Source organism: Balearica regulorum, chromosome 13 (assembly GCF_011004875.1).
Source record: "Balearica regulorum gibbericeps isolate bBalReg1 chromosome 13, bBalReg1.pri, whole genome shotgun sequence".
Classification (NCBI taxonomy): Eukaryota; Metazoa; Chordata; class Aves; order Gruiformes; family Gruidae; genus Balearica; species Balearica regulorum.
This window is the reverse complement of record NC_046196.1, coordinates 22655885-22711398: the sequence shown is the minus strand read 5'-3', so window position 1 is coordinate 22711398 and position 55514 is coordinate 22655885. Positions and strand designations below refer to the sequence as shown.

At 54.9% G+C, this 55514-nt stretch overlaps 1 protein-coding gene across 1 annotated transcript; it reads left to right on the top strand.

Moving 5' to 3' along the window:
- The first annotated feature begins 287 nt into the window (after positions 1-287).
- Positions 288-55282, top strand: CPNE2 (copine 2). The gene is given in 17 exon segments (XM_075765215.1): positions 288-308; positions 12125-12321; positions 20067-20246; positions 24456-24530; positions 28187-28222; positions 28224-28259; positions 32309-32392; positions 35189-35278; positions 35523-35621; positions 37775-37861; positions 38627-38686; positions 41076-41209; positions 42012-42066; positions 46970-47021; positions 47954-48087; positions 53509-53745; positions 54728-55282. Coding segments are annotated over 16 exon segments (1635 nt in total). The 5' UTR covers positions 288-308; positions 12125-12153; the 3' UTR covers positions 54836-55282.
- Positions 55283-55514: the final 232 nt, after the last annotated feature.

The following is a 55514-nucleotide window of genomic DNA, read 5'->3' as shown; positions in this document are numbered from 1 at the left end:
AGCCTTGGCTGGCGTTCAGAGGCAGGGCCGGGGGAAAGGAGAAGAGGAGGTGAATTTTCTGGCGCGGCGGAGTAGCCAGGCGTTAGGAACAGCGCTGCTGGCAGGATGCACGGCGTTGTGAAAAAAAGAACTGAACGCTTCCCCCACCCCGAACTCTTGGTTTGTCTTTCAACTCTCTGTAAATTATCTGTTGAGGGACCTGAGTCATCACTTTTTGCTGCTTTGGCTCGGTTTCCCTGCGGCTGGCTTTGTGAGGTGGCTTGTTTGGATCACAGGAGCAAGGGAAAAAGTAATTCCCAGGAACTCAGGTGAGTTTGGAGACCATAACGACTTAAACCACCAGAAAAACAAACGTAGCATTTGGCAACAAGGGCTCCACTTTTTACGTGCCTGCTGCTTTTCTGGAGGGTTTGGGAACTGTCAGATTTTATGCCTGTAGCCAGCAGGAAAAAGCTCGTGTCTGAAATAGTCGCCTTCCCCCGGCCCTGGATTTTCCGTCATCACGTGATTCCAGAAGCTGAGGATTTAAGAAGAAACATTAGCTGTCGTGAGGCTGATCTTAAAAATGAGACAAGCTGGGAACGCTTTGCTGTTAAACAGCAAGCCCAGTGCTGTGCAACCATTTAAGCCGAGTTTTATATTCCCTCGAGCAGTGTCTAAAGCTGTTGGAAGGGGTCGAGAATTTATCAGCCGCAATTCTCTTTATGAACCACCAGATTTTTTTTTTTTTGTATCGCTGATGTACAAATCCGTCTTGGGGTGAAGCTTTGCACATCAAGTGGCAGCATCTCTCTGCTGCACAGCAGGCTGATAAATACAATTTTTTTGGGGGGAAAGCTTCGATGGTAGCAACGGGCATCACCTGCCTGCGGGGCAGAGGCGGGCTCCAGCCCCGGGCACATCGGCGGTGCTCTCTGTGGATGGTGTCAGCATGCCAGTGTAAATGAGCGTTGTGAGTAGCTACCTATTAATTAATATTTATTTATGTTGTCAGGGGAAGGGCTCTGAAGCTCTGCCTGCTCTGGGGATGAAACGGTGCAGGGGATGGAGGGACCTGCACGCTCGTCCTCTCTTGGGGCTGCTGGTGGGGCCTTTCTGGCTCACTTCTAATTTTGGCATGTGGTTATGCTGGAAATTGGTTAAAGACATTTCTCATTACCTATGTGATGGGTTTCCCCCCCCCCACTTGTGAGACGTGGTGTTGGCTGGAAATAGGAATTCAATTAAAATTCAGAACTCTGGTGTTTTTGTTTTCAGTAACTTAGAAAAGCCTTTAGTCAGTTAAAGAGCCAGTGTACATGGAGCACGCTTGAAACGCCGGAGGTTCCCTCGGCACCCGGGAGGGAGCCCCGCTGGCTGCCTGCCCTTCACAGCCCAGCCGCCTTCCTCACGGGGCTGCCCTGCTCCTTTACGTTTCACGGGATCTGGCTTTAATTAAAGTCAACTTCTTCCTCCAAATCTGCTTGTACTGCTTGCTGAAACAGATACATCCCCCGCCATCCTGAGAGCAGCTCGTACGGCCGCTGTAGTATTGGGGTGGGAAAGTTTTAATGCAGCAGCTAGAAGTTAAAATCTGCCCCAAATCCTGAGGGTGCCTCATCCTCCCTCCCCGCGTGTCCTGGTTTGCTCGTTTGTCCCGCCCGGAGCACACGTCCGACATGAGCATCGCCGCCACGGGGAGGTAAGAGATTCGCGTTTGGCATTTGCCTCTCTTGGACGGAGCCTCCCGCGGGTGCTGCCTGCGCCGTGCTGCCTGCGGCACTGCTGCCTGCGGGGCCCAGCCTCCCGCTTGCCACGGGCAGTGTTGTTTTTCCGCTCCGGCACGGCGAAGGGAAGCAGCTGCCCCGGCAGTCGGCAGCGTGTGTGGCGCGTAAACCTTTTCCTTGGGTCTGCTTTGTAGGGCGGCTGCGTACGGGGTTTGATTCATGGCGACATCACGATGTTTTCTGCCCCAAATCACAGATTTCCCTAAAACGAGCCCCAGAGGAAGTCTGTAGTCAAGCGAAAATGTGCAATCTTCTCAGCATATCTAAGCCAAATACACACTTGCCAGCGGAGACTGGAATGGGGTTGGTCTGTGCGGCTCAGCCATCACTGCACGTCCTTAACAGAGGACGCTGCTACACTCTCGTCTTGCCCTGCCCCTCGCTTGCCCTTTCTCCGTTTCTGAGCAGCAAGCACGGAGCTGCTGCCGCTCCAGAAACCACGCGCGGATTTGTGAGCAGAGCATGCCATGGGCGCAAGGCACGCAGCGAGTGCAGGGCATGCAGTGAGTGCAGGGCGCGCAGCAATCACAGGCCACGTAGCGAGGCTGGGGTCTGCCTCCTGCTGAGGCACCCATGGTGTGGTTGTCTGGTAGCAGCCATCGGAGCCCATCTATTTCCTTTCAGGTTTACAGGAAATACTTTTCTGTGTGGGTTTTTTTGCCAGTTTCTGATTTTCTCAGCGGTCTCCCAAAACGTACTCAGTGTCTGCAGCTCCTCCGGACCCGTCAGCAATGGTGCTGCCTCCCTCCGCACGTCACCGCTGGGTGTGGAGGAGCGAGTTTTGCTTTCGTTTGTCAGGCTGGAGCCCTTGGCTTTCCACCGGGGGACAGTTTCAGAAACACCTTTGTCGCTGGGAGCCCGGGGGCTCTGCCCTCTCTGAGGCGCTCAGCTCTCCTGCTCATCGGGGCTCGTGATTTCTCGCCGGTAAGTAGTTTTAGATGCTTTGGGGACATTAATGACATTTTCAGACTTCATCTGGAGCGGGTTGGAGAACAAATCCTGCTGGTCTTTGCTTCCCTGGTGCCAGGGCAGGCTCTGCCCAAGGGTGCCGGGTTGGTGCCAGCCGGCTGGCATCCGCGGCTGCCCACACACCAGAAGCGGGTAAAGGTGTTTGGTTTTACTTGCGCTTCCCCCACTTACTGAGTTTCGGTGTCTCTGCGGGTGTGAGTCCCTCTGCGAGGACGTGGGTCCCGTGTGGTCCTGGAGCTGTGACCGGGCAGCAGCCGTGTCCCTTCAGTCGTGGGGGGGACGGGCCTCCACCCCAGAGGTATGCTGGCATGGGTACAGGACCACTGCAGGGGCTCCTGCCTTTCCCGATGGCCTCGTCCCGGGGGACGGCAGCTCCCCTTAGCTACGGTGTGGCTGCTCGGGGCAGAGCGGCCCCAGGGACCTCCAGTTTCTGCTTGGATGGGGGAAGTGGCCAGGCTGGCAGGTTTGGGTGGTGCCTGGGGGGGGCGGGGGGACCCTTGGAGATGTGATCGGGGCTGGAGGAGGAGGGGGGGATGCGACGCAGGCTGGGCTGGTGTGGTGGAGTCTTGCTCCCGCCCTGCTGGTCCTTCATCATGAGCTGGTTTCGTTGCCGGTGCCGCTCTCTCCTGGAGTCCAGCAGCTGCTTTTGCCACCCGTGGGGATGGCAGAGGCAGCTGGAGGTGGCAGATTCATGCTTGGTACCTGCGGCGGCTGCCTCGGCTCTGGACTGGGCAGGGGAAATGCTTTGGAGCGGCTTTTCAGGTGACGATGGTTTTCAAATTGAGACGAGCAGCCGATGGTGCTGAGCAGCCCATGGCTTTCCAGGCAGCGCAGGGAGGGCCCTGTGCTCACGGGTCTGGGTGAGAGAATGTTATTCCATCCACCCAACTTCTTCAGAGCATCTCCCCTGGCTCTGGCTGCTGCAGCCCTCTCCATGGACTCAAATCCCAACAGGCGTTGGACGGCCTTGGGTTGGGCTGCAGGTGGGGGAGAGGGGAAGCAGCACAGAGCAGCGAGGGACTTTGCCCAAGGCGGAGGTCTGTAGAAAACAGAAAGCAAGGTGGCCCTGTCCTCTCCGGCTGTGGCACGCAGCCATCCTGCCACATGCGGGGCCGCGGTGCCTGCGGAGCACCGGGAGCCTGCGGGGTCTTGGCAAGTGCCGAGTGCCATTGTTGGTGATGGTCGAGCAGCAGAGGAGCTCTGCCAGCGTGATGAACCATAAGTAATGACGTCTCCTAATCCCCTTTCCCTTGAGGATCTTATGTGCCGGACCTGTTAATGCGATTATGCCGGTATTATGGTGTGAGATATTATGCTGTTACGGTACCTGTCAGTGTCCCGACTCCGTGGAGCACCAGGGAAGCCGATGCTCTGGCACCTTCGTATGGATGGAGCAATGTCCCCTTGTGTCCCACGGGATGCCCTGGGAAATGGCAGTCAGGCAGGGGATGCTCCCGTCCCGTGGCCCAGCATGTGCCTTCACCCTCTGGGTGGCCCCTGCCCGCTCACCCCTGCCTGCTTCCCCTGCCTGCAGTCCCTGCCCGCTGTCCCTGCCTGCTGTCCCTGCCCGAGCAGGCTGTCGCAGATGAGCACCCCGGCAGGGCCGGGATTCTGAAGGGCGTCCCTGGGCCACCCGCACCAATGGGTGGGACAGGCGGTGCCATGGCTCCTCTCCTCGCACCATGTAGCTCCTTGCGAGCCAGCCGGCTGCCTGGCAGGGAGGCAAGGCCACAACGTCCCCTCTGCCCCCGAGCAGGGAGCAAAGGCAGCTTCACCCAGGGCCAGGTCCTGCTGGGGGGTCCCCAGGAGGTTTTATGGTCGCTGTGGGTTCCCTGTCACCCGTCACTTGTCCCAGGCAGGGAAGCAGCGATCTTTCCCCTGTGTTCAGCTGAAGAAGCTGGGTGGGGGTCCCAAATCTGTGGGTCAGAGGTGTGTGACCCGAAGCCACAGAGGGAGCGACAAGCATCCCCATGGGCAGGTCCTTCTGCACAGAAAGTGCTGCTTCAAGTTATGACCCCAGATTTATCGATGCTTGGATGTGCCTTAGTGGGTCGTGTCCCCGTTACCCCTCCGGTTGCTCTCTGGAGACGGATCTCCCGCTGGGTGAAACTCTCCCTGCACGGTCAGGGTGGGATCCTGGCATCCTGCCCGCCCCGTGTTGGGCCTGGGGTGCTGGGATCAATCTGACCTAACGCCAGCCATCTAATTGCCACGAGGCTAATTGCCACGGTTCCCTGGGGGCTGCGGGAGAGGATGCTGCAGCCTGTTTGAGACCCTGTGCGGGGTACAGGGACCCCCTGAAGACGCCAGTCTCTCTCTGGGCATTGCCGAGGGAGCTGAGGATTTTCTGCCTCATTTTTCAGCTGGGATCTGCATTGCCCAAACCGCTTCCTGCCCAGTCCTGCTCCAAATCCTGGCGCTCTCCCTTCCCTTCTCCTTCAGCCCCCCTGGCCCCATCCGTCCCGGTGCCACGCGTGGTCCCTGGCCTGCTCCTCTCCGTCCCTCCCAGGGATGAGCAGTGGTTTGAGGTGGGAGCTCGATGGGAACGTAGCTTTGGGCTGATTCAAAGCAGTCCTTGGAACCGGGGTGGGCTCTCAGTGACCGCCTGGCTTAAACAAAAGGGTTCACATGCCCGTAGAAGCGCGATGGTGTTACAGTCCCTGTGGGTTCCCAGCTTCTGGCATTTTGCGGTTACATTGTCTGGCCCCGAGTCCCAGATCCCTCTGTCGGTGTCGTTATGGGGGTGCTGCAAGTCGCCTCTCAGCTCGCCCTGGAGAGACCACCGGCGGTGGCAGGATGGGCCTGTCCCAGCAGCCTGGGTGACCAAATGTTTTTCTCCAACGCCACACGCTGCACCGGGTGCCGGCCTGTCCTGCCGCGTTGGCTCGGTGGCGGGCGAGTGGCCCCATGTGCAGCCCCGCTGGCACCCCCCTGCCCCGTCCTCGTGCGCCACCGTGTCCCTTGTCCCTGGTGCCTGGAGTAGCGCAGACGGGTGTACTTGAACTGGGGAGCAAAGGGAGGGCCGGGGCTGTTCCTCGGCCGGTGGTGACTGCTCTGCGGTGTCGGTGATGGCGGGACTGTCCCCGTCCCCCATTCCTGACACGCCCCATGAGACCAGCTGTGGTTTGGGAAGATCCTCCTGGGGTGGGACCTGCTCTTTGGTGGACATCTAAGCAGCAAGGGCCTGGGACGGGTCTGTGCTGCCCTTCGCCGAGTGATGCCCTCCAGGGCACGTACACCAGAGGATGGGGCTGCATGGGTCTGGTGAGGGAGCAGCATCCTCCTGCTTTCTTGGCCAGCCCTGGTCTTGCGATGAAGCTCGATTCACGCCCTGGGGACCCCAGGGAGTTGGTGGTGCTGCCGGCTGGGCGAGGGCTGGGTGCCCGTGCTAAGCTGGGGGGTCTGGGTGGCAGCCACCCTCTGCTTCTCACCTTCACCATGTACCGTTAAAAGGGTTTTGGGGACGCCGGGTTTCCCCCCGCTGGACTGCCCAGCTCCTGGCACACCTGGTACCTGCCAAAGCTGACCGTTCAAATTCAATCGGTTTAGAGTTATCCCGCTACAAGAAAGGTGTCTGAGCCCCTTCCCAGACCATTAAAACTGCTGTTCACCCTCTTCCCTCCGATAAATTCATTTAGTTATCACCAAATGGCGTTGCATTGGATTAAACCCACCGAAGACCGCTTTCCACCGAAGACCTCTTTCCCTTGAAAGCACCTGAATGCAAGAAGTGCCGCTGGGATGCACTTGTGTTCAGTGCCTTGCTCCGGGACTCCGGCTCATCTTCCCTTTCTGCCTCAGTTTCTCCCTTGGGCTTTTATTCCCGTGCCCCGTAGGACTCGGGACAACTCCCGCACCTGTCCTGGCGCGCTGGCTGGGAGGTCGTGGTGCCCAACGCAGCTGGGTACCGCAGCCCTCTTTGTGCAGCATCTTCTCTTGCTGGCTGGGAAGCGGGGATACAACCTTTTGGGGGGGGAGCGAACCGTGAAGCCACTTTGGGGGGGGCAGCTCTGGTGCCACAGGGTTTGCCGCAGGGTTTCCCTGTGCTTTGTGGCTCCCAGGTCACCCCCAGTGACTTTGCATGGCTCTGCCGATCATCAGCCACCGGAGCACCTTACCGGGGGCTGCTCCCGTACCGGTCGGCGCGGCCGGTTGGGGTTTTGGCAAGGAGGGTGCTGCCTACGCCAGCACCAAACCGCGCTGGGACTTGGTGGACAGGGGCTATTCTGGGGACAGCGGAGGGCTGAGGGGAGCTGGACGTTGTGGGTGACCATTGCCTGGGCACAAAATGAAGAAGTGGCCGCTGTCACACTGAGGTGGCCACCAGCCATTGTCACACCTCGCTTGGGACAGGCTTTTGCAGCACCAGTGTGAGAAACCCAGCTGTCAGCACGAGCATCGGTGGGGCTCGTTGAAGCATCATTAGGCACAGTTTCCACCAGGAAGAGTTCACTGGGGCAATTACTTCATTATATTGTCCTGAAACCCCTTATTCCCGCTGTATCAGGCCCCCAAAATATCTCGGTATGATCCCCGTGGCTCCTTCCGTCGGGCAGCACTGTGGGACTCGCTCACGGCGTGCCAGCCTGGAAAGCAGCGCCCAGCCTGGGCATCCCCCTCTGCCGTGTCTACCCCAAATCTCTGAGAATTTGGGAGAATTTGAGCTCAGTGCCGGTTGTGCTGCCCACGCTGGGATGCTTGGAGTCAGTTTTCAGCCCATCCCTGCCTCGCAGGAGAACTGAAGATTCTCTGCTGGGGCAGGTACCCAAGGTACGTCCGTGAGGGGAGTTTTCATGTGCAAGCATCCCCATCCTGCCTCCCCCAGCCTGCTCCCCCGCAGCAGAGGCATTTGGTGGTGACACCGGCAGCACGGCGCTGTGTACATGACTAATTGCACGTGCATTCAGGAGGTAACGAGGCTGTTATTAAGACCAGGTGCAGGCTGGTGAATCCACCGTGTTGCCTAGGCGAGACTGAAAGGCAAACAGTTTTGCTTTGCAAAATAATTCTGGAGATGACTGTATTTGTTGATGGGAGGGAGGAAAGTGGCCGGCGCGGGTTTTGACGGCACGGGGAGCTGCGCCGGACATCCGTCACGGAGCATCCCAGCTTTTCCTGGCGTCTCCGTCTCCGTGTGTGCTGTGTTTCAGCTTTTTCCGCTGCTCTGGGCAACTGGTTTCTGTGTCCTCCCGCTCGTCCCCTTTGCTTCAATGTCCTGACAACCCCTTTTCTCCTGCTCTTCATCCTCCCTGGGGTGCGGCTGCTCTCCCGCTGTGTCTCCGCTGCCCGTAAGCTCAGGTGCTTTAGGGTGCCTGAGTGCTTTACAGGACCCCAAATTTACCCGCCTGATGGTCCTCCCTCTCATTTCCCCCTTCCAGAAAGGGAATTTGCTTCTACAATTGCAGTAGGCTGTAGGGGGACAGCCCAAGTGGGTAAACGGAGTCACGGGTGACTTCTGTGGGGTATTACAGAGACCATGGCTCGTCCCAAAGAGGGGAAGGGACGTCCCCGGGAGGCACCCAGAGGGACTTTGCCCCAGTCACTGGTGGGTATTGGTACTTCTGTGGCTGTTTCAACTATGCCTGGTATTCCCTGGGAAAATAAATCCGATTTCTTTAAGGAGAAGAGATCACTGGGGTTTGACAACACTATTAATAGTTAAAAAAGCCCCCAGAATCTTTCACTTAAATCTCAGTGGCACAGGTTTGGGTTTTTTCCCCCATCTCTTTTTTTCCTGTTAATGCTTAAAACGGGGCCTTGGCGTGGCCTGAGCGACCGCTTCTCGGGGGGCTTCTCGGCTGCAGAGGGATGAGGAAACTCCCAGGGCAGGAGTCAGTTTGCAAAACAGGTCCCACCTTCCCCGGCTCCCCTTTCAGATGAGCGCCGGTAAAAAGACCCCAGGGCTTCCAGCCGGCCCTTCTGCGCTGCGCTTTGGAGAGACTGGGGGGGCCATGGGAGGAGGAGGAGGAGGAGGAGAACATCTGTGTGCATCGCTCTGGGGCTCCCAGATGTTCCTCTCTGATATTCTGGGTTGCCCCAAGGGCTTGTGCGTGCCCCCAGCCGGCGCAACCCCTTGCTGCGGGGCATAGTGGGCATGGAGAAGCATGGAGGTGACCGAGTCATGGAGGAAAAAGCACTTGAAGGTTATGCAAAGACGCGTCCGGCTCAGGAGGTGCGAGAAGCTGGAGCCCAGAGAGGATTTGGGGTCCAGGTCGCTCCCTGCGACTCCTCTTCAGGCATTTGCTGTGGCCAACGGCAGACGGGGCCGCGGGGCAATGGGACCTTCATGCTTGTCCCCGAGCCCTCTCGTCAGTAGCCCGGCCGCGTTTTGGCAGGAGACCACGTGCCCGTGAGATGGGCACGAAGCCGGCAGCTGGGATTGTACGTCGGGAGAACGTTTGGCTGCAGATGCCAAACGAGTCGCAGGATTTCGTTCAGGGCGGCAAATGCGGGGAGAGGAGAACAAAAGGAGGAGCGACTGGAATACAGACGATGGCGAGCCGGCTCTTCCGGTGCCAGCTCAAATCTCCCCCTCGAATTTAAAGCATTTGCTGGGGGGGTTAAAATGCTGCCAGCTCCTGAAGCCTGGTGGTGCTGCAGGTGGGAAACCTCTGTCCTGGTGGTTCTGCCCCTGCCTCCTCTCTGAGCGTTGCCCTTTCCGTGGGGTTGTTTGGGAGCCAACCTGGCTGGGAATATGACTTTTTCGTTTAAACTAATTACTTTCTGGCTGAATCAGGACAGTTGCACTCCTTGGGGTTTTATACCAGGGCTGGAGCTGGGGGGGAAGGAGTAGCCCAAGCCGTGATTTGGGAGAGCTGCCCATCTCTTTGGGGTGTCCGTCCCCGGTGGGCTGGCTGGACCAGCAGCTGCTCAGTGGGAAAAAATCGTCTTTACTGGGACGGTGGTGAAAGGGGTGGCGGCATCTTCCCACTGCCTTCTGCCTTCCCAGGGAGAGGGCAACCGCAGGGTTTTGCGCTTGGCACCCGTGAGGTGGCACCGAGCTCTCCAGGTCGGCCCCTGGGGAAGGGGCTGCTGTCCTAGGCCCTGACTTTGGGTGCCCGGGTGGGGAATGTGTCCGTGTAGTGTGTGTCCCCCCCGCCCCCGTGCAGGGGACACGAGTCCCACCAGGTCTCTGCCCTCAGCTGGCCCCAGCCGGCGCTGGCCGCCTCTCCTCTTCCCCCACCCGCTCCGACCGCTGCTCTGCGGGGAGCACAGCAGGCTGAGCGCCGGGGCCGGAGTGCAGGCGGTGCGCAGCGTGCTGAGAGGATGTTTTGGTGCCTGCCAGCCCTGGGAAAAAGCTTTTTCCACTGAGTCATTTGCTGCCTCTGCTTTTCTGTGAGACGGCGCTGAAATTTGGGGGAAGGGGAGATGGAAAAACCCAGCGCAGATCCCGCTGCTCAGGCAGGACCAGGTCCATGCCAGCGCAGCTGCCCCGTGTTTGCTTTTTGGAGGGAGCGGCAGACAGACAGCAGCAGAAATAGAACAGGCCCGGCTATTTTAAGACCTTGATTGCATGAGCTGTGCATTAAAGAAAAAAAATAAAATAAATAAAATCTTTGTTTTAGCTGCAACTGGCAACGTGGGCTTGAGGAGCAGAGGCAGCTCTGGAGGGGACGGGCGTTTTGGAGCCGTCACCCCCGCAGCCCAGGGGCTTCGCGGTGGATGAACCGGGAGGACTTTTGCTTCTGCGTGCGTTTCTGCTCAAAGTCACGGTAGATGGACCGCTGCCCACGCGTGCTGCTGGTTCGGTGCCGCACTGCTGTGAACGGGGAGCGACGGCACGACATGGGCTTGGTCTAGGAGAGGGGAAACCGCGGTCAGGGAAGGGACGTGGCTGCTGTTTCGGTGATGTACCCGTGTGCACGCAGCCAAGGATGGGGATTTTCTTCCTCTGGAGATGTTTCTGGGTTCCTGTGGAGCTGAAATGATTGCACCACTCTTGCCCTGAGCAGGGGGCTGTGATGAAGAACGTCCATTTACTGCTGGGGGTAGTAAAAAAACAAAATCAAGCTTGTTTCAGGTGCCTTAGTGCCAAGCAGCGAGTTTGGCAGGTAGGAGAGGAGGGCTCAGAGCCCTGGAAGCAGGAACTGTTTTCCACTCAGTATTCATCACAGCTGGGCCTGAGCGGTCCGAGCCTGGAGGTCCCTCTCCCGTAGCCATGTAGGGGCTGGGTCCCCCATCCCCATCCCAGCCTGGAGGTTGAGCTGCAAGGGAAGGGAGCAGCAGCACAGCTCCCAGCACCGCCAGCGCTTGGAAATACTCACACCTGGGCAAAACAAACAAATAATATTAATTGAGGTTTCAATGCCAAACAGCAGCAGATGGCTTATCAAGGTGGGGGAAGGTGATGTTTGGGGTTTTCAGATAACGTGGATGAGGCAAGAGCCGCTCTTGGAAAAGAGGGCTGTGGTGAAAGGTGTTGAAGCAGCTGCTGAAAAGAGTGCTCTCTCCAACAGCCACCCCAGCCGCCGAGGATTTGTAGTGTAACTTAATCTGAAAATGCTTTTTCTTCTCTTTCCCGCCCCCTTTCCTATTCTCTGTTGAAGACCCTCGATGGTTTCTGCTGAGTAAACTGCACATCAGAAGGCAAAACTGTTGTGTGGGATGGGGCTTTGCACTCATAGTGGTACAAAACACATTTGTATCTGCAAAATAGCTTTGGTAGAGGAGTTTTGGTAAGCTGTTCTTATAACAAAGGGGTTTTATCAGGGCCCTGTAAATCATCCCGTACACCAGGTCATACGGTGGTTGTCACATTTGCCTTGCTCTTCTGTGAACCAGCTAATGCCGCTTTTTAATTGCTGCCAGAGCCACCACTTTCTGCTGGCCTGGTGCGTTGGGTGGAGATAGGGCTGAACTGGGGCTGGAGCTGCCCTGCACCCTGCTCATCCTCATGGTCTTACCCCTTTCCCTGTGACAATTTGGGGGGCAGAGCTCAAGTTTGGCCCTTGTAGCTTAGGTCCATGGTCCATGGCTTGGGACCAGACAGATGACAACCAGTTTTCATACTGAAAGATGGTGTGGAATTGTAGTTCCTCCCCACAAAAAAAACCCAACATGCTGGAAGAAGAGGTTGGGGACCCCCCCCTCTCCCTCAGGGTGTCAGCAGAAGACATTACCTTTCCTTGATAGTCTGTGATTTATGGAGCAAAACCAAGCCAGGTCGTAGATGCTGTGCTGGGCTCCCACTCAGGATGTCTGCCTGGTGTGGTGGCCATGTGGGGATGGTGACTGGGCAGGTGCTTTGGAGCCAGGAAAGCCTCATAACTGACTGAGTGTACCTTAGAGCATGCGGCTCCGGATGTCTGGGCCCGACCCACCGGCGCCAACAGAGCATTTGCTGCCTTTCTGCTTGCACTGAGGTTTCTCTCCATTCTTGTGTCCCACAGACTGCCTGGAGCTGCTGCCACTGGAGTCCATGGCGTACACCATGACTCCCACGCCGACGGGGCCCGTTGGCTCCCAGTACTGTGTCTGCAAAGTCGAGTTGTCCGTCTGTGGCCAAAACCTTCTGGACAGGGATGTCACTTCCAAATCTGACCCCTTCTGCGTCCTCTTCATGGAAGTTAATGGGAAGTGGGTGGAGGTAAGTCCTGAAGAGGTGTGGATTTCCACCTCCTGTGGTTTGCCTGTGCTGGTGTCTCTTCCCTCTGTGCTGTGCTACAAGTCTGGTCCTCGTTCCTTCCCGAGCAGAGCTGGAAGCTGTTCTGGTTCTCCTGAGGCTGTGTTATTTATTCTGTGTTCTGCAAGCAGTCCATTCCCCATCGGTGCTTTCTGCTTTGTGCTGGAGGTTAGATTTAACTGCAGACCTCAAAATGCTGACATCTGGTGAGGGACGTGGCGGGCGTGAAAGGGTCTTGCCACCTTCAAAGTGGTCCTAGCCCCTTCTCAATCTGCTGTAACCTGGAGATGCTTCGGATTTGTCCCTGCCCGTGGCAGAGGGGTTGGAACTAGATGATCCTTGAGGTCCCTTCCAACCCAAACCAGTCTGTGATTCTGTGATTCTATGCTTTGGGTGCCTGAATTGCCAATCCCATGCGACAGTTAGATGTTGTGACGTCCCGCTTGCAATGGGGCATGCTTCTAGGTGAGCCAAGATAAGCTGGGTTTTGGGTCACATCATAAAGGAAGTTGGTCTTTGGGTTTTGCTTGAAGAGTGGCTTTTCCTAGGGGCCGGGATGAGGATCTGGCAGGTCAGTCCAGTGGAAAAACGCTACCCAGGGCATTTCGTGCTCTGAACACTTGTGGCCTCCTCAAGAATTATATCATGGTCAACATTCCTTAAGCCGGGCGTTTCATGGGCTTGTGAGCGGCTGGTTGCGGAGAGGACAGGACCACGGGACGGGGAGGGAGACCATTGGGAGCTGGGTGCGTGGGGGTTGGATCAGTTCAGCTGCAGACTGACAGCAACCGGCTGGCAAATCTTGAGTCTTTGCAGACATTGGTCTTTCCTCCTTACCAGAAATCTCATAAGTACAGGCTTCAGCTGCTGTGTTTGATACCGGGAGGCCCTAAGAAGAAACTGCAGAGGATCAGGTTATTTGCTTGGTTTCAGAAGCTGGCTCCTTATAAATGAGAAAGGTGATTCCTACAGGAAGAGAGGAGGGAAGGGATCATGATGTAGACATGGATCAAGTGCACCCTCAGCAAGTTTGCCGACAACACTGAGCTGTGTGGTGTGTCGACACGCTGGAGGGAAGGGATGCCGTCCAGAGGGACCTGGACAGGCTGGAGAGGTGGGACTGTGCGAACCGCATGGAGTTCAACAAGGCCAAGTGCAAGGTCCTGCACATGGGTCGGAGCAATCCCCAGTATCAGCACAGACTGGGGATGGATGGTCAGAGAGCAGCCCTGAGGAGAAGGACTTGGGGGGTGTTGAGGGACCAGAAGCTCAACAGGAGCCAGCAATGTGCGCTGGCAGCCCAGAAAGCCAAGTGTCCTGGGCTGCATCCCAGCAGCATGAGCAGCAGGTCGAGGGAGGGGATTCTGCCCCTCTACTCCGCTCTGGTGAGACCCCCCTGCAGTGCTGCGTCCAGCTCGGGGGTCCCCAGGACAAGAAGGACATGGAGTTGGTGGAGTAAGTCCAGAGGAGGCCACGGAGATGATGCGAGAGCTGGAGCACCTCTGCTATGGAGACCTCAGGCTGAGAGAGTTGGGGTTGTTCAGCCTGGAGAAGAGAAGGCTGCGGGGAGACCTTAGAGCCCCTTCCAGTCCCTGTTAAAGGGGCTCCAGGAAAGCTGGAGAGGGGCTGGTGCCAAGGGCAGGGAGTGACAGGCCAAGGGGAATGGCCTGAAGCTGCAGGAGGGGAGATGGGGATGGGATGGGAGGCAGAAATCCTTCCCTGTGAGGGTGCTGAGGCCCTGGCACAGGGTGCCCAGAGAAGCTGTGGCTGCCCCTGGCTCCCTGGCAGTGTTCAAGGCCAGGTTGGATGGGGCTTTGGGCACCCTGGGCTAGTGGAGGGTGTCCCTGCCCATGGCAGGGGTGGGACTGGATGGGCTGTGAGGTCCCTTCCAACCCAAACCGGTCTGGGATCCTATGATTATCCTTTTCACCAGCTTTGGGTATCTGTGCTGCACCAGAACATCCTGCTCAGCAGATGTGCACAGCTGCTTGCAGCCCCTGGGCTGTGGGCACCGATGGTCCGCACAGAGAAGCACGCTGCCATGTTCCTGCGGCCGGGGAGGTGTTTAGTTTTATTTTCTTTGTACGTCCTGAGTAGCTGAGAGCTGCATTCATTTCCTCTGCCTCCCCACCCACTCCCACACAACCTTACTCCAGGCCAAGACCCTGCTGATAAAGGCTCTTTAAGGACGGGAGGACTGTCCGGGGCTGCGCTGTCCCTGGCGGCAGGTGAACGCGGGATAAATCCACCCTCTCCGAGATGCAAACAGGTATGGGGAGCCCTTGTGTTGTTCCCAGCGGGACGACGCTGCCGCTGACCGGGCTAACGGAGCGCGAGGGAATTGACCCTCAGCAGCTGCCTGAATTATTTTGTAGCACAAGTAAAATGTTGGCTTGATCCCAAAAGCTTGCTTCCCAGCATACCCACCAACTGGATGTGTGTTCCTTTGAGAATCCCCCCTCCTGCGGGGAAGGGCTGCAGGGGTACGTCAGGAGACTGGGTGCACGCATGCTGCTGGCACCACAGACTGCCCAGAGATGCCCAAATTGGCTTTGAGCAGCATGACCTTGGTCATCACCAGCAACGCTGCTGCAGCGGCAAGAGGTCTCCCTTAGGTGGATCTCGCAGGCAGGTGCACGTCTCGGGCTGGCTTTGCAGTCAAGGTGTGCACAAAGCGGACCGGGAACTCCCAGGATGGTTTTCATGGCGCTTTATGGACTGTTCAGCATCTCACGTGGAGAAACCATAGTCGTTGTCTCCTTCTGCAGCAGTCCGAGTTGGGCAAGGTGCCATCTGTGATAAAATTGATGTCGTGAAACCAAACTCCAGAGTCTGTGCAAGAGCATTTAGCTCTATGCCTAAGAAAAACCTTTGGGCTACAGGGGAAAAGACTCTGGGCTAAAATGTGAAAAAAAAAAGGGGGGATTTCATTTTATAACTGCCATTACAGTGTAAGGCGTCTTTTCAGTTGTTCAGGTGAGCAGAGCATGGGGGTGTGATGGATGGATGGGTACAGGTGCCGTTGTTGGGATCAGCCAAAGGGCATTAAATAATGTTAAAAGTCAAACAAAAATCGTCCCAGTTCCTGGGAAATTAGGTGAATTTTTTCAGATGCTTGGAGTAGCTGGGCAGCCTTGGGTGCTTGGCCAAGGATGTGGTGAATCAATGGGCATCACCTCAGGTGTCCTGCAGCTGATCTCACCATCAGTGGGGAGGGTGTGGGGGCAAACTTCACCACACCGGGGTCTGCAATTAACTGTGCTCAGCAGCATGGATGAGACTAATGAGCTTTCTATCCTTGATAGGTGTCATCCCTTTGACCTGATTGTACTTTTCAGGGATTTCTCTTGCTGTCAGTAACGTCTCAGTCCAGCAGGTCTGATTCCAAAGCTTCTTTTACAATACAAATGTGTGGTCTGTGGGTTGGTTGGGTTGGTTTTTTCCTTCCCTTTCCTCTGCTATTTTTAGCATCTTTTTAATTGGCAAGACGTAAGATAGGCACTGGACGTCAGCCTCAAACGGCAGATTGCTTAGCGCTCCGCTGCCGTGGTTTCAGCGGAGGTTAGCGCACTGTGCGAGCTGGCACGTGGTGCGGTGTGCTCGCGTGCCACAGCGCTGGCCCTGGTCCACCAGCACAGCCGGGACCACCGTCCCCCCGCACCCCTCATGGCAGTAGTGGTGCCCGGGGCTGGGCTGCGGCTGGGTGCCAGGGAGCACCGGGAGAGGTGGGCTCGCCTGCGAGAGCCTGGCTGTGTGGGGCGCTTGGTGGAGCCCTGGCAGCTCGTGCCACCATGGTGCAGAGCTTCCCTGGGGCTGCCTGTGGTGTCCTGCGTGGATTTTGGCCACGCAGATGTGACCCTTGCCCTGAGATGACCCTCTTTGCCATCTGAAAGCGGTGGCCTTAGTAACATAGCTGAAATGTAGGGAACGGATGGCGACAGCAGCAGCTCAGCGGCGTCCCACCACACTGCCCCTGCGTCCTCCGCTCTGGGTTAGCGACGTGTCCCAGCTGTCAGACCTGGGTTAGGATGTGGGTTTCCTCCTCCAGGACCAGCCCCAGCCACAGTGGTGCCAGCGTCTGAGCTGTGCGGTGGGGCTGAAGCACCAGCTGATGCCCACAGAAAGGTTTCTGCTTGCTGTTCTTTCTAGCTGTCACATTTGTTCCCAAATACAATTATTTTGTCTTGCTGAGCTTAATAGGAACTAAAAAACCTTTGTGAATCAGCCTTGGAGGGGGTGGGGGAGGGAGGGACAATAAACCACAGGCCAAGAAGTGACATGAAAATGGGTGATGTTTCAATGCTCTGCCCAATGATGTCATCTCACAGGAGCCATGAAAGACCTGGCCTGTGATGCCAGGAGCAGGGACACATGACTCAGCCATGCCACTGCCGTTGTGCCACTCACTCTGAGTCATCCTGCCAGCCTCACGCCTCCCGCACGAGCTTTCCGTGGCGCTTGGGAGAGCATCTCCCAGTGTCAGAGCACCAAGTATCTCCATGTGCTGAGGATGCTTGAAGATCTCTAGCCAACCTCCTTGGAGGACTCTCTGGCTGCATTCGTTGAACACAGGGGCTGTCGTTAGCGATGATTTCCCAGTTTCATGCTTGATTTGAAGAACCAAGACTCTTATGCAAACAGAAATCTTTAATTAGGCTGCTTGCCTCTTAAAAACCCTTGTGTTTTCCTACTCTTGGGTGGCAAAGCCACCTCTGCTCTTTGCCTTTGTGTAAGCCTTGGGGGCTAAGGGGAAGGCAGGAGCTGATGGCATGCTGGTCTCCTGGTGGAGGTGGTGTGAAGAGGCCTCCTACATGATGGTCACTGGCAAGGTGACCAGTGCTGCGTCAAACCAAAGACCAAACCATGTGCAGCAAGCAGCTGGGGCTTGCGATTTTGTTGTGCTTCACATTGACAATGGGCAGGAGATCAAATGCTCGTCAATCTGGGTGTTGAAGGAAGCCCCATCACTCTGGAGGGCTGGCTTAAGACACATTGGCTGGGCTTCCCTTCCCCTTTCCCTGGGCCACCCCTTCCAGGGCAAAGCTGGAGATGGGACCTCAAGTTATCTCCTTCTAACTGGCACCTGGGAGCGAGAGGACTGGTCTCCCTTGGTCCCTGGCTTCCCAGTGGTTCAGAGTACAGGGAAGGAGCTAAAATCCATCTCCGTTGCTTGCACAGTCTTCTCTCCTAGGCTTGAAAGGGGATTTACGTGTATTGTGCTGCTGAAATAAGGTAGAGCTCGTGAATGCCCACTGCTCCTGGTCCACTGCATCTCAGAGCAGACGTCTGGGACCTTCTGTACGGGATGGCAGCAGAGAAGGAAGGAGCTGCATGGAGCTGTATGGTCCTGGCCAGCTCACAGCCCACCGGTGTTGATGCACTTGATTCCCTGAGTGCAGCAGGTGGCCATTCCGGGAACGCAGCATTTACTTTAGTCATTTCTTGGCAATTAAGACAGACTAAGCGAAAAACTTCAAAAACCACTGCGATAGTTGGTATATACAGCAAACTCACCACATTTCCACTCAGTCCCTCCAGACCTGCCTCCTGTGCTGAATGAGTTTCTTTGGGACTAAGGTATGCATTTGCTCTTTTTTTTGGGGGGGGGGGCTTTTTTCTGCTCTGCTGTGCTTATTTCTGGCTCCACAGCTCTGGCAGCCATCCTGCCGTCCCACAGTCTGGTGCTGCCCAGGCATGCCGGTGCGGGGCTGCTTTCTGCAGAGGTCCTGCCCTGGGATGCGGGATGCGCAGGTGGCTCAGCCTGGCCCGGGACCGGGTGTCCTGGCTATGGGACGAGGCAGGATGCTGCCTGGGACCGGGTGTCCTGGCTATGGGACGAGGCCGGATGCTGGCCGGGACCGGGTGTCCTGGCTATGGGACGAGGCCGGATGCTGGCCGGGACTGGGTGTCCTGGCCATGGGACGAGGCGGGATGCTGGCCAGGGCTGCGGCATGGCTGGAGGCTCCGTGCTGTCCCACAGGCAGATGGGATGGTCTTTCCAGGCACCAAGGGCAGCAGCCTTTGACAAAAATGATGCTGGTGAACGGGTGCCTTTCTCTTCTAACAGTGCCTGTAACCATGTCCTGGGAGAACAGGGCGATGTGGCAAAAGAACGATGCTCTTAGCTCTTCTGCCAGCTCTGGTGGGAGCGTGCCTGTTCCAGCTCGGATGCTCAGAGCCGTCGGAGCATCCCGTGGGGCTGTGTGGGCAGGATGCCCCTCGCCAAACCGGCTGCCACCTTGTGCAATCTCCACACGCTCTCAGTAGCTGCTCTCCTGCCGGAGCTCCCCCCAGCTCTCGTGCTGGCGGGCTTCCCCTGGCTGCGGGCGGCCGTCTCTTGTTCAGCACCCGGCTGTGCCGCCAGCAGCCCTTCTGCCCGTCTTAGCTTCATAAGGGTGTGCTGGGCTCCAAACTTGCCCTTTCCTGCTGCCTCTCGGGATGGACGATGGCGTGGTGGGGATGATGGCTCCTGACATTAGAGTTCAGACCGTCCTTGGCCACTGATTTCCAGAAATAAATACCCCAGCTTTTCTCAGCCTCGGTTTCCCAGTTTTCCCAGTTTCTGCCACTTTGACTAAAATTGTGGGTTGCTGTCTCTGTGTCAGCTGCGTCGGGAGCCAGGCTGCTGCTGCCATGCCCCCAGCCCTCCTGCAGTCTGAGTTACAGGGTCTGGGACCGAAGGTCCATTACCGGAGGGCAGCGTCTCAGGATCTCCGGCGTGGCTGTCCCTGCAATTTTTTTTTTGGCTCACACAAGGCTTTCTGTCCACCTGTGCCATGCTGCGTCATAAACCCACGCTTGCACCGGCTGCCTGCCAAGTTTCCTCTGCTCTTATTGCTGCTCTTGGCTGTGGGATGCTGCAGACCGCTGTGGTGCTTCCCCTCTGATGGCGGGTTCCTCACGCTTCCAGCTTCCATCATCCTCCATGCTTTTGCCCTTCCAAGCCATCATTTCTTCCAGCCTGCTCGCAGTGGCTCAGGATGACAAAGTCTATTGAAGCCTTGTCTTCTGGGTCCTTCCAGCCTCTCGTTCCTCCTAATGTTTGATGAAATCTATGAAAAATGGCCTGCAGTGATTTATTTTTTTTTTTCCATGGAAGGCCAAGAAGGAAGAAACCACACAAATGTTTTATTTTGAGGTCTAGAGGGAAATGCTAGAGGGTTGATGTTCTGGCTTGTGACACTTTCTTTTTGCTTGTCCTTGCTGTTAGCTGCACAGCCTGAAAGAAACAGGTTTGGTGTTACAGCTGTGAGTGTCTGCTTGAGGATCAGAGCATCAGCTCCTGGGACAACAGGGGTTAGAAGCCAGCAAAGACTCTGGCTTCAGTGAGAATCATAGAATCACAGAATCATAGAATCTTAAGGTTGGAAAAGACCTCTAAGATCATCAAGTCCACACCAAGCCTTGGCTGGGTGGGCGCTCCTCTCCTGGCTGTTGGCTGGGGTGGGCTTGTACGGCCCCGTGCACCCCGTCCTCGGGGACGCAGGTCTCTGCACAAAGTGTCGTTACTCGTGTAGATGGATCCCACCTTGTGTACACCGGGCATTACGGCGTTAGGGATAGCTCTGCTGAGTGCCTGCTGTGCTTGCTCTCTGATGGTCACTGCGGGGTTTGTGGGTGGCTCTGGCTGAAGCCAGAGCAGAGACATGGCAGTGACAAAGAGGCAAGATGCACATGCCTAAATGCCTCTTTTTGTTTTTTCTTTGCAGCTTGACAGGACAGAGACAGCTGTGAACAACCTCAACCCAGCTTTCGCCAAGAAGTTCATCGTTGACTACCACTTTGAAGAAGTGCAGAAGCTCAAGTTTGCCCTGTTTGACCAGGACAAGTCAAGCATGCAGCTGTATGAGCACGACTTCCTGGGCGAATTCTCCTGCACGCTGGGCATGGTGAGTCTCTGAGGTCCCTGCAGGAGCTCGCTCTCCTCCAGCAAAGGGGCCCCAGATCATGTCAGCCACAGGGACGTGGTGCGATTAGAACTGCTGCTCTTACCTACTGTAAAGTTTGCTGGGTCCTTCCTGGCAAAACTAATTTAATTTGCTTGTCACGCTTCAAGTGTTGGGGTTGAACTGTGCCGTGTTAGGGCTGTTGGCTACTTGCTGAAGTCTAAGCTGGTCATAGTGTGGGCTTCTGCTGGTGCCTGAGAGAGACATCAACTGGAAGCTTTCGGAGGTACCTGCATCTCACCATGGGTTATAGTAAGAACCCTGGGTTTGGACTTGGGAAACCTCCACATGTTTAAAGTTAGGATGCATTGTGGTCTACCTTTCTATCTCAGTTTTGGTTTGGTGGTTTTTTTTTTTTTTTTTTGAAAGCTTTGTCCATTGCTGTTGTGTAGCAAACCATCTCTCCTACTTACTTTAGCATGTTGGTGCAGGAATGTGTCTTCTCCTCTTCCCGTGGAAAAGCTTTCAGGACACAATGTGATTTATAAGCCTTTGGAAGGTCTTTGTGTTCATGAGCCCAGACCCTGTTAGAAGTTGGCAGCTACATTCTCCAAACGTCTTTGTCCTCCGCGCTTGCTCTGACTCAGAGGCCAGGAACGAGGGGGATATTTTCCATTCTTCTGCAGCATCCAGCTGCTCGAGGATGCTGTGGTACCTGGCACCAGCGCAGGGGCTGGGAGAAACTGTCCCTGTTGTGCTCGGTGCTGGGAACCGGTGGGAAGCAGACGCTGCATAGGTGGGTCGGCGTGGACAGCCGAGGTGTGCGGGGAGGCTCCGGAACGCAATGGCTTGATGACAGACTGCGATATACCACTGCACGTGGTGGTGGTGGGGGGCGAGTGACCTCACCGTCACCAACTCAAGAGCTTGATGTGTTAGAAGAACACTGACATTTACAGAGTTTGAAGTGTAATGTCTGAGGTTTTGGAAGTGCTTTGTGATGACCTCATTCTGCTCCTGCAGAAGTTAAGAGACAGCACAGGCAACAGCCCCGGCCAGTGTTCAGAGATTTAGATGAAACCCATCCCTTACTGTTAGTTCTGTTGCTGAAACGCAGCCACCTCTGGTGTGGGGAAGTTCAGCAATGCTACTTCTGAAGGTCACGGTCCTGCTGGAAGCTGCCAGCACAGAATTTATGGACATAAGGAAACGGAGCTGCAACCTTGCTGTTCCTAAATGCGGCTCTGCAGAAGTCCGGGGCTCTGCAGGCTCATGCTGGAGAAGAACGCTATCTGTATGTGCTGGGGAGAAAGGTGGACCCTCCTGCTTGTTGGGTCTCCCAGAAGAGCCCAACCCTTTCTGGTGCTTTGAAAGGTGGTTAGCTCAGAGCATGAGACTGGACAGGCCACCTGGGGGCTGTGGTAATGGTGGGGACTGGGCAGCTCTTGGCAGGTCTCACATCCACTGTGCCTGCTCAGAACAGCTGATGGTTTAGCCGTGGTGGCTCACGGGCATAGCATAACTGTCTACTCTGTCTTCAGCTGGACTTAGTCCATCAGAAAAAAGAGAGCTCTGAGCTTCTGTAATCTCATGCAAGTATTTACACTCTGCAAAAGAGAACTTGGCTTATATGTGTGCCCCATTTTTGATGATTTTTTGCAGCCCTTCCCATGTGAGCTTCTTGGTGATCTTTAGTCCACCACAAGACACCAGCTTGGAGTGGGGAGATCTTCTCATTTTCCTTTTTCCCCTGAAGTTCTGTTAGCCTCCTCTCCCTGTGGGCAGCACGGACTTGCAGCACAGCCCGGTCACGGGGCAGAGGTGGACCAGAGGGGTAGCACGTGCGCAAGGGTGAGGAGGGGGGTGAAACGGGGTGGACGGGGGCTTGTGGGTTCATCCACCCTGCTGTGGGTTTTCTGATGGCTGGGGTTTATCTGGTGGGATGTTTCCATAAGCCTGCCAAGTTTTGAGGCACAGGCAGCTCATAGAAGGGAAGGAGAGTAGCCGTGGGCAGCAGCAACTGCACAGCGAGCATCTGACTTTTCGGTTTTGAGTTTGCATCGGAGCTCTGTCAGATCAGCCAGATTGTTTTATTGCAGCTAGTGAGGTCTCTGGTGAGATGTAAAAGGATGGTTGGATCGTTTGTGGCCCTGTAACGACCTCTGCGACCAAACGAAATGTAACAGGGACCAAATTGCAGGCTGGAGGGTGTCCGTGGTTTCTGCTAGCCAGGGCTGTGAGGAGATTTCACCTCCCTGTGCAGTGTGGCACAAACATCTAGTTACGCTGGCTGGTGATTCCTACACATTTGTGGGTCAAAAGCACCAGGATGTGGCTGGCTAGCCACAACGGGAAAGGGGGTTTGCCCTGAAATTGCAAGAACCATAGGATCACAGACTGGTTTGGGTTGGAAGGGATGTTAAAGACCGTCCAGTCCAACCCCCCTGCCATGGGCTGGGACATCTGCAACCAGATCAGGTCGCTCAGAGCCTCATCCAACCTGACCTTGAATGTTTCCAGGGATGGGGCATCTCCCACCTCTCTGGGCAACCTGTGCCAGTGTCTCACCACTCTCAGAATAAAAAATCATAGAATCCCAGCCTGGTTTGGGTTGGAAGGGACCTCACAGCCCATCCAGTCCCACCCCCTGCCATGGGCAGGGACACCCTCCACTAGCCCAGGGTGCCCAAAGCCCCATCCAACCTGGCCTTGAACACTGCCAGGGAGCCAGGGGCAGCCACAGCTTCTCTGGGCAACCTGTGCCAGGGCCTCAGCACCCTCACAGGGAAGGATTTCTGCCTCACATCCCATCTCCATCTCCCCTCCTGCAGCTTCAGGCCATTCCCCTTGGCCTGTCACTCCCTGCCCTTGGCACCAGCCCCTCTCCAGCTTTCCTGGAGCCCCTTTAACAGGGACTGGAAGGGGCTCTAAGGTCTCCCCGCAGCCTTCTCTTCTCCAGGCTGAACAACCCCAACTCTCTCAGCCTGAGGTCTCCATAGCAGAGGTGCTCCAGCCCTCGCATCATCTCCGTGGCCTCCTCTGGACTTACTCCACCAGCTCCATGTCCTTCTTGTCCTGGGGACCCCCGAGCTGGACGCAGCACTGCAGGGGGGTCTCACCAGAGCGGAGTAGAGGGGCAGAATCCCCTCCCTCGGTGATTGTCTTCCTCCTTTAGTTTAAAACCATTACCCCTTGTCCTGTTGCTTTAGGTCCTACTAAATGCCTGTCCCCATCTTTCTTATAAGCCCTCTTTAAGTATTGAAAGGCCACAATAAGGTCTCCCCGGAGGGAGGAGGACATTTCTGGGGAGCAGTGGGAGGAATCCAAGCATGGCTGGGTCACCTGGATGGCAGGAGCAACAAGTTAAGCCATTTCCTTACATGGTCTTTTTAATTATTATTTTTTTCTGACTGTGTGACATAGGACCAAAGGTGGAGGCAGGAGGATGGATGGGACTGCACTTTTTAAACTGCAGCCCCCTAGATCTCGAAGGGGTCCCCACGAGGTGTGGGAGCAGAGCACAGCTACTTCCAGCTGGACCCCAATACGGGGGTCTGTGCCTTGTGGGGAAAACTTATGGGATCTGCAGATCTGGAGGTGACCGAAATGCAGTGAGCTAGGGAATAATGTCAAGCTCAGCAGCCAGATCGTCCTGTCTGGCCTCTTAAAATCCAGAAGTGAAGGGGAGAACATGTCTTTGGGGGGTGCTGAGCCCTGTGCCTTGCTCAGCAGCAGTTGTGCAGGGGGTCCAGAACGACGCTGGGGGAGAGCATCTGGCTTGTCATCAGGATTTGTCCATGGAAACGTGGCCCAAAAGCAAGTTGCTGGCAGGGCTCATGGCAGAAGTGTTTAAAACAAGGTTTGAAAGGTTGAGCTGTGATTTCTCTGGGAAGAAATCACGGTCCTTCGGCTGTGTGAGGTCCCACCCACCTGCTCCACGCAAAGAGCTGGTCTCTGGGTTCAACAGGACATGGTGATTCACCCTCTTGCTCCGTCGCTGCTCTGCACCGTTCAGCTGCTGCCCTGCACCCCACGGACTCGGGTGAGGGTGGTGACATTCACAGTCTCATGGTCATCCCTCAGTATGATGTCTGTCTTCTACTGTTGTGAATGCTTAATCTGAATTAACGAACATGAGCAATGATCAGTTGCTTATGAGTCTGCTTTTGATCACTTGTACAATCATGATTTTACTTTCTTTGGCTTCTCTAGATCGTCTCCAGCAAGAAAATAACAAGGACTCTCCTTCTGGGGAACGGCAAGCCGGCTGGGAAAGGGATGATAACGGTACGGTTACTCCTTACGTTACCTACTGAGCATGTAAAGGCGTGCAAAGGTTATTGTCAACAGATAACAACCTGGGGGCAATGCAGGACACTCACCTGGGGGCCAGGAGACTGGGGCTTATCTCGTGAACATTTTTTCCCTTTGCCTCCCACTTTCCCGCCCACTTTGGTCTGTTTGGAGGACGATGTATTTGGGGCCAGTGTCTTGGCCAGTGTCTGCCTGGTGCTCAGCGCTGTGACTCCTCAACCTCTGCTTCGGTCTCTGAACTAAGAAAAACCTCAGTCTGGAGAAGCAGAGAGTAAGTCTATGCTGCGGTGGTTTGTTATCTGGTCCAGCACGCGTGCTCAGCCCTCCCTGGCGCGGCGGGAGGTGAGAGGGCTGATTCCTTTGCCAGCAATGGGCGGTTTTGTTTATGGGAAGAGGATGGGAGCCATGCCGTAGCAACAATTCTCATAGCAACAGCCGCTGCTCCCAATGCAGACCCCTTCGGGCAGTGGCCTTCCCGCTGCGGATCTCTTTAGTGACTTTTTTTTTAAAAATAAAAGGCTAAATTTATGTGCGTTTCTCTCCTGCCACATCTCCCATCCTTTTCGGGTCTCTTCTGTGTTAGACGTTTTGCGAGATGCGCAGCCGGGCAGCAACAGTGTGGAAGAAAAGGCCAGCAAGGAGTTAAACCTCCGTCAGGTTTAAAAGCGCTGGAAGGGTTTAAAAGTGGTTTAAAAACCCAGGACCTGGCTGCTGCGAGGGCATCTCCATCGCTGTTTGCTCTAGAAGATGGGAAGATGCTGCCCAGCTTTTCTCTAATTGCTGGAGTCAGTCTTTAAATGCCAGAGGAAAAGCTGCAGTGAAGTCCGCAAGCAGTGCCTGATGCCACGTGCCATCCCCAAGGGGCGGGGAACTCGACGTCAACACCCCGGCTGATGCTTGAGTGGGAAGAGCTGGACCAGATGAGAAGTTTCCGGTCAAGTTCAAAGGTTACACGCTTAAAAAAAGGAAGGTCCTGATCTGTCACTAATGTGGCATTAAAAATCAAAGGGTCTGAGACATCTGCTTCATTTTGTACCATTGATGCAATTTTCTGATCTGGTCTGGGGGGTTTTTTTGCCCTGGCTTGGTGATGGTGGGCATCCTTCCTCGCTGCTGGGCACGGCCATGGACACCATCGGAGGAGCAGGCTTCTGCTTTGGACTCACTCACATAAAACATGGAGTTTGGAGCCAAACCCTGCCTTCCTCACCCCATCCCCTTCAATTTTGCCCAAGTATCCTTCTTAACTGAGATGCCACAGGGGTGAATGCAACAGAAGTACCTTGGCTGGGTGGACGGGATCACATGGGGGTCCCTAGGTTTGAAGAGATGGGGAAAATCCCGAAGTGAGCCACTGTAGAAATCAATCCCAGGATCCTGCTGTGGAGGGGACATTGTTATTGTCCACACTGGCCAAGAGAAGATCATAGAATCATAGAATCATAGAATCTTTAAGGTTGGAAAAGACCTCTAAGATCATCAAGTCCAACCATTGACCCAACACCACCATGCCTACTAAACCATGTCCCAAAGTGCCACATCCACACATTTTTTTGAACACCTCCAGGGATGGTGACTCCACCACCTCTCTGGGCAGCCTGTTCCAATGCCTGACCACTCTTTCCGTGAAGACATTTTTCCTAATACCCAGTCTAGACCTCCCCTGACACAACTTGAGACCATTTCCTCTTGTCCTTTCACTAGTTACTTGGGAGAAGAGATGAACACCCAAGATGCCACCAGCAGCCTGCAGCAGTGTGGCATGAGGACATACCTGGTGTGTCTGCATGGTCTGGCTTTTACGTAGCCTCCAGTGAGCTCTAAAATGCTGGACACCACCTGGACGTGCTTTTGTGGGGATCAGCAAAGGGTGAATTTCATCCACTTCCCTATAGCTCCTCTTCCTCACGCTGGTTTTGGTGACTGGGCGCACCCATCAAGGACTAGGTGGGAGAGAAAACCGACACCATGGGTTTGCAGTAGGGAACTTCTGACTTCGTGGCTGTGTGGGGCACAGAGGAACATTGGGGTTTGCATGTGGTGAACACATCCTCTGTGCCCCAAAGAGCGATGTCCTCCCCGGAAAGGCTGGGAGGTCGTTGGGGACCTGCGGCTCATCCCCAGGTGGATTCAAAAGCTGCATCTCTGCCTCCTCGTCTCTGCAAACTCCCTGCTCTCCTAAGTGCCAACAACCCTCTGATTGCTTGTTCTGCAGAAAATTGTTCCCTTGATTTCTGCAAGTTTTTCTAAAAGCCTTGCTGTAATTACGCTGCGTATCTCCAGTGAAGGACAGCCTCCTTGTGCGAGCCAGCAAACGGCCGTGCTTGGGAGCACTGTGCCCGAGGAAAATGTCTGCGCCGTGCTGCCGGCTCCTGCCCGGGGAGGATGCTGTGGCCAGGGATGCTGGGGCACTGCTCGGCCCGGAGGAGGGAGAGGTGGGGAGCAGATTCTTGGGCAGGACACAGCCTTGAGGAAAAAAAATGCAAGTGATTCAGAAAATGGCTGGTAACAGAAGTGAATAAATGTGGGGTTTTTGTTATAAACATTCCTTTTCTTAAAATACCAGGAGACTCATTAGACCACGTTCCAGACAAAACCGGCCCACTGGTGGTTGGCAGCCGAAGCCCTTCTGGAGTGTATGTGAATAAAGTCTCCTCAACTGAAGTAATCCGGGCTGCACTCCTGCCTGCTGTAGCTCCTCAGGAGCAACGCTGGCGTTTCCATCCTTGGGCCTGTCTCGTCAGTGATGGTGCGGAGACAGACCTTGAGTCCTTGGTGCCACCGGCATCTCCCCCAAGGGATGGAGCAGCTGCTTTTTGCCATGCCCAGCTTGGGACATGGAGGACGAGGTGGCACATCTTGCTGGCTCCTGCTTCCTCTTGGCTTGGTCCTTGGAGGCTTCTCCATGTTCTGAACGAGCCCTGGTGCAGAAAAGCCACGTGAGACCCAAGAAAGGGGATGAGTTTCTTACCAGAAGCATCATTTTAGACCTGATGGCACCGGGGAAGGAGACTGCTTGAGATGTCCTGGCAGCTCATTCTCCCTTCAAATTGTCCGCTCGAGAGGTTTAATCGTACCTGTCAACTCCCAGCCCTGCAAACAAATGTGTTTCACATGGACTCAGCCCCAGCGATGGGGCTGTGGGGGTCAGTGGGTGTCCCGGGGGCTCCAGCTGCAGCACCTCTACCGTAGCTGGTAGCCTGCTAAGAAAACATCCTGCTGTGTGTTAAAGCCGGTGCGTGTCGCTGCCTCGGCCCAGGGTAGATGGCAATGCCCAGCCAGGGGCAATTTGGGCTTTTCCTCCATCTTTCTCCATTCCAGGGAAGAGCTGGGAAGCAGGCTTTGGTCCCAAATTGATCTGCAAAGGTAAAATTAGTTTAAGTCCTCAATAGTGAAATATCGTGTGCATTGGGTCATCCGATCTCTCAGCTGGGAAATGGGTTTTGCAGGAGTTGTGCGGGTTTTGCAGGAGTTGTGCAGGTTTTGCAGGAGTTGTGCAGATTTTGAAGGAGTTGTGCAGGTATCTCCACAGAGCACGACCTCAGGGTCTGGATTCTCTTCTGGCTTTTGGCTTGCTGTTCACTTACTTGTCGTGCTGAGAATGAGTGCAGCTTTCCCTTGTCTTTCAGATAGCTGCCCAAGAGCTCTCGGATAACAGGGTGATAAACTCTGAGCATGGCCGGCAGAAAAACTGGATAGAAGGTGAGTGGGGTTGTGTCTGGGGGATGCAATGTCTGTCCTTTGTAGGCTAAGGGATCTAAAGAAATCCTGCTTTTGGGTATAGCAGTGACAGAAAATAGTCCTGCTGGAGAAAGCAGCAGGGTGAGACCGGAGGTCTGGGTACGCCCATGCCTCAGTTTCCCTATTGTCACAGTATTGCTTTCTTCATCGCGCGTGTTGAGATGGAAAGTCTACGTGTGGCACAGGATCTGTGCGCTAGACACCAGATTTACCACTTCAGTGGCTGTCGTTTGGAAGTGTCTCCTGATGGAGCTGGGGGTATCGATGCCCCTTGGACATGTTTCAGAAGTGCTGAGAGCTCCTGGCTTGTGGCCCTCAGCCCCTCTGGAAGTGGAGCAAACATCTGCTTGTATATCAAACAGTAGGGCCCGTCTTTTCCGAGGAAGAAGCGTTGATCTCATGGAGGCAGGTAATACATGAATTTTGCCTTGGGTATGATACGCAGGAAACTGTGAGCCTTTCTGAACAAAGCCATCTGACCTTGCTTACCAGGCAACCAGAGCTATTCCTCTTAAACCAGTGCTGTTGCTAAGCGATCGATGGGAATATTATTTTCCCCTTCTTTGTAGTCTCTTGCATTCTTGGCAGGATGGCCCTCAGTTTTCAAAGCAAGTTAAAGCAAGCCTCCAGGCAGAAGGGTATTTCCTGGAGCAGAAGATGTGGTTTGTCCAAACTGGATGGATGTCCAGTTTATGCAAGTGTTTTCCCGACCTGTGGGGAATGGCTGTTTTCTCACTCTCCTGCTTACCCTGCCCAGTGCTAGGAGCCAAACGCCCCTGTTGAGGAATCCCCAAATAACTCCATTTCAGAAATGGGTTGGAAGATGTCCTCAAGCTGGTGGCTTCATCTGAGACATGGCCCATGCATGCCAATGAAGACATCCCTAATGCAACAGTTTTCTTCCAGTGCCCCAAGAAAAAGCCTCTGCTCCCTCGCAAAGCAAGGGCTGGGCTTTCACAGCGGGGTTGGTGCCCTTCCTTCATACTTCAGGGCCCCTTTGCAGCTGTGGCCATTGTGAAGAGCAGGGCCAAGGACCTGGGTCCTCTCTGCAATGCTGGTAGCTCAGGCATACGTCCACTTGTTGTACTGGCAACTTCATTGGTGGCATCACTTGCTCCATGGGCAGGAGTTGCTTTTCTAACTGGTTTGCAACCAAATTCCTCTACCAGGTTATGCAAAAGGTGACATCTTTTGATATTCTTCAACTAGGACATGATACCTGTGGGTCTGCTGCCCTTCAAACCCACAGTCAAGGTACAGAAATTCAGCTTATGCTGGGATAAGGACTGTGAATAACCCTGTTCTTTCTGGGTATCCCTCAAGTTTATCAATACAGGTCAGCAGAAAGCTCCTTCCTGTGACCACCTGCCGTTACCAAGAGCAGACGAGGTTTCTTTGCTGATTCCCATAACGCAGCGCAGCATTGCAGTGCTCAAAATCCTGCTCATGGGCAAAGGATGTTGATGCCACTTCAGAGCAGAACACAAATTAAAATGGTCTCTGAACAAGGAAATTGGACAAGCCTCAGTATTTTTGGGTCATTATTGGCCATGGATGAAAATGCAACCATGGGAGTGGATAAAACTCATTTAAGCTTAGGAAAGATGGGGCAGAAGACGCAGCTAAGCAAAAAAAACTACAGGAGTAAGGCTGCAGCCTGGGAGGGTAACACCATCCTGCACCAGGTAGCTGAGGACCATGGCTAGAGGCTCAGACATCATGTGAAGGTTTGGATCTCACAGGGTTTTGTGGTGGGGCCATGGGATTGTCTTGCTGCACACACCAAGCCAAAGCCACGAGCATCCCTTACCGGTAACTGTGCTGCAAACGCAGCCTGGAGCTGTGCTTGGACCCAGGCAGCTCCTTCTGCTGTGACCACCCCAAGGCCAGGACCTCTCTCAGGCCATGGCAGGTCCTCCTCCCCATCACACATCCATGGTTTCTCCACCTGTGGCTTACTACCTTGCTTTAAATGCCAAAGCTGCACAGCGCGAGCATGTCAGCAGCAGAACCAGCCTGAGGCTCTTGTACCTTATGTCAGATCAGCCCTCGGTAGAGTTGTTTTAAGAAAAAATAACTTGCAGAAGGGGAGGTATTTTCACCTGGGACCAGCCCTGGCGAAGACATCCCCAGAGCCGTGTGTGCCACCGCAGCTGTGGGGACGGCAGCAGTGTGGTGCCTTGGGCATGGCTGGGGGAGAGCAAGTGCTGCGGGACAGGATTGTGCTGGAAGCCATGGTTTGGGAGCTGCGTCTAGTTGAAGTGCCACCTCCGCCCTCCTTGTCCACGGTTTGCAAGGACCAGATTGGATAATTCAGATGCTTGGACTAGTTTGCAGATTGATCTGGTCTGCTGAGCTCCTTTGGTTGCTCAGTTTCCGTCTCCTGCCAGGGATGAGATGTTTGTGGGTTTGATGTTTTAAAATAGCAGCCCATGATCCTGTGGCTTGGAGGCATCTCCCACCCTGCTTTGGATGGAGCAAGGCTGACCGGACTTGCAAACCAGGCTGCTCCACATGGGATGGCAGCAGACATCCTTCAAAGCTCCCCGCTGTCATCCGAGCCAGTGCCTCCACCAGCCCACGCTGGGTCAGCACTGGTGAAACCGTGTTGGGTTGCAGGTTAAACCAGCGTAGGCAGGGTCAGGTACCCACCACTGGTTCCTTCGTCCACCAGTGAAGCTTGAAAGCACCGAGTCCTGCAGTGAGCTGGAACAGAGCTGTGCCAGAACCGTAACCCTGCAGAAAGAATGGCTTGGTTTTCTCTCCCACAAACATGTGAAAAACAGTAGGAAAAAAATAGCCTCATCTCATCAGAGAGTGTCCCTGTGAGCCTTTATGGTCTGCTCTTCTGGCAGAAGAATTTTGACTGAAGCAGGTTATAGTTTCTCCAAGCCAAAACACTTTGCAGCGATTTACTTTTCTGGCTGGCTTTGGAACAGGATTTTGGATTGAACATTAATGGGTTTTTCTGCTGGGGCATCACTAGAGCCTGTTTCCATCCCAGCCATCAACTCCTGGACAGGGGCTCCTGAGTATCCATCCTTCCTCCTCCTCCCCGAGCAGCCCCCTGCATCCCCACCACACCACATGGAAGGCCAAAAAGGTCCTGTTCAAACCCATAAGAGGTTCCTCCAGCTCTTTGCTGGACTCAGGCAGCCACCTCCTTCTGGGAGGAAAACCCAGCCGAAATGGCTTGAGTTCTCGGTAAATAATTTGTAGTATTTTGGGCTTGGTTTCTTGTTAGCCACATCTTAGTTTTTCTGAATGGGAATGAAGTTCTCCTTAGAAACGTTGGAGTTCCCCCATGTCGGTGGCACCAGTGTTGCCCTCCTCTCTGGGCTGGGGGTGCCCCAAAATAGCCCCCGTGCTGATACCCAGCAGGGACGCATGTATGTGTGTACATATTTCTCATAAACCAGCAGGCCTTTATCAGAGGAATATCTAGGCGACGCTGGCAGGAAAGTCAGCACACGCTGACTCAGGGCTGCATATCTCGGAGGGTGTTACATGATCTCTGTCAACACCAGGGCAGCTCGCTCCTTAAAGGTTTCCTCTGCTCGTGCTTTACCGCTGTGTGTAGGAGTTGGGTTCTTTTTCCTTTTTCCCCCCAAGACACTCATGCACTTCATAATTCTGTTTTTCCTTTGAAGCTTTGGATGTTTTTCCAAGCTGCCTCCCAGCTGGGGTTATTTTCCATGGCATCTACATCCAGAGAGCTCGCTGGGTGGCGGGTGTCCGCCGGCAAAACCCACAGGCATGTGCTGGGGTGCCGAGTCGCCTGCCGCATCACTGCCGAAATGCGGTGATCTGTGTGACCAGGACACGGAGGGGTGGCAGGGTGCTGTCCGTGGGTGCTGCCTCTTTGCCAGTGTGCTTGAGCCAGTCTCGTGAGGACATGAGGGCGTCTGCAGGGTTGGCACTGACGGGGAAGGAGGTCTCTCTCGGACCGGCTCTCGCTGGACCAGCTGCTTGTAAAGCACCATGTAACCCATCCTGTTCTTCTCCTCCAGGACCTGTTTGGAAAGTCAGACCCCTTCTTGGAGTTTCATAAACCAGGTGATGATGGGAAGTGGATGCTGGTCCACAGAACAGAGGTGAGCGCGACTCTAGCCCAAGCTGCTGAGACACCACCATCCTTACACCTGCTCCTTTTGCCCTTTAGGCATTATCTCATCAGTCACCCACAAAGCAAGGTGGGATCCAGGGATTTCAGAACCTCATGGCTGCCTTCCTGGTGTCCAGCTGAGGCTGCTGGACTCCAGCAGATGAAGATTTACTGAGGCCAGTAAGGTCTTGAGATCTTTTCTGTACTACTCACTACTGTATCTACCAAGCAGAGAGGGAGATGGTCTTTTAACCCTGGGCACGGGCTGTGCCTTGGACCACTCACCCTCCACATGCAGGAGCAGCAGGATGAGCTGTGACCTGGGGAGGTGGTGGACAGAGGTGGTGGGATGCGGCCCAGGGGGACGGTAGTGGGGAAATCTTAAAACAAGCATCTGCCAGGTCCTCAGCTCACCTGGGAGGAAGCTCAGGCAGCTCCAGCTTCATCGCATGAGCACTCAGGCTGGTGTCTCACGGCTGAGCCCCGGCTGAGAAGGCAGAGGTACTGGGGTCCCGGGGGGTACGGTCCGGGGCAGCTGACCCCTCCCTGTCCCTCACTTATACCCGCTGTGATACTTTGATCGGAGCTCCCTTCTGGTCATGTTGTCAAGCTGCTGAAGCCAGCGACATTCCGAATCAGAGGCAGAGCACGGGCAGGGAGAAGCGTGCCCGCAGGGGCATTTGCTGGGAGAGGCAGAAGGCTGGCTTCTGCTTTAAAACCAGACTAGTAACTACTTTTCAACAGCTTTTTTCTCCCCCCTCCTCAAACTTGTTTCAAGGCTTTTTTTTTTTTTTTTTTGCATGTAGCTCCTGGCAGCTGGCGGAGAGAGGAGGGGGCGATAGCTGCAGGACGGGCTCACAGCAACCCCCGTGTCGGAGCAAGAGGGTCCCATCACACCTCATCTCCCACCCTTTTCCTCCTGTCCCCATCTCACCCCCTCTTCTCCTTGTCCCCTCAAGGCTTGGTTAAGGAGCTTGCTGTCCCACCGCAGCAAACTGCTGTAACAAAACACAGCGTGAACTCATGCGGAAGGAGAGGGTGGTATTTATTTACAAAGTCTCTCCATACGTTGTTTTTTCCCACTGCTGTGCAAAGGCCACGAGGATTTCCTTCACTCGCACACCCACGGGAACACAAGCACCACGACAAGCACCAGGACATGTGTCCTCTGGTCTCGATACAGGCAGTCCTTTTAAGCCTAGCTCTGCTGTTTATTTTCCAGTGCTTTCCCACACACGTTTCTGTGCATATTTGATTTGTACCAACCTCAATATTTCTCTCGTATTTCTGCGGGAGCAGCCTGGGACCTCGTTTGGTTTTTTTCTCCTGGTTTAGTGTGGGTAGCTGCTCTTTGGCTCACCAAGACGTGTTTCTCAGGCATGGGGATTTGGGGTGACCTCCAGCCCTCCTCTCCGGAAGAGGCATGGGAATTGGGAGCGTGGCTGCAGACCAGCCGTCGCTGGGATCACTATAAGCGGGTCAGGTTTATGGGGAGCAGATGTATAGACTGATTTTTCCTCTGGGCTGCTGCCACTGTCCTGTCTTGCTGGATAAGGGTCTAGCCAGGTTTTCTTTCAAGTAACGGGTGCTCCAACATCCCCCTCCTTACCAGCCCCGACTGCGTCCTGCTGCCCGTGGAGGAATCCCGTGCCAAGAAAGCACCTTTGTGTTTTGAGGTCGGATACAAAGAAATAAGGTTCCTCATTCTTGCAGCTTTGGGTGCAGGAATGTAACCAGCTCTCAGCCTGACGCTGGCGTTTCTCATGCCACCGCGGAGGTGTCTGGCAGGGAAGGATCAGTGTGCTCATTACAGCCTGTTATTGAAGCGCAAGTGTGAACACCCAGCTGGGCGCCGTGCGACGGGGACGCCGGATCCTTTCCCCACCCACCCCGGGGACCCGGCGGCTGGCAGCGTGCAGGCACCATCTCGGGGTGCGTGGGCTCCCCCCTGCTCTTCCCAGCCTCCTGGAGGAGTTGTTTACAAATTCTCGACTAAACTGTGCTCGCAGTGTCAGGGTTTCCCCCGGTCTCGTGCAAGAGCCTGTCTGTAAAACAAGACGCCCATTTCGGGTCCTGCGCGGCTGTTTGCCTGCAGCAGCCACTGTGGACCTCTTCCTCACTGGGCTGCACTGTTGCTGCTCTGGCTGCAAAGGTCCAAGGTCCTCCCTGCCAGACCTCCCCATGTTTACCCTGCGCGGAGAAGGGTTAATCTGCTGCCTGTGTCCAACTTTCCTCATATTGATGGGAATCTCTCTTTTTGAGCAAAACACCTTTGTGAAAGAGGGGCTTCACCTGCCCTGCAGGCATCTCCGACGTACACAGCACGTGCCTGGAGCCTGCAAGCGTTTGCTGAAGTTTCCACCAAGCTATTGCGTCCTCTCAGGAAATGTCAAAAAGCATCAATTAATATTTCTCCAGCTCGGGCAGCAGATGTTACGCAGATGAGGCAAGAGAGCTGGACGTGCCCGGGGTTGTTTTTGGCTTTCCCAGCTGGATGCGGCATCCTGCTGCTCCATCTTCTCGGTGGTCAGACCCCAGATGGATGTCGGCTGTGCTGGCGTGCTGGGTGGTAGTAAGCAATGAGTAGGGCGCAGGTTTGTTTAATTGCCCCCAGAGGTGATTAAATCCCCCCAACGTGATGCAAACGCCTCTGTTGTAACTCGCACATGCTGCAGCATGAGAACCTGGTCCAGGGTCGCTCTTGGAGATGTGTGCCCACTTTGCACCAGTCCCTCCCTGCAGGCGTGTCCGTTGTAATGATATCCCTTCCCTTCCCACCCCGCAGGTGATCAAGTACACGCTGGACCCCGTCTGGAAGCCGTTCACCGTGCCTTTGGTGTCACTGTGCGATGGAGATGTAGAGAAGCTGATAAAGGTAATGGGGGGCCCTTCAGCTTGCATCGTGGTGGTCGGCCTCTGGGATCGATCGCTAAACCTCTAAAACCCCACGGCTGGTTTATTAAAAAAAACAGCAACAAACAAAAAACATCAGAACCACCCCCAAACCCCCAAAAAACCATGTTTGGGGTCTCTAACAGGAGAGGTTGGGAACTTCATCAGGTCTCCTTGCAGGAGGTGGTTACTGTGTCTGAGGCTGGTTTGTGCTCCTTCCGCTCTAGGTGATGTGTTACGACTACGACAGCGATGGGGGACACGACTTCATCGGGGAATTTCAGACCTCGGTGGCCAGGATGTGTGAAGCCCAAGATGCCTTGCCGGTGAGTGCCGACACGCTTTTAGGGAAGAACGAGGAAGGGGCTCCTCGGGGTTGACGGTGGACTTTGGTACTTGCACCGAGACCCTCAACCTGTGCTGAGAAGAAGCCAAGTCCAACCTCCAACATCCTTTCTCCTCCCACCTGCACCATGAGTGACCCAGGCCAGTGTTGTAGCTAGAAAGGGCTAAAATTGGGCTCTGCTGAGATGACTGAAGCAGCACCCGTGATCTGGAGGATGCCCTGTGGTTTTGGGGGTGAGAAGGAGAGGTGTGACATGTTGCTGGGGCTGTGTCTGCTGCACGGACAGCCTGGTCCAAAGGAGACCCAGCTCCAGCGCAACTGTGGCCAAAGGTGTCCCCATCTTCCCCTCAAAATGCTGGCCAAAAGCCTTGGCAGATGCCTCCTCACTGAAGGCATGTCATGAAGACTCCTGGATTAAGCAGGGCTTTTTGCTGCCATGATCGCCAGAGTTACAAAACCAAGAGGAGGTCTTGGCCGAGACGTGGGGATGTGTATTGCACCTCGTGTGGTGCAATAAGAAAAGTTTCCTGTCTGGGGAAACTGAGGCACAAAGGCATGAAGTGCCCTGCCCAGGACCGCGCAAGCTGATAGCGCCAGAGACAGGTGTTGAGCCTGTTTTTCCACTGGATTTGCAACCTGCCAGCCTAGCAATAAAATCTTCTTGTCTCTCCACCGGACCCTGATCCGTGCTGGTTAGCAGAGAGTAAAACTCGCCTTGCTGCGTGCCTGTGCTGTGTGCTGCCATGCGCAACGTGGCTCCAGCTGGGGACGGACTCTCTCCGCCTCTTGCCCTTGCCTAGCTTGTCACGAAATGCTTCGCGCCCTCCCTTCCCCGTAAAGCTGTTCCCCAGCTGATGCCACTCTCTGAGTGGAGCTGCAGTGGGGTCCGGGCAGAGGAAGGTGTCTCCAAAAGCACGTGGCCACTGCTCACCACCGCTGCATACCACCCTTCAGCATCCCTTCTCCCTAGGGTGGCTCCTCATGACCTGTCTCATCTTTTTGTGTGGCCACGCTGATGAGGGTAAATACAGAAGCGGGGACAGAGATGCTCTTGCTGTAGACCAGGTGCCATGTGCTTGTGTGCTTGCAGGCAGGAGCAGCACCAGCCAGCCACAGCCTGGCTAAGAGCGGGGAAAGGCTCATTGCCATCAACAGCTGGTCTGAGCAGGTCCAGGGCCATCACCAGCTGGTCTGAGCAGGTCCAGGGCCATCACCAGCTGGTCTGAACATGTCCAGGGCCATCAACAGCTGGTCTGAGCAGGTCCAGGGCCATCACCAGCTGGTCTGAACATGTCCAGGGCCATCAACAGCTGGTCTGAGCAGGTCCAGGGCCATCACCAGCTGGTCTGAACATGTCCAGGGCCATCACTGGGATGGTCTGAGCAGAACACTGGGGGAGGGGGCACAGACTGGCCACCACCATCCCATGTGGGACACATATGGACCCATGTGGGAGCTACCTGCTAGTGGGTCTGGGCTGGACCATCTGCCTGGGTTTATTTGGACTTAGGGGATTTTATTACTAGATCTATATTTTGATTTTGTTCAGTCTGTGAAACGCAATGTTCACATTCAGGAAACGTAAAGATTTTACTATTTAAATGTTCCCATTTTTCTGCACCTGGAAGAATGGATGTGACTTTCTTTCCGTGCTCCCCCCCCAGCTCACTCCTGCCATCTCCCCCAGACCAACCTGCATGTAAACTTTCTTCCTGGACAAGAGTTTTTATTCGGGTTTAGATTTATTTTTTTTTTTCAAATTGAAACATTGGAGCAATTTTCTGAATGTTCAGAAGTCATTTTGTTTTCCCAGAGCTTTTGAGGAAAGGTGATGGCCTGCCCTAATTATTCATGTGTTTGACCTGTCCCATCCCGTTTGCCCCATCCCATCTCACAGATCCCCGTAACCTCATCCTGAAAGCCCCTGGGAAGGAAAAGCAGCCCCTTCCCAAGCAGGTCCTGCGCCTCTCTTTCCATCATTAAATAGCAATAGCTAGCTGTGATTCATTTATGCCTCTTCAGCAATTTGAAACGCTTGGAGGGAGGGTTCCCGCAGGATGCGGCCGCTGGTGGCACCTGCAGCCACCCGTCACAGCCCAGCTCTCACACCAGTGTCTGTCTCTCATGTTACAGCTTGAGCTAGAGTGCATTAACCCCAAAAAGCAAAAGAAGAAAAAGAATTACAAGAACTCTGGGATCATCATTGTCAAGTCCTGCAAAGTGAGTATGATGCTGGGATGTTTGCTTCTGCTCCTGGCCAAGCTCAGGTCCTACCAAGCTCCCTTCATCCCTTCTGCCTCCAGCACCCTTGTGTTTCCAGGCACAGGACCTGTGGAGCAGGAATGAAAGTGTGATCTCCTTTCTGCTTGGGTTTCTCTCCACTTGGAGCAGCTGATATATCGGATCTGCCTGGGTGGCCGCAGACCCAAGAGATGTGGTCAACATGGGCAGCTTCTGCATGAAGCCCAAGCTGCAGACACCTACCGACTACTTGGTGTCTTCTTGGGGGCAAGGGTTGGGTGCAGGTGGGAGAGGTCCTTATTCTGAGCTGAGGTGTTGGTGAAGTCCTCCCTTCGTATGGCAGCAGCACAGCGCCGTACGCCATGCACCGACATAGTTCTTCCCGCACCAGATCTGCAGGTGGTGTGAGATCATTTTGGCCATGGGGAGAGGATCTTCCATTCAGTTCACCATGACAGACCATGACTCAGGGATCCCTGTCCAGGCCTCCCACCCCAGCTTTTGACCAACACGTGGCCCTGCTTGGCCTCACGTGTCTTGTGAGGTGCCAAACTGCTGCCATGGGAGACCCAAGTGGTTCTTCCCATCTGCTTTGCTGAAGGTCCCCGAAGGCCCCAACTCGCAGTGACTGCAGGCTTGGGCACCTTCTGTGTTTGGGGGTTTTTTTTTGGGGGGGGGGTTGGGTTTTTTGTGTTCTGCAATGGTGAAGATTGCTGAAACATTTATTATTCTTTGTCCTTTCAGATAACCAGAGATTTCTCCTTCCTGGACTACATCCTGGGAGGCTGCCAGCTGATGTTTACCGTAAGGACTTTCGTTCCTCTTTGCCCAGTAACAGTAAAACTTATGTAATGGTCAAAACTGGAGAGGGAGGTTCTGCGTGAGATTTGGCACCAGCTTGGGTGGCTTTTCAGGGCAATGAAGAGCTACCTCATGTTGCTGTTAAACCATGTGGTTTTGGGGCTTTGGGGGTTGCTACTGCGATGCTCAGGTGCATCCAACGGCACGGAGCGAGCTGGCTAGACTTTGGTGGAAGATCAGACTCCCACAAAGACCTTCTGACCCTTCACAAAATGTTACCGACTTCTCTCCCCATCGCAAGGTTTAATCACCCTCCCGTTTTTATGGAAGGTCTCCTTATTTTGAAGCAAACTGAGAGACTTTGGGCTGTTAATGAGACTGTTTTCTGCATTTTTACTGGCATTTCCACCTTCTTTCAAGCTGGACCATGGTTTGCCAGGAGTAGCTAAACAAGGACATTTCAACATCAAGTGAAACCACCACAATGCAGAATTGGGGTTTATAATTTCTGCAAACTTTTCTGGTGCAGTATCCGGAGAGCTGCGGGCACTCACAGTATTTCAGTTTGTATTTTGTTGTTTCGTCTAAAAACATGATGGGGGGAGAGTAGGAGGAGGAGGAAGGGTTGCCATAGGAACAGGAGTGATTGGGAGAGCTTTTTGTGTGCCGCTCTGCCGCTGCGTGCTAAGGTCTTGGTGCTGGAGAGTGAATAGGAGAGAAAAATCATTAAGTTTATTGGTAGCACAGAGCTCTTGTGTGAATTAGGCTGGAATGCAGAAATCGTCCTCCCCTTGTAAAGATCTGCTGGTTGTTGGAGGGTTTCTCCCCCTCCCAAGGCATCTTTGGTCCAAAAACCTGGCTGGGTTTGCGATGGGTGCAACCTGGCAGAAACACCTGAGCCGGGAGGAGGATGCTGCCGCATGCACCCCTGCCTCCAGAAAAGCCACCGGTGTCCTCCCCACCTGGGGAGAAGCCACAGAGAAGAGGGACATTGCGCCCTGTGCTGGAGCAGAGAAATCCATCACCCGAGTGCTGCTTTTGGTGGCATCGCTTGCACAAGCACGGCACACGCCTGTATGACTCCACCGAAACCCCTCCCTGTGCCTCAGTTTCCCTCTTGCTCTCTGACCGTGCCTGTGGTGGCTCAGCAGGAGCTGAGCCCACGGGCTTGGGCGGTACAGCAGTGAACCGCAGGCTGGTAAGGCTGTAAGGTTGCTTGACCTTACAGAAGAAGAAGTTGGATTTTCATAGAAGCATAGGATGGTTTGGGTTGGAAGGGACCTCACAGCCCATCCAGTCCCACCCCCTGCCATGGGCAGGGACACCCTCCACTAGCCCAGGTTGCCCAAAGCCCCATCCAACCTGGCCTTGAACACTGCCAGGGAGCCAGGGGCAGCCACAGCTTCTCTGGGCAGCCTGCTCCTGTGTCCCACCACCCTCATTGTACAACATTCCTCCCTTATCTCCAGTCCAAACCGACCTTCTGCCAGTTTAAAGCCACGTCCCCTTGTCCTGTCAAGCCTGTTTTACCAGCCACCCTTGCTGGTGGTGGCACGTCCTGGGCTGTGAGGTCTTCTTGCCCCAGCCAGGCCAAAGTCCGTCCTCAGCCAAACCCCCATTCGTCCTCTCCCACTACGGATACGGAGCAAAATCCCTCGCGAATCCCCTGAGCTCAATTTAGCTGGCAGAGTTATTTCGGGTTTTGCCTATATTTGCTAAGCAAACGAGACGAGCACAGTCACGCCGCCCGCTCGCCTCTTCCCAACTCTTCCTTCCCAGTCATTTCAGATCGGGTGGCTCAGCGTCTCGCCTCTTCTGACCAGATTTAACAGGGCCTGAGACAGGCATTTCTACAAATGTCTTTAAATAGAAAGCCTAATTGAGGAGGGACAAAACGGAGTGCCTTGCTGACAAAGTCCCCTGAGAGCTCAGCAGGCCCTGGGGAAGCCTGGTGAAAGGCGGCTGCAGGGAAAGGTCCCCTCAGGGCTGTAACTCTTCGGTCAAAGACCTTGAGGTCCAAATGCCCAGGTGGCCCTGGCTGCTTCCGTGTCCATAGGGCTACTCAGTTCCTGAGCTTACCGCCTGGGAGGTGGGCAGCGAGAGGCCTGCGCTGAGGTGCAGCGGCTTGCTCCAGCAAGCTGTGGGACACCGTATGTGATGTTTGCTGGTGCAAAGCGCAGGTGTAATTGGGAACAGCTTTGCCTAACCTACTATTTCATCAGCTTTTTTTAGGGAAGGTGAAGAGCTGGATTTTGTTAAACTCCTCCAAAAGTTTGAGGTTTGGGTCTTGAGGGGACTGTGTGGACCTCAAAGGTAATGGCGGCTCGGTGGCCCAGTCTGTGGTGGTGTCTGCTAATGGAGGACGGCTCTGTGCTTCTCTCTTGTCCGCCAGGTTGGGATTGACTTCACAGCCTCCAACGGGAACCCGCGAGAACCCTCCTCTTTGCACTACATCAACCCCCTGGGGACAAACGAGTACTTGTCGGCTATCTGGGCTGTCGGCCAGATCATCCAGGACTATGACTCGTAAGCACCGTGCCCTTCTGCCTCCACCCCTGCTTTGCTGACCCTTCCCTGCCTTCCCGAGGGGCTGCGGGGATGCATGTGCCTCAATTTCCCGTCTGCAGAACCTTGCTTTTGAAAAGCTCCTTGGGAGAAAATTGCCATGTACACTGGGATGCAGGAGGAGGAGAGGGTCAGGACAGGGTTTCTCCTCCCCCCCCGCCATCACCGCTGTTCAGAGGAAGGTTGCGTTACCAGAGGTGGAGCATCCTTCACGGGGAGCAGCTGGAGAGCAGCTGCTTGGTGCCCTCTCGGCGCAGAGGAGATGCCCTCAGCTTGCTGGTATTTGCTGTTGGCAGCTGCACCGCCGAGCTGCCTTGCTCCCCACCCGCCCTGAGGTGTGCCACATGGAAAAATATCATCTTAGACATCAAGAGAGCAAACAAAACAGAAATCTGTTAGTCTCGCCACGCTCTATAGTTAATTTTTTTTAAATCTCCAGGGTTACACATCAGCAAGAGACTCAGGTGTTTGGGCGAGAGGACGCTCCTGGTCCCTGTGGGTGACGAGGCAAAGCTGGAGTCTTTTCTGTCTAAAGATCAAAAGCCAAAGGGGAACATTTACTCTGTCTCTGTTCAGCTCTCGTGGCTTTTGAAGGCGCTGTGCTGTTTTGGGAGAAGGGAAGGCTGGCATCCTTTTTAGCTGGCGTTTTTGCTGCAGTTGGGCGTTGGGCAGCTGGTAACATGGGGAGGCCATAGCAAGAGCCGTGCAAGCCTGCTCGTGTGTGTGTAAACACACCCGGACCGTTTTTCTTCTTCTCTTCTAGAGACAAGATGTTTCCTGCTCTGGGATTCGGCGCCCAGCTGCCCCCGGACTGGAAGGTGAAGTGTTGTGGCCGTCTGTGTGTTTGAGCTGGGCTTGTCCTGCTGTCGTCTGGGCAGGAGCGGAGCTGCCGGGGCTTCCCGGTGGGCTCGGTCAGGGAAAAGAGAGGGGCAACGGGCGGATGTGGGATTTCAGCTGGTGCAGAGCGAGACGTGGCAGTGTGGGTGGGTCGCAAGGCAGGGATGGGGCGCATCCCTCCCTTCTAAGCTGGCAGGAACGTGGCAGCTCCTGGCATTAACGGGCAGAGCCAGGCGTTGATTCATTTTTCCTGGCAGGAGGCAGGAACAGTTCTGGGGAAGGGAAAAGGCCCCTGGATGAGCGTGTCAGACGGCAGCAGGGGCTGGGAGCTGGGTAGCCTTGACGTGATGTTGCACGGGCAGAGCCTGCAAGGACCGGAGAAGAGGGGCTTTCCCCTTGATCTTTCGCTGGGATTAGGCACCGAAGGGGTCAGAGGCTCCATGGTCCTGCAAGGCGTGAGCTGGAGCATCCTGCGCATCGGGAGGGATGCTGTGGGCAGGGATGGGGCTGATCCTGCAGCCCGCACTGGCCGACAGGGAGCGTCTTCTCACAGCTGAGAAGAGGTGCTAGGTCACCACCATCGTTCGTTACCGGCTCTTTTGGCTGTGCTTTGCTCATGCCCTTACTGTGCATTTTCTTTCTGCTCGCCAGTTTGGAGAAGTCCCCGGCTTCAGGCTGGGGCTGAATCTCAGGAAGCCTTTTGTTTTCTCTGGGAGGGGAGCTTTGCTCTGGGCTGAGCGCAGCAGGGCACGTAAAGCATCAGCAGCCGTGCATCGGGCTGGGAGGCTCATCGTGGCCAGCCCTCAAGGCTGGGGATGTCCTGCCCGCTCCGGCTTTGCGCTTTTCTCCGCTCTCCCGGCAGCCAAAATCCATGTGACTCAAGTGGGAGCTCTCGCTGTTTGCCAGCCACAGGAGGAGATCCCTCCGTGTGCACTTTGGAGCTGATTCATCCTCCTTGGCCGGCAAATGTCTCTGGTCTGTCACTTCACCACTTTTGGTGGGAAAATCTTGGTAGGCAGCTTCCAAGGACAAACAGCCAGCTGCCGTCAGGGATTTATCACTTGGGGAGAGGAATGGGAGTGGAAAACGCAGCGGGGATGGAAAGGGTACGGCGGCTCAGGCTGCTGGGGAATGGGTGAGTAGCCACGGAGCATCCTGCTCTGCTGCCGGGGGGGCGTGGGTCAGTGCCTGTGGGAAAGGCATCGCTGGGCTGGAAATGGCCCTTCCTGCAAGGATGGAGGTAGGTACCGGCTCCAGGATGCTGGCTGGGGGCTGTAGGGCAGAGGGATGATGCTCTTCTGCCCCCCCCGCCCCCGCCTCCTGCAGCCTGCCACAGAAATATTTCCTGCTGCTCCCACGGGCCTGGGGATGCTCTATAAGCACTACCAGAGAAAACACCTCGTTTTCCCCCAGAACAATGTCTAAGCCCGCATAAACCTCAGCGGAGAGCAGCTCTCCCTCTCCAGGTGCTTGATCCGTGCCTAAAGTCACCCACCCTGACGCCCGGAGCGACCCGTCGGTTGTCTGACATTAGCAGTGAGGCATCCCCCGAGCATCACCCTGCACCGCTCCAGCCTGGGCTTCATCTCTCCCACCTCGCCCAGCCCGCGGGGTCCGTGCACCACTGGCTTGGTCACTCAATTCAGGTTTTTTCAGCAATCGAGGCTCTTTGGGTAGTTTCAAAGCCAGCCAAAGCAGCAGTGTGATGAAACCTGTGCCTTGTGTGACGGCGGGCAGGTGGCGGGGAGCAGCGTGACCCGTGATACCCCCCGGGGAACATGACAAAGGGCAGCTATTGGACACCAGAACGAAAATGGGGAAGATCAGATCAGCGTATAAATCGCTCCCGTTGCCATGGCTCCCCCAACGCTTCCCAGGCGCCCGTTGGAGAGAGATGTTTTGCACACAAAAGTCTCGTTGGAAATGTCAAAGAACATCTTGCCATGTAACAGCTCTGTGCGGAGCCTTGAGCGGTTTCCCAGTAGGGAACAGGAGAGGGAAGCAGATGGGTTGTGGTTTCTGGGGGATGAGCAAAGGCAAGGCGGCAGTGGAGAGGGTGATGCTTAACATCGGGGCTCCACGGGCCGCCCCAGGTTTGGGAGATAGAACCATAGGATCACAGACTGGTTTGGGTTGGAAGGGACATTAAAGACCATCTAGTCCAACCCCCCTGCCATGGGCTGGGACATCTGCAACCAGATCAGGTTGCCCAGAGCCCCGTCCAACCTGGCCTTGAATGTTACCAGGGATGGGGCATCTCCCACCTCCCTGGGCAACCTGTGCCAGTGTCTCACCACCCTCAGCATAAAACATTTCTTCCTTATATCTAGTCTGATAGGGTCAGCCACAGGAAATGTCTTTGTGCCCGCAGAGCTCGGCCTTTCCAGCCAAACCTGGTGGCTTCGTCAACGTACCACCCCCCAAGGCTTTCCATCCATTTGCCTTTTCTTTTTTGTCATACATAGGGAAACTGAGTCACGGCAGGGGTGGGATCACTGGGGGAGGTGGCAGAGAATCCTCTGCAGGGTCGGTTCCCTGGCACATGCCTCTGCGAGGCACGTCTGTAACTCCTGATGGGAAAAGATGGAGCTACATTGTCCCCGTCCAGAACTGGACAAGGACACAGGTTGGCTGCAGATGAATGTCTTACCCTTTGGGGTGGTTAGAAGGAGTTTCTCCCTGCAGGTGACCAGTGAATGTGATACCTGGAGGTGCTCCATAAGCATTTAATTGGACTCCACAGAAACTGTTTTTCAAAGTACAAGCTGAATAGGGAATGAGATTTTTTTTTTTTTGTTATTTTGAAGGCCTCCTGTTGAATTTTCAAGCATATATATATATATAACACACACACAATCTGTAGAAACTCCAGAGGAGGTTTTGCAACACTTCTGCCATGCAGGGGGTCTGCTCTGTAGATGGTGAGGAACACAGCTCCAAACCATTTCATTGCTGCTTAAAAGCAAGAGAAACCCCTCCTTTGCAGTGCAAAACATGGAAATATTTTTGCTTGCCTCATCTATAAATACTCATGTGGCAGAATTTTGAACATCTTCTAAAAATAAAGGAAAAAAAAGCGAGCCCTTTACAACTGAAAAATCAAGAAATTTGAATTTGGATGTATTGCCCAAAATTGAGGCTTCTACAAGAAAGGGCAAAGCCAAAAGTGATGCGTTTCACACTTCGGCTCTGAGCTGGGCTTACTGGTGGCTGGGAGCGTTACTGGTTGTGCTCAACAGGCATGGAGAGACCCAAGCAGGCTGTTGACGTTCGCTGGTCCGACAGCTCGTCAGCTTTGCAGCGCGGGGAGGACTTTTGGTTGACCTACTTTTGTTTGGTTGTTATTTCCCACCCCACAGCCTCTTGCAAAAATAGTTTCTGCTGCTTTCGACACAATGCCCAGTCTAATTGGAAAGTCTGAATCAGATGCGTGTTGCTTTTGCAGTCTCAGGAGGACTCCTGCTTCACACGGCGCTTTAGAGGACGGTCGTTTTGCCAGCGTTATGAATACGCATGTCCCGAAGCGATCCCCTGGCTGAGAAGCTCAGCAAACCTCCACCCTTCTGAGAGGGAGAAAATACCCTTGTTTTGTAACTCTGGCACAAACAGAGTTGGAGCTTTTTGTTTTAGAGCCCTTGAGCTGGTGGCCCGAAAGCCCAAATCACCCCCTTCAGCCTTCAGAGGTACTGGAAGAGGCAGATGTGTGTCCTTGATGCTCCTGAAAGTCTGTTTGCTTCTAAAGGTGCCTCAGTTGTAGGTGGCAGAGTGAGGAGGAATTCCTGAGCCCCCACCTCTAATGGTTGTTCCTCCAGCGAGCTGTTGGCAAGGTTCATACTGGAGGCCAGGAGACCTGACCCTCTCTTGCACCCTGGCTGTTGAGCTGCCCTGCCTTTGCTGGCAGAGACAGGTTCAAGGCAACTGTTGCCCGTCCGTTTGTGGTTTCTGTCCGCAGGCTCTTCCCGTGGAAGTAGATGAGGAAGGTTTTGTGGTTCACAGTCAGCACTGCTGTTTGGTTCCTCTGGATGGGCTAGTGCAACAGTCCAGGGATCAGGGTGTGCAGGACTACCTGCTGTTACCAGCGTCCCGCAGGACCTCTTCGTGAGACCATGTCCCTCAGCTTGAAAGGAGGTGGTGGAAAACCTGATGGATCTTGCACCTACCTCGGAGGAGGGATGGTTTCATGGTCAATGGAAACCAGCCCAGGTTGTGCTGGGACTTGCTGTCCATCACATCCAAGCATTGACCTCCCCTGTGCTGCCTCTCATCCTCCTGATGACCCAGATGATGACGCTAATCATCTGCTGACTTTCTCATGGTAGCTTGCATGTTGGGTCAGATCTTCAGCCTGGCTCACTCTGTGCCTTCCTCCCTTCTGCTGCACCGTGCCACTTGCAGGGAGATGGGGAACCGAGATGCTCCCCGTGATGTTAAAGGGAGAAATCTCAACTATAACCTGCAGTAGGATGAAGTAATTTGTCCTAGCGACTGGTGAGATGGCCCAGCTGGCTGAGAGCATCCCTTCTGCCTGCTTTCCTTCTGGGAAGCCAGTGGGAAGCCATGTGGACAAACCTGCTTTGATAGTTGCAGAATAATGCATGGTGTGGTAATTTCAGGTGGCTCCATGATGGGGGATTGAGGAACCAGTCCATCCTCAAGTGCTGCTCAGCCATGACCATGTTTTTGTTTGCTGTTCCTTGCTGTTTGGGTGGCAGAGGGCTGGGAAGCACTGCCGACCCGGGAGGATGGACCATAATGTCTGACCACCGGGTCCTGCCCCGGGGAGCATCAGACCCAAACCAGCCTTGCAGCATCAGCTAAACTGATAGTGAGTAACCTGCTCTGCACTGGCCCTCCGTGTTAATTTGGGTCTTTTCTTCTCCACAGGTATCCCATGAGTTTGCCATTAACTTCAATCCCACGAACCCATTCTGTTCAGGTAAGCGTCCACCACGTCTTTAAGACTCCTTAGATGCCTTCAGTGTCTTCTGTCCTTCCCTCTGCATTTCTCCAATAAGATCTCGGGGATTTTTCAAGGTCTGTTCAGAGACAGACATTAATGGCACAGTAGAGCACATGCTAAGGGTGCACTCAGAGGAAAGCAGAGAAAATTTGGGGGTGTGTAGGAAGGCCCAGGGTAAGATACAACTGGATTCAGCATAAAATCCGCCTTCGCTCTGCTGTCTGGTGTGTCCTACCAGCCGTCTGCTCCTCCAGCAAGCCTGCAAGAAACACCAGGCCTGTTTAGCAGATGGGGAATTCAGGCTTCATGCTTCATTTAGCAACTGAGAGCGGCTCAAACCCTAAGTGTCAGGGGCTACCATGGACTCCAAAAGTCGTCTGGTTCAACCTCTGCCTTCCCCCAGCAAAACAAGGGCTTGGGCAGCCTCCAATCCTCCCTCGCTGGTTCATGAAATCTGGCTGTGAACATCTGCTTTTCTGCTGCCTTGGCGTCGTTCAGTCCCTCTCTGGTAGTTGTAAAGCTTCATTGGACCTGATTTATTGCTGGTGGTTTGGGGTGCAGAAGCCACTGTCCTACAACTCTTATCAGTGACAGGTCCTTCCCAAAGAACTGATTATCGGCTAACTGTGGAATTGGTCATTTTTTGATTACACACCCATGCATCCTTTCAGGAGAGCAGCCATCTACCTTGTCCTGGTGCGGCAGAAGCAGAAGGGTCTCCGATGACCTGCAGGTCCCCAACAATCTGCGCATGGATGAAACTTGTGGAGCTGGATGGAGTTTGGGGGGGGGGGAATAGTTCTCACTTCAGCTCGCATGACAGTGTTAGGTAATGATGCTTAATTGGACTTGTGGCGGGCCTGAGCTGTGGCGCATTGTAATGCCTGGCTTCTCTGCTTTCCCTGAAGGTGTCGAGGGCATTGTCCAAGCGTACTCGGCCTGCCTGCCCCACATCCGCTTCTACGGACCCACCAACTTCTCCCCCATCATCAACCACGTGGCCCGCTTCGCGGCTCAGGCCATTCAACAGGAGGCTGCATCCGTAAGTCCGTAAGATCCCACGATGCGATGGCGATGGCGATGACGATGACTTTGGGCAGGGGAAGGCAGGACCTGAGCTCGGTTTCATGCCTTTCCCCTTGCTGTGGGCAGGGAGGCAGGGTCCTCCCCGCCAGGACCATCCCTGGGGTCCCTGCAGCGGTGGGGTCTCAGTTGGCTGTCATCACGTCAGACGGAGAATGTAGAGCAGGTGCTTCTTAGGAAGAAAAAAATAACTCAAAAACTTGACAACAGCCAACAAAACTGCAGCTGCGGAAAATCAGAAATTATTGGGGAGAGATCTGAGACGAGGGGGGGAGATGCCATGACGGTGGGTGTCCCTTGGATTTATACAAATGTCTTGAGCACTGTCTGAAGTGTTGGTCCCTTATCTCAAAGAGGATCCAGCGGCCCTGGGAATGATAGCGAGAGAGCTGGCCAAGACACTCAGCGGCATGGAGTAGCTCCGGTACAAGAAGCAGTAAGGCTGGCACCTTTTTTTTCCTAAAACATCCCCTGCTGAGCTCCAAGGGGCTTTGCTCTGAGCAGGCAACCTCTGTCCTTATGGGTAAGCGGGGAATGATAGTCCTGAGGAGTGTGGTCCTTGCTTTCAAAACAGCCTCCTGCTCCTGCAGGTCTGTCCTGGGGCAGGACGGGCCGGGTGGTCCCAGGGGCACTGGGACGGTGATGCTGCTGCCCTGGCGCTGGTGGGAAATGTGAGCAACAGGGAAAGAGGTTGAGCATGACTTCAAACCTTTGGCTTATTTCCGTTTGACACGCACCAAACAGCTGGAGGAAACATCTCCCTCTGCTCCATGAAGATCTTCTGGGGAGATCTGGGGGTGCATATCCAGCCCTGCAAACAGCAGAAGGAGAGAGCAAGCCCGTACTGTGGCGTAAAGTATGATGTTTATGATGTGCCTGATGGCCAAATCTGGACCTTTTGCCAGGACAAGACCTTTCTGCTATTCCCCTTTGAATAGTTTATTTATATGTGAGGGGGAATTGCAGAAAACCATGGGATGGCTCGGTTTGATCGTTGCTTTTCATGCCATGTGGACAAGCAGCAGACTCAGAGCCAGGCTTGGGGTTCCCGTGCGGCCGCTCCAGCTGCTCGGCAGTCCTGGAAGTCCCCGTTAGTTAGTCCATCAGACCATTCACATCCATATGTCAAAAAGCTGCTCGTTAGTGCAGAGGCCTCGTACAACCACGCTGGGTTGTGCCGGGCCACGAGGGAGCCGGTGCCAGCGTGGTTTTGGAGGGCGAGGCTGGGGATTGAAGGGATGCTTGTGTGTGCCAGGAGCTGCAGCCGTGGGTCCAGCTGTGGTGGGTTGACCCTGGCTGAGGGCCAGGTGCCCACCAGAGCCGCTCTATCACTCCCCTCTTTCATTAGACAGGGGAGAAAAGGTACAATGAAAAAAAAACTTACGGGTCGAGATAAGGACAGGGAGAGATCATTCTCTAATTATCATCACGAGCAAAACAGACCGAACTTAGAGAGGGAATTCATCTTATTTATTACTAAGCAAAACAGAGTAGAGGAATGAGAAATAAAACCAAATCTTAAAAACACCTCCCCCCACCCCTCCCATCTTCCCGGGCTCAACTTCACTCCCGGCTTCAACCTCCGCCCCCCCCAGCAGCACAGGGGGACGGGGAGTGGGGGTTACGGTCAGTTCATCACACGGTGTTTCTGCCGCTTCTTCCTCCTCAGGGGGAGGACTCCTCTCATCGTTCCCCTGCTCCAGCATGGAGTCCCTCTCACGGGAGACAGTCCTTCACGGCCTTCTCCAACGTGAGTCTCCTCCACGGGGTGCAGACCTTCAGGAGCAAACTGCTCCAGCGTTGGTTCCCCACGGGGTCACAAGTCCTGCCAGCAAACCTGCTCTGGCGTGGGCTCCTCTCTCCACGGGTCCACAGGTCCTGCCAGGAGCCTGCTCCAGCGCGGGCTTCCCACGGGGCCACAGCCTCCTTCAGGTGTCTCCACCTGCTCCGGCGTGGGGTCCTCCACGGGCTGCAGGTGGAATCTCTACACCCCCTCATCCTCCCTCCATGGGCTGCAGGGGGACAGCCTGCTTCACCAGGGTCTTCACCACGGGCTGCAGGGGAATCTTGCTCCGGCGCCTGGAGCACCTCCTCCCCCTCCTTCTGCACTGACCTTGGTGTCTGCAGATGTTCTTACATCTTCTCACTCCTCTCTCTGGCTGCAAAAGCACTCTCTAACTGTTTTTCTTAAATATGTTATCACAGAGGTGCTGATTGGCTTGGCCTTGGCCAGCGGTGGGTCCGTCTTGGAGCCGGCTGGCATTGGCTCTATCAATCAGACACAGGGGAAGCTTCTAGCAGCTTCTCACAGAAGCCACCCCTGTATCCCCCCCGCTACCAAAACCTTGCCACGCAAAACCAACACACCAGCCTTGCTGGTGGTGACCGGGGTGTCCTCTTAGGGCTGTGAAGAACGTCTGATGGAGCTCACTTGGGTCCCTGTGGCAGCAGGCTGCCTGCAGAGGATGGCAGGTCTGGGCCCTGGGTTTTGTTGGCCAAAACCATCTCAGCTCGGACATCAGCACGTGCGCGGCAGGAGCTGCCTTGGGGTGAAAGCTTTCCTGATTCCTGCCGGGAGCAGAGCTGGATTGCACCCAAAACCTCCTCCCCGAGGGGACCTTTCCCAGCCTTGCCTTGAGTGCTGTTGCTCTTTCCAGCTTCAGGCACAGAGAGGTACTGAATTTGGTTTATTTCAGCACAAATCCGGGTCGCTCCTCATTTTTTCGTTTTCTCTCTTGGCATCGGTGGGGGAGGGAGAAGCCCACAGGCTCCGCACTGAGCAGAGACGATAATCATATGCAAATTGCACCCCTCTGTTGGCACTAATAGTTTAATCAAGGGAGATTTTAAATAATGGGCACTAATAGTGCCGTCAGAGGCAAGCCTGGGTTGGCTAGGTCTTTTTTTTTTGGAAGCACAAAGCGTTATTGATGAGGTATCTCGCTCCCCCGGGGTCTTCTCCTCTTCCATCCCATCTTCAACGCATGCAGCAAAGCCACCCCTGATGCTGCCGGCTTCGGTGGCCGCCTGGACCTGCCCTCCTCTCCCTCCTGCTCTCGCTCACTCCCAACATTTCAAATAAAACCAAAAAACTCATAGTTATTCCATGGCAACGCGGATCACAAACACTGCAGCCGTCAGCTCTTAAGGGATGGGAGGACTAAAACGTGTCGGGGTGGGGGGGGGGAGAAGCAGAGGGATTACACACGATTTGACTCTTGGGGAAGGATTAATAAGCTTTGGGGAATTAAAACACACCTTTCCAGCAGGACCCCTCCATCCAAACCTCCCCTTTTCTTACCGCGTGCTGTTTCATGCCGCCTAATCCCTTCAAGTCCTGCTCACGTGCATGAGCCTAATTGCTGATATCATTAGCAGAGGATCAGGGATCATCCCCAAAGCCCTCGGTGGATTCAGAGATCGGCCATTTTAGCATCAAAAAGAGGAGAAAGGGGGAAGGTGCTGCTGGGTTGGTGTGCCGATAGAGACCGCAGCCCGGGGGGATCCGGCCGTGGGGTCAGCCTGGTCCCTGCCCCAGCAGTTCCGGTGGCAGCTCAGCAGAGGTGGCACCCGGCCGGGTACCGCGGCTGGAGCCCAGAGGTGCCACCAGCACCCCCTGCCCCGCTGCCATTTGCTGACTCCTCCAAAATTGTCATCGCTCCTTGGGGAATCTCCCGCCAATGCTCTTGTGCGGTGCCCGCCGCTCCCTTGCTGGTGACGATGCTCCCCCTGAGCTTGCCCCGCTGCAGCCCCCCCGGGCTTTGAGGCTGACCCCCAGCATCAGCTCTTATTCCACTCATCTTCTGAAATATGTGATATTTACAGTGATAAACATTTGATGAGCTCTGCTCCCTCTTCTTTTCCTGCATATTGTCCAGCATTTTTCTCTGATCCTTTTACAGGTTTCACCAAAAAAAAGGGAACAAAGGGAAATAGTCCTTTCTAAGTTTCTTCTTTTTGACCATGCACAGAAGCCAGGGGAGGAAAGGAGGAATCAGATGAAATTAATTCCCATTATCAGCTGCTCTCAAGGTTTTATTCTTCCTCCCATATTGGTTCCCAGCCAGGGTCAGGCCCTGGTCACTTGTCCTGCTCCAGCGATGACCAGTGCTGGCCACCATGGAGGACCGTGCAGGTCTTCTGGAGTTTAGTCCTACCCTCCAGACTCAGATGTTGGGGTCCTGCTCTTCAGACCTATGTATCCCCATGATTTGCTCTGAAAAGTTCAGATTTAGGGAAAAGCTAAACAGGCAGGTAGGCATCAAAAGGGGTCGGGGTCAGGAAGGGGCTGGCTGGCTGCCCTGGCTTGGCAAAACCTCCTCAACCGCATCCTCGGGTTGTGTTTAAGCTCGACCCAGCCTGGTTTGGACTTGGAGTTTAGCACCGGAGAGCGTCAAGGGAAGACGACACTTCGGGAAGGTGTCAGGAGATGTGGGCTGGAGGAAAACCAAGAAAATGGGCTTGGGGCTGCGTTCCCTCTCTTGCTTTTCCAGGACGGCTGCACTAGTGGTTTTCAGAGGAAATGGAAAGAATGAGGAGAGGAACAAAGGGCTTTAATGTGCTTAAGTGCTTGTTTTCGTCATTTCCAGCTCATGCAAGCTGTGTAATGTGCCAAAATTGAACCATTACTTTCCCTGGAGGCGGAGGAGATGGGCTTTTCAAGGGTCGACATGCCCCAGATTTGCTGATTCCAGCAGGACCGTCCGTCGGACCGTCCGTCTGTCCTCCCCCAGCTCCAGGGAACCAGCCCTGTCACCCTCCTTTCCCCACGGGAAGGGGAGCGGGTGCCAATGCCGCTGCCCTGGCATCCCCCCAGCTTTCCGGTACCCTCTGCACCCCCCCTCGGTGCCTCCGAGACCCACAGCTTCGTACGGCAGATAGACAAGCCCAGAGCATGGGACGGGCCCCCCACCCCGAGACCCACAGCCCGGCGCTGGGATGCAGGAGATGGTCCCCATCAGCGCAGGGACATGTCGATGGGGATCGCCCCGAAATGCACCCTCCTGTGTGCAGAGGGGGGAGGTTTCATCTCCCAGCTCGTGACCCGGCCTCAAACTACTCCTGTTGGGTTTTTTTCCCATCATTAAGGACAGTAAATCGGTAAATCAGCAAAACATCTAGGGTGGGAGTTGGTTTGTTGTTTGGTTATTATCTTTCAAAAATCAGGGGGAAAGGGAGCGCCTGAAATTTCTGGGTGCTGCTAAAGGGGGTGATGCCGCCTGTCCTGGGAAGCAATGAACCTCGCACCCCAAATCCCAAGGACCAGCCTGCCCCCTGACACACGGAGCATCCCGGCCGCTCGCGCCCCACAGGCTCTGGCTGCAGCGTGAGGGTGCCCCGGCATCCCGCTGGGTCTGACCCTCTGCCCTTCACTCTGCAGCAATACTTCATCCTCCTCATCATCACGGACGGGGTGATCAGCGACATGGACGAGACGAGACATGCCGTGGTGCAGGCGTCCAAGCTGCCCATGTCCATCATCATCGTAGGGGTGGGCAACGCCGACTTCGCCGCCATGGAGTTCCTGGATGGGGACAGCCGGGTGCTGCGCTCCTACACCGGCGAGGAGGCCGTGCGCGACATCGTCCAGTTCGTGCCCTTCCGGGATTTCCGCAATGTGAGTGTGGGCAGCGGGGAGGGGATCGTAGGCAGACGTGGGGTCTCAAGCCGGGACATGACCCTGGGTGGGAGCAGCCCAGCGAGAGGCAGGAGGAAGAGGGCTGGCACCCTCCTGCCTTGCCCTGGCCCCAAACCCCACATCCCTCGGCAATGCGGGCATCGACCACGTAAATCAGGGCTGCAGGCAGGGGCAGGCAGGGGCAGGCAGGGGCAACAGCACTCTGCAGCTCCATAGCGTGCTCCATCTAAGCGTCCCCCTGTCTCTGCCACCCCTCGTCAAAAAAACAGTTAATTAGAGCAGGGTCGTATCATCAAGCTGGGGTAGTACTGGGCTTGTGTCCCACACTGGTGCCTCCCGCTCAGGTCTCACCGGTGCTGTGCCATGCACCGAGGGGTTACTGCTGAATTGCCCCAGCCCTGGGGGGAGCCCCGACCCCCCCAGTCCCCTCCTGGTGCCCGTAGAAAGGGGCAACGCCGGCGCCGGCCCTGCACGTGTCCCCTCTGCGAGATGGCTGCCCACCGCCCACTGCCTGACCCACCGGTGGGCATGGGAAAGCTGATGAAGGAAATAAAAAAAAAAAGACAAAACGAGCTGCAGTTCTGTGCCCATGGCGGTCAGGCAGGAGCCCGCCTGGGCTGGGCACTGTTGCTGGCACAGGATTGCCGGAGGATGCAGGACACCAGCCACGCCCATCTTCTGGCAGCTAATCAGTGCACTTCCCTTTCACTCGCTGTTACTCAATACCTGGGTTTTCTACCGTACCGAGGACGTTTTATTCCTCCCTACCAGTGAATTATCTCCCAGGGGGAAGGTGTAGTATAGAATATAATCCCAGGCGTATAAAATGCCGCCTGCCAGTAGACTCTAGGGGGTATTAAATGAAATGCCACGGTCTGGAGGTGGGGACAGCCCAGCCAGGTTTGCTCGGTCGCTCCCTACGGCCGCGCTCACGCCGGGGTTTGTCTCTCTTTGCCTGCAGGCCCCCAAGGAGACCCTGGCCAAAGCTGTGCTGGCAGAGCTGCCCCAGCAAGTCGTGCAGTACTTCAAGCACCAAAACCTGCCGCCCATCAACTCAGAGCCTGAGTAGAGCCGTGCCAGGCTGCGCCCTCTGCATGTTGGTCCTACCGAAAGTGCATGTTCCACATGCTTTTAAGAGAAGAATACCCTCCCCAAAACACTTTGTACTTCTTAATTTAATTGCTAAGTTCTTAAACTCATCCCAGAGAAGCATCTGGATTCATTTTGTACAGTTACACTAAGTGGCCAGGCCGTGCCCTGGCCCTGCTCTGTCGAGTCACTTTTCAGTATTGAATGTACTTTGTATAATTTCAGTGGAACAGGATACAATTTTTACAATCAAAACTTGCTTTTTCCAAGCAATGAAATGCTTAATATATTATTATCATTCAATGAACTGGTTGTTGTATAGTTCATGTATCTGTGTTGTACCTCTGTCACACTCTATGTTCATTTTTATACTGTGTACATGTTATATTTGTTATACTCAGGTTAATAAAGAAACTTGGACATTTAATCAAGGCTCTCCTCACTGGGAAGGTCTGGGAGCGCGGGGAGCGGTGCTGGGTGTTTGAGTCACCCCACACCGGCTGCTCGGGATCAGCCGCAGGCACCATGGGGAGCGTGCCAGAGGGAGACTTATGGAAGGTGGAGGAGAAGGTGGATGTCCCGGGCAGGGCAGCGTCCCCTCCCTCCCTGCTGTCAGCTCTCAGTGCCCGCCCGAGCTGAGGGCAGGGCTGGCGTGCATT